Below are 71,164 nucleotides of genomic sequence, written 5' to 3' on the forward strand. Positions count from 1 at the left end.
GCCAACTCGAAAATCCGTCAACACGGTAAAAACATCTTAAAACAAAGTTAACTCTATTTCTTCTAGAAATGTATTATTCACTTCCATTTTGATAATGATTTCTAACTTTAAAACTATTTCGGTTTAAAAACTCGAAAATCTCATTTTTCGTAAAAACCGACAAATTTGGGATATTACGAGGAATGTAAGGTAAGTATTTAGATTAATTTTAATCAATATCAATTAGTTTTAATGAATATCTAGGATAATATCTAAGTTAAATTCGTATAAATTAGAAAATTCCTTAAAAAATGTGTCAGAAGGCCATTTTGATGCGTGAAAATATGAAAAGGGGTTTTCAGGGCCACAAGACTTTGGTATTGTTAATTTATGAGTGAATTAGCTAATCACCTAAATTAGAAAAATATTAGTATTTGGTAACCCTAAAATTCTAACTTGATTTACATACTCCAAGCGTGTTAGCCAATTATTTTTTCACTCTGCCGCTTTATTTTTTATACTCCACTTGTACCTAACACATTTTATTCGTAGTTTCTTCTTCTTCTTCTTCTTCTTCTTCTTCTTCTTCTCCTTCTTCTCCTTCATCTCATTTAAAGAGAAAAAAACAACAATTCAACAATTAAATTCAAAATCTTCAGCTCATAACAATTCAACGAATTGATTTCTCCAATTCTATCATTACTTTTTAAAAATTTATTGTGACTTTGAAATTTAATTTCGACCCGCTCGAATTTCTTCACTTCGAATTCAAATCTAACGATCATAACTTTCTGCAAAAACAAAGAAAACTGTAAATTATTAATTTATTTGTTCTCATTAAAAATCTATTAAAAACGGTTTCAAATACAGTTTCAATTGCAGTTTTAAACCATTTTCAAATGTTTCAAACATTATAATACAGTTTCTAAAAAACGCTTTTAAACAGTCTAAAAATAACAGTTTCAAAAAACAGTTTTAAACCGTTTACAAAGGTTTCGAACAGTATAAAACAGATTCAAACCGTTTACAAAGGTCTCAAACAGTCAAAACAGTTTCTAAAAAATACTTTCAAATAGTCTAAAAAATAACAGTTTCAAACAGTTTCGAACAATATATAACAGTTTCAAACCGTTTACATAAAAAATAACAGTTTTAAAAAGTTTCAAAAAAAAACAGTTTCAAACTGTTTACAAAGGTTTCAAACAGTATAAAACAGTTGCAAACCGTTTACAAAGGTCTCAAACAGTCTAAAACTGTTTCTAGAAAACACTTCAAACAATTTAAAAAATAACAGTTTCGAACAGTATAAAACAGTTTACAGAGGTTTCGAACAGTATAAAACAGTTTCGAAAAAACAGTTTCTAACAATTTTTAAAATTAATTTAAAACATTTGAAAATTAGGTCAAAACATCATTAATGAAGAACATTACGATTTTTTCAAAAACAGTTGTAAAAATTTCAGAAAACGATGCTATAATAATTAAAACAACATAGAAAGAAATCAGTAAAAGAAGAAGAAGAAGAAGAAGAAGAAGAAGAAGAAGAAAAATTTTCTCATCTATCACCCATCATATTATCTCTTAAACTCTTTTTTTTTTATTCAAATTTCTTTTTTTAGAGTTTATTTGTATAATATGGAAAATAGAAAAAGTAGAAACGAAAAAGACGAAGAAAAAAATTGCAGAGAAGAAGAAGAAGAAAAAGAATAAGAAGAAGAAGGAGGAGGAGAAGAAAAAAGAAGAAAAGGAGAGAGAAAACAAGGAGAGAGAAAACAAGTTGCAGGAAAAAAGAAAAGAAAAAAATGAAAAAAAAAAGAAAAAGAGGAGGAAAGAGAAAAAGAAGAGAGAAAAAAAGAAAAAAAGAGATATGTATGTGTTTAAAAGAATGACAATAAAAATATAAGTTAGTTATTTTGCTAATTGAGAGTACAACTAAAAACAATAGAAAAATAGAGTAAAAAAGTAAATTTTTGAAATAGAGATATTTAGAACAAATAAATTTTAAAAAAAGAGTCCTTTATGCAAATTCCTCTTAATTTAAGCCACCAAATATATAAATTGGCCCATAAACTTCTAATGCATTCCAATTAGTCCTGTTTTTTTGGAGTTTTATTATAATCCCTTTGGATTTAATAACTATTTGCGGTTTATTGCACTTCAATCTTTCAAGTTTGCTGATATGCACTAATATAGCCCGCTTAAATTCAAATATGAAGATTGCTAGCTCGCCACCCGGACTGCTGTCTCTAGAAATAATCATCGAACGCTTCACTCACTTATCACTTTTTTACATGTCTAGAGATAAGTGTCTGCAATCTCCATCATAATTCCTGCATTTGACATAGCGTTTCACCCTGAGAAAAAAATATCAATAATGACAAATTTTGATTTTGTTATATTTCTACTCCAACTCCTATTTAATAGCTAACTTTTACTCTCATAATAGAACCTAATTCTGATACCAATTGTCGCGGAATTCAAATAATTTCACAAGCGGACTAGTTAAGTAGAAACCTTCTAAATAGAATATTTCTATATGTAATTAATGCCACATTGTATAACTCCATGTAGCATCCATGGTATTAAAATTACAATAAAAAGAATACCTAAGATTTAAGGAGGTTCGGCTAAAAATGGCTTATGTTTTTTGGCACTATTAAAATAATCTTAAAATAATTACAAATTAGGATTAAGAGTTTATCAAGTTTATTATGAGATGAGTTTTAATGAATAAAAGAAGCCTCTTTTTATCCCTCAACTCCTATCGAACGAACTGAGAGAGAGAGCTCAACAAATACAAATCCCTAATCTAAAATGAATCATATCTTTTTAATGTTGAACCAATTTGATCAGAGTGAGCTTTTGTGATATGCTCAACTCCACAATTTGATGAGTAGTTCGGAATGCCACCAAAAATAGCTAGATTTTTGCACAGCCAGAGCTGCCATTATCTGATGCCAAATGTCCTAATTATCTATGCTCTTCCAAAATCTTTGAACATCAGAGAGAGAGAACTATTATTTTGTTGCAGTTTGGTGTCCAAACTTTAATTTATTTAATTTTTGTTTACTAAATTTTAATTTAATTTTAATTAAAATTTTCCAGCTAAAATATGTACGTGGAAGCCTTATTTTACGCGTCTCGGTTTTTACTTGTGATACATAATTTTATTTTGGCGAGAATCATGTAGGCTAAATTATATGTATTTTGAATCAAAAACTTTTTATTGAAAAAATAATTTAAATATAGTAACCAAATTGAAAAAATAAATATACAGTGCTGAGGTGTCACGGCTCCATTGGTGTAATTCGCTGAGATAGAGATCATTTTACACCAACTCAGCGCCGTGTATGAATTTGGAAAAAAAGTGGTAGTTCGTGCATGAAAATGACAAAATTTAAACTACCTGATTAAAATGAAAAAACATGTAAAATTCGTGAATTTGTGTGACTTTAACTCTAATAAAAATCTAATTTTTTTGCTGTCTAATAAAGAGACCATTAGCCATTCATAAAATAGGGACAAACAAACCTTTCATATTAAAAGAGCAGACAACACTTTTATAAAAAAAGACAATCATTATAATAAAATAATATAAAAATAAATCTCATATAACCTCTACTCCCTCCGTCCCAATAGAGTTGTCCACTTTGAGAAATATTTTTGTCCCAAAACTCTTGTCCACTTTCAAAAATAACTAACTTTTATATTTGACTTTCCTATATTAGCCCTATTTAAAATCTACTAATGAATAAATTAAAATTAAATTGCAAGTGAACCCTATATTAAATAGGGGTATGACAAAAAAAGTAAAAAAAATTTACAAAATTCATAAGCAATAATTGTTTTTCTTAAACTGTGTGATAAAGGCAAAGTGGACAACTCTATTGGGACGGAGGGAGTATAAGATTTCTTCTTCAGTTTAAATGATCTTGATTTGCATGAGAAAAATAACAACACAACACGAAAATTTCTTGGGAAAAAAAAAATCGTTTCTAAGGACATGCAAACAGTCTTCATCATCAATACTATTATAATGATTTTTTTGAAAAAAATTTGCAGAGACTGGGGACTTTATCAAACCGATCCCTGTTTCTTGTTTTTCTATTTTTCTATTCATCATATATTTATATTATATTATATATTTATTTGTTTGAACATAATTTGAAATGTTATGAGTAAGCGCCAATTATCCAAAGACACCTTCAAGCTTTCTACGTTTAAATAAAGGGTTAAATGCAAATTCATACACCAACTTTGACCTAATTTGCAATTACAACATAAATTTTTAAACTTGACAATGTCGGTAACCAACTTTCATTTCTTGGCAAATTGGTACACCGACCAATCATAAAACGACAAATGACGGTTTATTACAATGTCCACGTTAGTGTTTTTTGAGTTTGGTGTATCGATTTGCCAAAAGTGTAAAGTTGGTTACTGACATAGCCAAGTTTCAAAGTTTATGTTGTAATTGCAAATTAGGTCAAAGTTGGTGTATGAACTTGCATTTAACCCTTAAATAAATTTCATTTGAGCTAGATAAGTCAATTGTGAAAAAGTAAAAATCTCATTCCAAATATTAAACGTCTGGATTTACGAATAAGACTTGGTTCAGCACCTCATATATGCTATAAGTGACTTACTAACTCATCCGGATTTTGAAATATTTTTACTACTTTTTCAACATATAAATAATTTTTATTGTCAAGCAGTTACAAGTATAGGCATTTAAAAAGAGCATAAGTATTTCTAACAACCTAATATGAAACAAGATGAGTTGGTAAAACGCTTTTCTAGCTTAAGTGAGGTCGCGGGTTCGAACCATAATCATGTATGCAGCCGTTTAAAATTTGGGGCCATAGTTTGCCTCCCGTAAGGGACCTACACGACTCGAGCAGAAATTAGTCTGAATGTGAAAGGTTTAAAGGTGCCGTCTCATAACCGAAACCTGTCAGAAAACATCATAGACCCTATAACAAAAAAACAGTTATAAATATTTCTAATAATCTAACATGAAACAAGATGAAAAGCCTTATTCGATCGTCTTATAAAAAAATACATAGCTGCTTTATCATAATAAAAAGGGATCATGTCAAAAAAAATTACGAACTTTACATGTTTTTTCATTTTAATCACGCAGTTTAAATTTTATCATTTTCATACATGAACTACCACTATTTCCCAAATTCATATACGGTGCTGAGGTGTCACGGCTCCATTGGTGTAATTCGTTGAGGTGGAGGTCATTTTACACCCATGAATGAGGTGGAGGTCATTTTTTTGCTGTCTAATAACGAGAACATTAGCCTTTCATAAAATAGAGACAAACAAACTTTTTACATAGAAAGGGCAGACAACAATTTTATAAAAAAAGACAATCATCATAATAAAATAATATAAAAATAAATATCATATTACCTCTGTAAGATTTCTTCTTCAGTTTAAATGATCTCGATTATCTCCGATCCTTGATTCGCATATATATTAAAATTAATGTACTTCATCAAAAAAATTAACCAATGAAAACAAGAAAGATAAAAACTAACCGGCTATTTATTTATTCTATGTAAATAAGGTAATAAAAAGGACTCTCTACCGCCAATGTCACAAATAAAGTATTGATGGCAGATGAAGCGGATAATAAAAAATAACTCTTGACGGCTAGGATTTTTTTTATTTGAAAGAAAAAAGAGAGAACGAGAAGAGATGTTTTCCATATATCATTTCTATAAATATCGTACTATCATCGTTGAAACATCCGAATAGATAAGATATAAATAATAATTTTATTTACACTCGTGACATTAAATAGTAAGCTTATTACAACTTGAAAATTATAATTCAAGAAGTCCATTTTACGGCTAAACCGATGGCTTTACTTTGACACCAATTATTGTTTAAGTAATAATATACATGCTAAATAATCAAGCAGTAGCCTTTAAGAAGGCGAGATTTTGTTACTTAATTCAATGAATTTTTACGATGTTCACTTTTTATTACGAGACTATGATGTTTCTCGTGTTCTTTCTGGTCCTGATGGCTGTGTTCATGGCGGCCTTCATGACGATGTTTATGTGAATGGGAATGGTCAAGTGAAAGTGAAAATGAACGTGAACGTGAACGTTTATGTTCGTCTTCGTCTTCGTCTTTGTCATGTCCATGTCCATGTTCGTATTTGTGTTCGAATTCATGTCTACGTTCATATTCATGTTCATGTTCACGTTCCGGTGCAGGTTCATACTTGTCTGATGGTGCATACTCTAGAGAATTTAACAAAATAAAAATTGTTAGTACATTACATTCTAGCATATTTAAATATTATGACATGTTAAATTTATAAATTGAAATAAATAAATTTAATTTCTCATTTAAATCTATTGTCATGCATATAATAAATCCACATACGTGTATCTAGTGTAAAATAATTATTTACATAAAACTTGTAAAAATGAATTTTAAAAATAAATATAATTTAGGGTTTAGGTATAATCGTCTCAATACATAAAATTGACGGATAGAATTGCTCAAATTACTTTTTTGAATATATATTTGATAAAATAATTAAGATTGTAGATATAAAAAATTATTGTAACAACTTAATATGATATATCATTAGAAGAAACTAATGCATAATTAAAAAATTGGTTGAGGAAAAATCAAAACTCACGTGGTGGATAAGTCCGAGTAAGCTGACGAGCTGAAACCTGAGAGGAAATGAGAAGAACAATAGCAAAAGTAAGGCCAAGAAGAAGGAAACTCTTTGATAATGCCATTTTTTAGCGGCAAATACGAAATTAAAGATAATTAATATGAATGACTCTAATTAATAATAACATAAAATTTCAGGCTATCTCAATTTATAGAACTCATTTGTAAAAGAATTGAGTCCACAAATAACGGCTTCTCTTCCTTTTTCTCTAGAATTTCTCTTGCTAAAATCTCTCCTCACCAAACCTTGGTTGTTGGGTGGAGAAATTATGGATTTTCAATGTTTCGATTTTCAAGTTTTGTGTGTTTTAAGGTGTGGTTATGAAATAATTATTATATCATATGTTTATTGTGTCATATTATCTTTACAATAAATCAATAAAATTCATAAAAAATATAAATTCATTACTTTTAATTATATATGTAGATTTTGGATCATTTAAATTCTTTTTGAAAGTTGTTTGAGCTTTCAATTTAAAATTCTTAAGATTCAATTTTAATTTTTAGAGTTCAATTGAAGTATATTTAAAAATAAAGTAATTTGAGAGATTTTTACTGATATAATTCTAATTTTATTTTATGCCGTCAAGACGTTATCATGCATGTTATGTGTGCTATTTTTATTATTTTTTTTGACTATTTGATATAAATTTTATGGTTTTTATTTTTAAATTTTATTTTATCTACTGATATTTTATTAAATGTTTTATCCGATTTCAATTTTAGTTTCTTATATGGAATGATAAAATGGTACTAAAACTTATTATTTTAAAATTATTAAAATTTTATTTTATTAAATACATAAAAAATAATATATAATAATTCAGTTATAAATCGGCCCCTCCAAAACGATATGTATAGTTCCACCACTGCGCTTCCCTCCCCAATGATAAAAACAAATCCATATATATTAGTATTTGGCCTAGTTATGAATTTTTTAAAATTTCATATAGTTATAATTATTTTCTAAAATGAAAATTTTATTTTATATAAAAATATTAAAAAATAAATAAACTATTACTCTCTCCGGTCCATAATATTTGTCGCATTTGGTTTTGGCACAAGAACTAAGAAAACAATTAATATGTCTTAATTTGTAAACACTTTTACTAAATTAACCTACATTGAAATTTATTTTCATTTATAACTAGGCTTAATGACAAAAAAAACCCAAACCTTTACGACTTGTTGCAATTATATCCAAACCTTTTAATTTTTGCAATAATATCCAAATTGCATTATTTTGTTGCAATAATATTCAAATTGCATTTTTTATGTGATTTTTTTTTGAGTTTTTTGCTGTTTTTTGAGACTTTTACTATATTATTATACATCAAAACATAATAATAGCCTAATACCTTAATTGAAAATAACAAGTTTAGCCATCAATTTGACTATTATTGCTACAAAAAATACAATTTGGATATTATTACAACAAAAAAATGCAATTTGGATATTATTGCAAAAATTAAAAGGTTTGGATATAATTGCAACAAATCGTAAAGGTTTGGGTTTTTTTACCATTAGGCCTTATAACTATCATTTTCATTTATTTATTGAATCCTTTCAATAAATTAATGAGGGGCAAAAATGGAAAAATAGCAATTAATACTCTCTTGATATTACAACATGACTAATATTATGGATCAAGAAAATTTCTCAAATGCGACAAGTATTATGGACAGGAGTGAGTAATTATTATGTAATTTCATGGCGTATTCGCCGAACATGTAATCAGATTAACAGAAAGAATATGTCAGATGAGGCTGTTATATCTCTAGTTGAAGTAGCAAAAAGGATATTTATATACTCAAACAAAGTGACAACATACAATATTTTTTTTTAAAGATATATATGATGGAGACATGTAGATCACATCTCTAACACCATTAGTAACATTACAAACATAATTAAGATTACAATTTACATGTTTTACGTGCTCTTTATTTAAGTTTAATACATGCAAACTATAACTTAGCTAGCTATAGTACACCCAAATAAAAACTTAAGGGTCAATTGAAATGTCTTCGACTTCAGCTTCTGGGTGACCACCGTGACCAGGCCTTCCTTTGCGACCTCCTTTGCCCTTTCCGTATCCACCTTTTCCGCCCTTTCCGTATCCACCCCTTCCATATCCGCCTTTTCCGCCTTTGCCATATCCGCCTTTTCCATATCCGCCCCTTCCATATCCGCCGCGTCCATCTAATTCAGAATTCTCCTCTATAAAAATGAGCAAAATAAAGCAATGTAGTGTTATCAGCAATTGTGACGATATTAACTAATATTTATACAAAAAACAATATTTATTGTTAGTAACGGAAAAATGTAATAAAAATAAACTTACGAGCTTGAACAATTTCCGCCATGACCTCGGAGGAGGAAATGAGAAGAACAATAGCAAAGGTAAGAGCCAGAAGAAGAATAGTTTTTGAAGCCATTGTATACTTGGTGAGTAGTACTAGTGATGAACAAGTAAGCTTAAGCTTTCTCTATTTATAGAGAACTTCTTGGAAAGAGAGTGAGGTAGATTATTGAGTCTTTTTTATTAACTAGTGTCGTTTTACGTGTTTCACATGTGCCTCGTAGTGTGCCTCGTCAAACTATCAAATAAAATTTGAAATAATAGTTAATTTGGAATAATTTATTTTATTAAATACTTTAAATGACTGTTTTAATTGTTTTAAAAAAATTAATTGGTACTCAAATTTTATAATTATAGAGAGTTTTAATAGAAAATATAAAGTAAAGATTAAAATAGTAGTTCATTGAAATAATTTATCTTATTTAGAATCATATACGATTAAAATATAATTAAAATAATAATCATCAAATAGTCAAAGTAGTTTATTTTAATAAATACTCTAAACAATTATCTCAACATAATAGTTTATTTTAGTTAGTACTCTAAATTAATTATCTTAACATAGTAGTTTATTTTATTTGGTACTCTAATTTTAATGATTATCTTAATAATTTTTAATTAATAATTAAATTTTATAAGTGAAAATGACAATAACATAAAAATGCCTACCCTCACCATCCGTACTTTTATATATAGTATAGATGTAATGAGTTGGCTGCGGACTTATATTTTTTTTTGGAATAAATAAAAAATGTAAACTCATATACACCACAAAAACAAATTGTGGTGATTTTTGATAATTTGACGAAATTATGATTGAAAGTGCTCTTATAAAATTTTGTGATTGAAGTTTTCGTCATAAATCTGTCATAAAGTTTACAGTCATAATTGACATTTTTTGTAGTGTATATTTTATTATATTTTTATTAATTCTATTATTAAATTAAATAATTATATTAGTTAAGATACTTAAATTTATAAAGTAAATAATTATCTATCATATGTCTTATATAAAGTCCATCTATAAACCGATGGAAAATCACATTTTCAAGTTGAATAAAGTTTTATTATTTAAAATTATGCATGTGATGGGAAAGTATTTAAAGCAATTAGGTCCACCAAAATCTGTCTAGTTTTGATAATTGATTAGCTGTGCAAGTATTTGGATTTTGGACTTGAACAAGTCAAAAGAGAGTAAAGATTTAGATGGAGAAGAGGGTCCATTTGTTGGAATTTTCAAAACTAATTGACTATAATGAAAATAATATTGTGGGACGTGGCAAGTTGTTTAAGAGGATGTATATCCGTAGTTTCTCATTTTTTAAAAAAAAAATGATTGATCAATCATATATACTGAATAAGGTTCTTTCTGCTCCATCAACTTGACACAAATATTAATTTAGGATAAATTTATACTTTTAGATAAAAATATCAACACCTTAATTAATTTGTCTAATTTTACACTTTAGTTGAGGTGTTATAAAATAATTAGAGCAATTAAAATTGAGATGACAATTAGTTACTGCACTATTTGGAGTTGAAAGGGTAATACAAATAAAAATACTTATTTTGAGGGTGCGTTGTGTAAATTGCCTACTATTTTTGTTTAAAGCCATAAACTTTGTCTTATATGATCTTTCTTTCCAAGTGTAAGGAGTTAAATGAACATTTGTTGTACTATTATTGAAGCTTTCATATAATATATGTTTTATATTGATTTCATATGTGAAATATATATTATAAATAGAAACTAGTAGATTTATTATAAAAATAGTATATTCTATTTTAGTAAAAAATGAATCCGTTAATTACTATTTTTTTTTCTTTTGGATATTAAATTCTCTGGATTACTGAGTTATTTTTATAAATTATAAAAAGGATATTGAGTTAGTTTTCGTTAAAAAGAATACTTAACTATGATTTTATTACAACTATATGTCACTGTCGTAAAAAAAGGTCACTGATTTCATCGTAAATTATAAAAAGGATACTGAGTTATACCTTTTGTTAAAAAAACCGAATTATACCTTATTTTGTAATTTTGGCATGCAATATAAGCAAAAACGCTGTGCTTTAAGCATTTTTCGAAAATAGTGGTTTCCGCTGTAAAAAAACTATAATCAAGTGACCTTTTTATAACGAAATTTTATACTTAGTATCCTTTTTGTAATTTATGAATAATTCAGTAATTTAGGAAGTATAAAATCTTTTTTTTTTCTTCCTTAAATTATCCCCTGGAATGTAAATTAAAGACACTAACTGAATTTATTACTCTTTCTGTTTTATAATTATAGAATCTTTTCAACTCTTTTTAGCAAACACATTAAAAATATCAAAAATATTATATACTTTTTAATAGCATTTTAAAAGTACTTTAAGTTAAATTTAGTTAAAAAATTTAATTGACTAAAATAAAAAATATTATTGGAAGTCTTAATATTAGTATATAACTGTTAATATCCACAAAAATAAATGAAAATAATTTTATTAAAAACTTAAATAGAAATTTTTAAAATATCATTAAAAATAAAAAAATAATTTAAAATGGAAATACTTTTTTTTATAAATAAAAGAAACGGAGAGATTTCAAGTGCATTTCTGAAATTTAAGTCACGAATTTTAATAGGATCAAGTGGTTTAAATTTAATACAAATTTAACATCTAACAAATAATGAGTATTCTAAAAAAAAAAAAAAGAATAGCGATTAACAACTAATAACTACTAACAATTAATGTATTTATATTCTATTTATCGATAGAAAAAACAGACTTTTCTTTTGAACTAAAATCCAAATTATTAGTATATGACAAAAAAATCTATAGAATGTTATATCAATTTGTGTATGCCTTAAATTGCATGCATCATCCCTTACGTCATGAAGTCTAAGAACAATTGGCCGGGTCGCATACTACTTTACCGACATACTTTTTTTTTTCTCAGATTTTAATATCTTCAGCGAATTCTACTTCAAATGGCTAAATTATTTTAATATATTTTTGAGATTTTAATTTCGGATTTCAGTAGAATTAATTTTTTAATTTAAAATCTGAAAAATCCAAGTCAATTTTTGATTTTTAATTTTAATTTTGATTTGATAAAAGAAAAACACTTTTAATATTAATGTCATATCATTATTTTAGAAATAAAATATCATACTAATTAAATAGTCTAATAGTAAAATAAATTTAATTTTTTACGGGTGCTATAATTTTTATCTAATTTTTTTAATTTTTTTAATATTGTCCCGATTATTATTTCTTTGTAATTCTAATCATTTTTTTCAAATCAATTTAATTGTGTCAATTTTTAATTTAATTTATTAATTAACTCCGTAATTAACAAAACCCGTTTTTTCAGAATAACAATTAACAACTAATAACTACTAACAATTAACCACCTAATGTAAGTAGATTCTATGTTTGATAAAAGAAAAACACTTAATATTGTCATATCATTATTTTAGAAATAAAATATCATAATAGTTAAATACTTTTACTTTTAAAATAAATTTAATTTTTTATGGATGTTATAATTTTATCAACAATTTTTAATTTTTGTACTATTTTTCCGATTTCATTATCTAGTTGTAATTCTAATCATTTTTTTTTCTAATCAATTTAAGTTTGCCAAATTTTAGTTAAATTTATTAATTAACTATGTAATTAGCAAAATTTATTTTTTAGAATTTCAAAATGCCTCTTATATTTTAAAAAATAAACACAATATTAAAATTTAATTCTAAATTCTCTAATTATTTTGATTGTTGAAGTAAAAAAACAAACAAAATTGAAACAGAAAATGACTAAAAAAAGCCATATATAGCTATTATGAATTATATTGAGGTGAATAAATAAAAAAATCAAGTTAATTGAAAAAAATGGCTGAACATGCAATGTAATGTTGAAATTAAAAAATTATCATAAAATTAAAAATATTAGATAGAATTAAAATAACCTGCAAAGATTTGGATTTATTTTACTATTAAATATAAATTAAATTGAATATATGCTTGGGCTTTATAAAAAATAGAAAAACAAAAAATATAATACAAAAATCATTATTTTAAACTTTATTTGCAAAAAACTATTCTAATTTTAAAACTAAACATTATAGACATCTATTTTTCGTATAGTTAACAAACGATTAAAATTTAAAACATTCGTTGACAATTTTTGAAAAAAAACATCACATATGATATATATGATGAATTGTTGCTTCGCCTTCAAGGAATTCAAAGAATAAATTAGCTTATACTACAGTATTTGAAACTTAAACTGTAATTTCCATAGACAATTCATAATAATTTAAATAGATTATAAATATATCCCAAAAAACTAAACTAATTCCAAAAGTCTGGATGTATGTGTCAATTTATTTCACTGCAAGATTAAATAAGTTAGTGCACCAAAATTAAAATTTTAAAAATCATTTAGGGCGCTTTTATACTTTTAGAAACTGAATAAATATATTAATTAAAGTCTTAACACAAGCATAACTTTATTTTTATTTGATATATATATTTAGTTTATAATCTTACATATATATTAAAAAAAATTCGTCGAAATTGTCTAATTTTGACATTCTACGTTTCGGGAGTTTTTCCACGGCTTAATACATAGTTTGACCCCTGAACTTGTACCCTTTTACCCATCTAACCTCTAAACTTAACGTCTCACCTATCGAACCTCTGAACTTGTTAAATAATCCGATTTGACCCCTGAACTTAATAAATTTGTAAATGTTGAACCCTTCGTGTCCACGTGTCACTTGAAACATTCTAGAAGAAATTGTGTACGGAGGGGTTCAATATTTACGTATTTATCAAGTTCGGGGGTCAAATCGGGTTATTTAACAAGTTCAGGGGTTCGATAGGCGAGACGTTAAGTTTAGGGGTTAGATGGGTAAAAGAGTACAAGTTCAGGGGTCAAACTATGTATTCAGCCTTTTTCCACACTTTTAACTCTGTTTATATTTATTAATTCCATCATTATATTAAGTGCTCCATCTTCTGTTAATTTGTACTTTATTATTCGTTCCGTTGTATGGTACCTCACACGCTTTTTCTCTCAAACTTTCTTGACCCAAAACAAACGTTTATTTGTCCACAATAAAACCTAACTCCAAATTATAATATAATCCATCTTTAAATCTCAATTAATTATCCTGCGGAACATTTATACTTTACTCTAAAATCAAAAACGACACATATCGCGTCGGACTTTAGACGGTACATGAATTACTCGTCGAATTTTTACGTCACGGCGGCGAGGGTTATTACATGAATCCATCCAATAAACCCTTAGAAATTAAATTACCTAGTGAATTAGATGAAAAAGTTAAAAAAAAGTAACGCCTAAAGCTAAACCTTTTATTATAACACAACACGCAAATATGATATTTTATCTGTGATTAAATTTTATATACATGGTTGTCATGTTCTCAAAAAAATCGGTTTAGTTTGAATTTGGCAATAAAAAAAAAACATAATTTGGCAAAATAGGTTATATTTATAAATTTAAAAATATTTGGTCATAAATTTGTTTTTTTAAGGGTCTGGCGTTTATATTTTGTTGTTTAAACAGAATACAGGACTGCTGAGAAAGAAGCAGCAGTCCATTCTCTTCAATTTTGAAAATGAAGAATTTGAACCCTAAAATCACTTAAACACCTAGATTTCTAAATCTTAATTCTTTCATCCTTTATTTTTTAAATTTTCAATTATTTTCCAATTTTTTTCCTGTCCTCATATTTTCTCCACTAATTTCCATCAAAATCAAACATATCAATTTGAGTAATTTTTTTTTCCATTTTTGTATTTTTTTTAAGAATCGGAGCGACAAAGGGCTTTCTATTTTATATTTTATTTATATAATTATATAATAACTATATTATATTGTACTTTTAGATTATTTACGTTAATTTAGTCATAAAAAGTGATGAAATTGATAACGCTACTACAAACAATTATTTCTTTAATTGTTTTAGAGAAAACAATAAGAAAAATCTTAAATTACAATTCTCTTTCACCAATTACCATCTTAGCTAGAGTTATTTCTTTATTATCGTTATTATATCAATTAATACCACAAAAACTATTCAATTTTCATTTAGTGCAATCTTTCACAAGCTGACATTTGTCCAACGCTATGAGTAATGGATATTCACTTTGGAATAATTATACAATGCAACGGTTACGCCACGTCTTTCGTGCAACAGACTAATGAGGCTTTAGCCATGTGCAAATGTTTAATGATAAAAAAATAAGCAATAAATAAAGATTCCATATCGCAAATGATTATTGGCTTGTTGTAAAAATGACGTGGCAGAAACATTTATAAATAAACTACTGTGCGATAATAGAATTACCCTGCAGCTCTACAGTGACCTTATATAATTACAACTTCCGGAGAAAGAACTGGAATTCTTGTCACGTCAAAATGTTTATTCACCTGTGAAAGGGAAATTAAGGGGGTCAAAAATGAGTGAATCCACATAGAAACTTAAACATATTAATAAAAACAATGCAGCCAAATAACCGATTCAGATGAAACCCTAAAAGAAACCCTGTTTGTTTAACTATAGTTAACACTATAGTTTATACTCTCTTGTTTAACACAGGATGAATTGTGCACTCACAATGTCACAACCATCTTATCTATGCGTAGGGTTGCCAGACCGTAAATTGAATTACTGACGCCATAGGACTACCCGTTTGGTTTAGGCCGCTTTGCAAGCATCTGGCCGTAGGACTCAACTAACATGCAAGACGATGCAATAATTTATTAATACCGGTGATCACATAATCCTATCTTTTCCTAATAGATAGCACGTTCAAATGGATCTATATCTGTTTCAAATCGACTCTATGCAATGCAATTTTAATAACATTTTGAGTTATAAATGTTTTGGCATTAATATTCAGAAATAAATATGCGAACTCACAAAACCTTTATCCGCAAAACAGTTTTCGATCACCCTCTACTCTCCTGATCCGGTAGCTCGCCAGCTGGTCAGATCTAGTTAGAAAACAATTGTTAAAACACAATGGAAATAAGAATTTTAACTCTAAAGAGTAGACTCTATTGACAACACTAGACGTATAGCGTATATAATCTATTCTCGTTCCCGGTATAAACTTATGGTACTTTCATTATTAATCACTTTGATTAATAGAGGACCTAATTAAAATGTCTCTATATTTTAATTAATCGAATGTCCTTAATTGTCCAAGTTTTTTTTTAGTCCTTTAAACGTCTTGGTTCATATTTCAAAGTCCATTTGTGTCTATATCGAACATGCCGTTTGAATTCGTCCGAACCTTGTCAAATCGGAGCTCAATGTGCGAATGCACATCAGAGCTATGCCTTGGCGCAAGTTGAGACTGATGGCATAGCCTACTGTTTCTTGAGCAGTCTGAGTTTGCGGGTTTGACAATGTTTCTGGAACTACAAGATTCTCAATCTGAGTTGCTGATACTTGAGATCATAGACTCTGAGATATAAGTTGAACGATTCCCTGTTCTTTATCTGCAGCAAAGAGACCTGATTGTAGGCCCAATTTCCATATGTTCTACACTTGTGAATTTGATTTACTTTCTAAAAATTCCCCAGCTGAAACTTGTGCACGGTTGAGAGATTCATTTGCTGAAGCAGATTTTGATTTAATGCGCATGGTAACATTAGCCGAATCTGGATTTGGTAAGGTTGCTTTTGAATTGATAAAGTTTACTGAATCAATTGTTTGTATATAACTCTCTGAATCCATAGTAGTAGGTGATTTTTTAGGCAAATAAGATTGCTCTTCTTCAGCTTCAGAACCTGAACAGCTAGCGTAATCTGCCGAGTTGTTCATCATTACCGGAATATCCGATTCAAAAACATGAATGTTGAAGTCTGATCCCTCAATAAAGATCGAAAGATCACAATCAACATTAAATTTAGGCATTGAGATTAGAACAGATCCCCAATCCATGCGTTCTTTGTTGTTAATTTAAGGATGGATAGCAATAAAACTCTCCACTTTATTACCAATCATCTTAAAAAATTCTTCTTCCCATGCTATCAGTGGAATACCCGATATAGTAATCCAAACAAATCTTTCTCCAGATGTATACAATCCTTGCCAGGGAGATAAAAAAATATCTGACATGGTATAGAACACCGCCTTGAATTGAGCTGCATCATCTTGATCATAGAAGTTAATCAAAACATGAGGTCCCCCTAGAAGTGAAAAATTATCAAAGATAATTCCTCTGGTATGAAGATAAGAATCCACGTTTAACAAATCTGTCAAAACCTTAACTTGAACCAAGACCGATTGTAGAGATTGATCGGACCAAACTGTTGATGGCTTGTAGTCTATTTTGCGATTATCAACCACTTGAACATAAGAACGTTTATCTCTCTGAGACAAAAATAATTCAAGGGGGTTCTGATTCTGTTGGATACGTGGAGCTTCTGATTTCTGCATGGGTTTAGGGTTAGACTGTGGATATTTTGAGATAAAAGCTCGTATCACCATAGAGCCAATGCAAACCCTATTCAGTCTGTATAAGGTGTCACGCAAGTCCTGATTCGAATTTTATGGATCTAAAAAGAAGTGAATATAATAGGGACTGTCCACACATATTACATCTTTATTATATATTACTCAAACAAATTGACAAACACACATACATATAAATTTAAAAGAGAAATTTGATAAAGACGTGTGTAGATTTTACTTCTAACACCATTATTAACATTACGAACATAATTAACTATAGTAGAGTAAGATAACAATTTACATGTTTTAAGAACTTTTTATATCAACGTAATACATGCAAACTACAACATAGCTAGATGTAGTACCCCTAAATAAAAATTTAATGGTACATTAATACATAGCTTTAATTGCATCTAGTTTTCATTTTCAATATCTGGGTGACCACCGTGACCGGGCTTTCCTTTTCCCTTTCCTTTTCCCTTTCCTTTGCCGCCCCTACCATATCCAGCTTTGCCGCCTTTTTCACCAATATCATCATTGTTGCCATTGTCGCCTTTGCCATCTTTGCCATATCCGCCTCTACCATATCCACCTCCTCTCACTGTACACAAAAACACCTTTAGCAACGAAATTAAAGTGGTAGCTTTTAAATAGGCCGCTGATTTTCAATTTTTAAAGATAAGGGTACTTTATAGCGGCGGTTTAAAAAACAATCCTAAATCTACTAAGGGTATAATGGACATCTATAGATTAATTAATTAGATTTTTGAAAAAGTTTTCATCTTAGGTTTTTACCTTAATTAGAAATTACTTTTTTTTTTTCAGTTAATTTTTGTTTTAGATGTTGATATAGAAATTTTGTTTGTTTGTATTTAGATTTAATTTTTTTTAGATTTTTTTCCATTGAAATATTGCTAGTTTATTTGTTAGTTTTTGTAACTCTTTTATAGTTTAATTTTGTATTATTTTTATCTTTAATTGATCTTATGTTTATTCGATTACTTCAAGTTTTAATCATCTATTAGTTGATCAATTTCTTATATTTATATGATCATTTTATATGGTTTCTAATATAGTTAAATCTTATATGATCATTTTATATGGTTTTTGAAAAAGACATTTAGCTCTCCCGTTATTAAAATCGGTAAGGAACATCAACAACAGGTGCCTCCTATTTTCATAAACTCCATATACACTAAATTATCTTTTCTTTCCTCAAAAAAAAAAATGCTATCTTTTCTTTTTTCACTGTTGTGTTCTATAAATTTTATTTTTCGTTATGTATCAATGTTACAGCAGCTATATCCGCCATGTCCATCTAATTTATCAGAATCTCCCTCTATAAAAATCAACAAAATAAAGCAATGCAATGTTATAAATTAATAATTGTAATAATATCAATTAACCTGATATTTAATTAAAAAAGAATATCAGTGAATCAAGTTTTTAGCAATATCAAAAGAGATGTTGAATTAAGGAGATCTAGGAATGCACACTGTTCAGATGGCGTTCATGGTTAATTTCTGGTGGTCTTCCTGTGTTTCAGCTTTGTATCCTGGCTGCTTTTGTTTAGCAGACAGTTTGATTTTTGCGGTAATTGTAGTTTGAGAGATTTTTATATTTACCTAAAAACAAAAATATTTGCACTTTTTATCTTGATATGGAAAAATTATGAAAAAAAAACCTCACGTTTTTTCTATATTTATGTTTCAATTTCCGGTATTAAAATAATTATAATTTTACTCCGTTATCATAAAAGCAACAGTGACATTATCATCTCGGTATCATAATTTTTCTATAAAAAATTACTTTCCGTACGTTATCACTATTATCATTAATTTTGTCATACTATCATAACCTATTTTTATAAAACTCATCATAATATAGTTTATCATAATAGTATCATAAAATAGTATCATAACATTATCATGACATATTTTATCATAACTATATCATAATTTTTTATTATAACATTATCATACTATTATCATAAACTTTATCATACTATTATCATAACCATATAATATTATGATACTGATATGATAATATTATGATATAGATATGTTAAGCAAAATAGTTTTTGGGTGTATCTCCTCTCTCTAAGCAATGTAATTTTGCTCTTTTTGATGATTTACAAAAAAATATTAATTAAAATTTGTATTGAAAAAATATAATAAAAAATTGGGCTAATTTCATAAAAAATCATGAATTTTACATGTAATTTCATTTTAATCATGACTTTTAAAAGGTGACATTTAAAGGCACGACCTTTCAATTTTTTTCAAATTTATCATTTCTATGTATTTTTGTTGACTAAATTCTTCACTAAACCATTAATTAAAGACCCAAATTATAAATCGGCACCAAATCTTATTATCTTTCAATTAAAGTATGTAGCATTATGATTTTTTTAGTATAAAAGGTGATAGATTTGAAATAAAATGAAAGGTCGTGTATATAAATGTCAACTTGTAAAAGTCGTGATTAAAATGAAACTACATGTTAAGGTCGTGATTTTTTTATATAATTAACCCTAAAAAATTAACTTACAAGCTTGAACAGTTTCGGCCGCGACCTCAGAGGCGGAAATGAGAAGAACAATAGCAAAGGTAAGAACGAGGAGAAGAAGAGTCTTTGAGACCATTTTAACTTAAAAGCAGAAATATACAGACACAAATGTATATTAATTTGGTTGAGTAGTGGTGAGGAACAAGAAAAGCTTACGCTTTCTCTATATAAAGAACTTCTACGACAGAGAGTGAAGTAAATTATTGAGACTGAGAGTGTTATTTTTATTATAGCGGGTTAGATGGATTCATAAATAATTAATAAAATAAAAAATATAATTTATTTTGATTCTATATTTGTATGAATAATTTTTTTTAAAAAAACTAGTTAAAATTACATTATAATTTAATAATCACCGACTATATACAATATGTAAGTTGAATTAAAATATTTAAATTAGTTATTTAAATTATGCATGTGAGTGGAGAAAGTATTTAAAGAAATTAGGTCCACAAAATTTGTCTGGTTTTAATCATTCATTAGCTGTGCAAGTATTTGGATTTTGGAAATAAACAAGTTAAAATAGAGTAGAGATGTAAATTGAGATGAGGGTTCATTTGTTTTAATCTTCAAATTAATTGATTATAAAGTATATGGTAGTTGTAGAATGTGGCAAGTTATTTTAGAATATATATATCCACATTTTGTTATATTTTAATGTTGTCGGATGATATATATAGTTTATGGGAGCAGCTAATCTCAAATGTCACCGTTAAAGTGGTGAATGCTACATTGGTTGTGTGTGTAAATAAACTTGTTGAACAATTTAGTGGTAGAGCGTATATTCGTATATCTCAAAGCTCTACAACAGTGTGTGTGTGTATATATATATATATATATATATACAAAGTTTACTTGCTATCTAAGAAAAAAAATATCTTTGCCAGCTCAATTGTACAACATAATAAATTAAAAGGACAGAAAGAATAACAGAAAAATTAAATAATCATAGAATGGTGGCAGGGAATGTTGTACAGAAAATGAAGCCATTGTAACGGAATGGAGGAAGGAAAAGCTTCTAGAATATGCTGGAGTCTTACAGAAGATAGTAATTCTATCAAACAATTCCAACTTGAGTAATAAGTGTTTGCACTGAGGAGTAACCAGAGATTTTGTGAAGATGTATGCTAGTTGCTATTGATAAGGAGCATGTTTGGGAAGATTAGAACCTTGCTTAAACTGATCTCTGACTGAGTGGCAATCGATGTCTAGTTGTTTAGTTCTCTCATGAAAGACTGGGTTGGCTGATATATGGAGAGCTGCTCTGTTGTCACACCAGAGAGGAATGGGAGTGTGAACATCAATGTTAAAAATCTTTAAGAGCATATGAGATCCATTGTAGCTCACAAACTGTTGCTGCAAGGCTTCTATATACTGCTTCTATAGAAGATCTTGATAATGTGGTTTGTTTCTTGGTTTTACAGCTGATGAGTGAAGGACAAAGGAAAATGTAGAAGCCAGTTAACGATCTCCTAGTATCCATGCAAGATGCCCAATCTGCATCACTGAAGTCTTTTAACTGTAGATTATTGTTGTTGGTATAAAGGAGACCAAGGGAAGGACTACCTTTAAGGTATTTAAGAAGGTGAAGAGCAGCAGCCCAATCTGTTTCATATTGTAAGCTAACAAACTGACTAAGTTGGTAGACTGAGTATGTTATGTCTGTAGTACCCAAATATTTTAAAATAATTAAGTCGTGCCACGTGTCGTCACTTCCGATAAGTTAAATTAAGATGAAATTAATTTAATAATATCGGAAATTTGAAATAATTTTTATTAGCGAGTTAGTGGGATTTAAGGAAATAGCTTACAAAATTTATATAAAATAGAATATAAATCCCGAATTAATAAGTATTTCGCAAAGTCCGCGAAATATTTTATAGTATATATGGTAAAAGTTTCGAGTCAATCCGAGACCGGTTAAAATTTGGACGCGGATAATTTTTAAACTAGATTGTAACTTTTTAAAGAGTTCAAGGAATAAAGTGTATTTTAGCCGATTATATATATATATATATATATATAATGAAATATGAATGAAGGATCCAGAAGCCTTCATCATCAGTTCATTCATTTTCATCGTCAAATTTATCGTTATCTCCATTTCTCGTCCGTTTCAGACGTTCTATAGCTTGAATCGATCGTATTTCGACGGGGAATCAAGATTCGGCGAGGCAAGAAGCAGCTTGACAAGGAGCTCGGGAAGCTTGACGTTTCCGAGCACCGTGGTATTTTTTGGATAACGATTTCTACGAGTTTATATTTATTTACTTTTAAAGTATTTACACAAGCAAATGATTTATATTGCTTTACATTTGAATCAAATGTTTTCAATGCAACGTTTTTACATGAAACACGTACATGTTTGGTTTGAAACCAGTATTGATCCGATGGAACGTGCTTTCCTATTGGGCGGCAATAGAATTATGTGATCACCAGTTTCGACTAGTCACAACTCTGAATTTGATTATGAATACGAATACAAAAGTTAGATATGTGATAGATAGATACGAGGTTGAACTCGGTTGAACTATCTCGGGACCTGTATCTAAAGGTTGAACTCGGCTGAACTATTTCGGGATCCACAACTTGGGATTAAGACGCTGGCAGCGGTTGAACTCGGTGAAATTATTCCGGGACCGGGCCATTGGACTATATGATTAATTTGATGATATTTAGCATGTTCGAGGATTAGGGTTTCACTCGGATTATTTACTCGGACGCATATGTTTGAAATGTTTATTGCATTACGTTATGCTTTATATGAATACTTATTAGTAAATATATGAACTCACTCAGTATATACCCGTATACTGACCCCTCACATTTTTTCCTCTCAGGTGAAAAGAAGTTTTAAAGCAACAGACTTATATCCTTCTACCATAAGTCTAGTATTTTTAAAAGTATGTAAAGAAATAGTACCTTACTTCTAGAGCTGTACTAGATAGGAGTTTGTGCCTTTGTTGTATCAAAGGGTATCTGTAATTACTACTCTGATGTTTTCAAATTTATGTTTATATATATGATGCTTGCTGCGTTTTAACGTTTAGTTATGTCAAATAATGATGTATGGCCTGGCCTGTTATTGCATGACACGTGTTTATGTCTGCCATACATAATGTATGATGTTTGCGAAAAATTTATTTACGTTTTTAGTCTTGCTACAGGTTTCAGAGCTACACGTTTTAATATCACAATGAATGTATTGTATATTAATAATTGATTTTAAGAGTCAATCAACATTCATGTTTTTTTTATTTCAATCTTTAAACTTTGTTTTTTTTTCTTTTTGGATTACTGAATTTTATTTTTATTCATTTTGGTTTTTTCCGACAAATAACACTTAGGTGACAGACAAAATATATTTTTTACCTGAAAACTTATCACATATATATAATTTGGCCTAAAAACTTACTTTCAAAATAAGATTATGTATGTGTGATAAATTTTAAAAATAAAACTAGCAAATCAGGCTGCCAGATGGCAAATTTTAGCTGCCAACTAAACACTTTTGGCCAAAAAAAAAATCAAAATGAACAAAATTGAAAGTTCAGTAAATAAAAAAAAGTTAAAGTTTAGACTGAAATAAAAAAAAACTTCGCTACCTTTCTCCGAGTGACTAATCAATTGGGAAATGCCTCATCGCCTAGGTTGTGAAAGAATCAAGGAATTTCCTATAAAGAGCGGAGCGATGCCCGTTTCAGTCGACATCCTGAATAAAAAAGTGGAGTCTGTTTTCCCGGTTGGAAAGATCTGGTTGGTCCTGCTCATCTCAAAAGGCTGGAGGAGATTCGAGAATCCGCCTTTTGATTCAGAGGCTCATCAGATCTATTTTTCTACGCGCCCTAACTCTCTTAAACTCGGATTTGCCGTGGGCTGCAGAACAAAACAAGTCCGATCTGGAGAGTTTTTTCATAGGTACACGGTACTCGGTGATGATATTTTCATTGCCGATGAGGCCGTAGCTCAGTCTTATTCTTCAGCCTTAACTGGAAATAATAAGAGAACGCATAAGTTATTGAAAGAAGTTCTAAAATACATATAGATAAAGTATACCACCTAATTACCTTATATTCTTTATGGGGTAAAAAGAAAATTAAGGAACCTGCGGATATCGGGAAAACTACAAATATTGTTAACCAAGGAAAAGAGTTCGTGGTAAAGGCAAGATACACTTGGACTAGAAAAACCCGTGCTCGAAAACATAAATATATATATATATATATATATATATATATATATATATATATATATATATTGTATTATTTGTATTAAGTTAATTCCATAAAAAATGACGACTTTTACACAAAATTTTAATTTAATTAAGATCTTTAAAAGTTGACATTTAAAGACACGGTCTTTTATTTTGTATCAAATTTATCATCAAAATAAAATTCAGTGTATTTTATTTGACTAACATTACTAATCTTACATACTCTAACTGAAAGATAATAATATTTTGTGTCGATTTATAATTTGGGTCTTTCGTTAATAGGTTAGTAAAAAACTTAGTTAACAAAAATACACTTAAATAATAGATTTAAACAAAAATAAAAGGTCATGTTTTTATTTGTCAACTTTTAAAAATCGTAATTAAAATGAAATTTTGTGTAAAGTGGGTTAATTTTTTTTATGAAATTAACCCTTTTGTTTTTTCATTACTACAATGCATGAAATACAACAAGAAAAGCATAATTCAAACAAGTCCATTAATTAAAGGCTGAAAGCCTAGAAACCAATCATTATTAATATTTTTTAAGCAGCAAAAGCATGCTAATTAACTAAGCAGTACCCTTTAAAAGGGCAAGATTTTGTTAATTAATTCACTTAATCTTAATCTTCAGTTTGGATGACCACCATGATGTCCATGGTCTCCTTTGTGCTGGTGGTGGCGTTTACAGACGTGTTCATGGTGTTTTCCATGGTGGTGTTCATGGTGATGATGATCTCTTTCACAGACACTGTAGTCTTCATGATGATGATGATGATCATGATGTTTTTCATGTTCATGTTCATGTCCATATACATATCCTCGACTGTCTAATTGTGCATTCTCCTCTATAATATTCAAAAAAGAAAGAAACAATGTTAGTACCTTACATTTTTGATAAAATAATTTTTTCAATTTTTTATAAATTTAATCTAATCTTTAAGATTGACAGTAATTTTATTTTAATTTTTGTAATTGTTTAATTGACATGTGAAATGACAAATTTAAAAGAATTATTTCTAAAAACTATGCATATATAAATTTTTGTCATAAAAAATATTCAAAAAATACATGTCACATTGAACAATTAGTAAAAATAATTTAAAATTATTATTAATTTTTTAACTTGAGCTAAAATTACCAAAATTTAAAATGTTAGCTAAATGTATAAGAAGACCAAAGGTTTGGATTTTTAGTAACTGGTGGAGAATGCAGTAGTATTAGTATATAAATTTAAAATGTAAAACATTACAATGAGCGTATTAAAGTAACAAATGAAGTATAGTTTAAATGGTATGTATGTTGGACAACATTCTGATCAAAATTTTCCACAAACGTCAAACATTTCATTTTCAAATGATTAAAAAAAACATTGACGGATGAACAAACTAAGATAAATTATGCCGTTTTGGTGAAGTACTAAGAAAATGTACCTTCAGAATTTGTAAGCAGCTGAAAAACGTTAAAATTTTATGATAAATTACTAAAAAAAATCTAATGCACAGTCAAAAATTTGGTGGAGGAAAAATAAAATAAAAAAACTCACGAGGTTGAACAGCCTGAGAAAGCTCACGAGCTGAGACTTCAGAGGAAATGAGAAGAACAATAGCAAAAACAAGGCCAAGAAGAAGAAAATTATTTGCTAATGCCATTTCTTAAGCACCAAAAAATAAAATGAAGACTCTAAAATTAATAACACCACAAAGGATGAGAATATGAAATTGCTCAAGTGCAGGCTTTCTTTATATATAATGGCATTTTAAGAATCGAACCGGTCATGAGAGTTCAACTGGTTCGACCAAAATCATTCCACTTCTATCCTTCCCTACGAATTCAAAAATGCCAAAGGTATTAGTAAAATCTTTTAAATTTTTTAGAAACAGCATGTAAGTCATTTTGTTTATTTTTTTACCACTTGAACCCCTCAACGTTTATAATTTATAAACACTCCAGAAAAAAAGCTCTTAAATTTTTTCAGAAAGAGCGTATAAATTATCTTTTTCACTTAATCTCTCATGTTTTTAGTTTTTTCCTGTGATTTTTTTCAAGCGCAAAGGTTTGTTTGCACTCTTTAAAAAAATTTAAAGGCCTAAATGATAAGAAAATAACTAAAAGAGCTTATGTAATCTTTGTGAAAAAATTAAAGAATTTTGTATATCTTTTGCCATTGAAATTTTTTTAATAAAGAAATCACCATAGCTGGAAATTTCGGTTAATACAAACGATTTGATAATAATGAAATTTTGGTTTTTAAATTTCTTTGTTTCTTTATTTTTTTTTTAAACAGGATTTAGTATTTTAAAAGAAAGAAATCTCAGAAATCTCCAAGTGTCGTAAACAAAATCCAATTGAGCACTTAGAGAAGAGATTCAAGATATTCTTTCCATGAATGCATGGGTTAATTGATTCTGGGAGACCGGGAGTAACTGTATTTTTCTAAATTTTCAAAATGGTCACTGAACTAATTTCCTTACTAAAATAGTTATTGAACTTATCGTTTTTAAACTTCCGGTGATACCTAAATAAATTCCGGTGATTTTATCCTATGTGGCTCGCCGAACATTGAGTCACACCTTTCCCATTTTATGTCATCGTTCACGTCGCTCCTAAGACTCCACGTCATCATCTTCTTTCTCTTATATTTTGCAAATTTTTTCTATTCAATATTAAATATGAATTTTTATGGAATTTATATTTCCGAAACAATAATTAATTTTTTGAATAAAAGAACCCGTCTGATTCGTCTAGATTCAAACTCAAACGATCCAAACAAAATGTTCTTCGTCTGGGTTCGTCCGGGATTGAACCCGGATGAAGAACACTTTGTTTGGGTTCAATCCCAGACGGATCTGCGTCTGGGTTTGAACCCAAACGAAGTAAACACTGTTCTTCGATTGGGTTCAAACCCAAACAGAATCTGTCTGGTTTGAACCCATACAAAGTGTTTACTTTGTCTAGGATTGAACCCAGATGGATATTTTTCGTTTAGGTTTCATCTGGGTTTTCGTCTAGATTCAACCCGGACGAAGAACACTTAGTCCGGGTTCGATTAATTAACAAAAAAAAATTATTTTATTTTTTGGATTATATGTTGGTGTTTATTAGATTTTTTTGTTTATTAGAAAACGTTGTAAAAATTAGGGAAGAAGAAGATGATATGGACGATGACATGACGAAAGGGGTGGGCGTGACTCAGTGTCCGGCGAGTCACGTAAAATAAAATCGCCGAAGTTCATTTAGCAACCGTCAGAAGTTTAGAAACGATTAGTTCAGTAATCATTTTGGAACAAAAATTAGTTCGTTGACCATTTTAAAATTTTGAAAAAATACAATGACTTGCAGAATCAATTATCCGAATGCATGTTTAAAATTAAAGATAATTTATGCCAACTCCAACTGGATTCCCTTATAAAAGAGAAGTACATCTATCCTCTTTATTTTGATGTAAATAAAAATTAAAAATAACTAGATAATTCGGGGATGACGCTATTTTTAAAGTTAAAAGTAATGGGAAAAAGGGTAATATTTGTTAATTTGACTACACTATCCCTGTTTATATATGAATGTACTTTTTTTTTCTTTTTAAATACCATAACTAACTTAAACAGAGTAATCAATGCTCTTTTTCTGCAACTTTTTCTCAAACCTCTGCTATATATTGTTAATAAATTGAGAATCGAATAGCGCATGCCAGTAGCGTAGTACACTCATTCCATTTTAGGTTATCAGGATTGATTTTCATTTGTTTAAGAAAAAAATTTGAGATCATGATCTAGAAGTGAAAAGAAAATTTGAGATAAACAGGAATTGAGATCATGATCAAATATATGGGACTGCTGAGGAGGCAAGAACATGGCTCCAATTACATTGGCGGTGGCGCCAATTCAATGTGAAGGCGGCGCCACAAATTCATGGTCCGTCTGGGTTCATATTTCGACCAAAAATATGCAAAAAACAACCAAAAACACACAATTAAGCCTCCGGGACTAATAATTAATTAATATACACATAAAAATAATTAAAATTATCCTACACATGGATTTAGAAGTGAAATTAAAAATATCCTAATGGACTGAAATTGAATTCATATGCTTAAATAAAAATACTTATATGTGTAGGGATTTATTAGGGTCCTTAGAAGTGTTGTTACAAGTACTGGAGTTTTTTTTAGTGATCCAGAAGCAGAATCCAGTGTAGAACGCGGTGCAGAAGATTTTTGAAATTTTAAAGCGTAGAAGCTTGATTTGATTAATTGTTGGGTGTGAATGGTGGCTAGAAATTGGTGGAGGTGGCTAGAAATTTAAGGTTTGAATATCAAAAATAATTTAATTATTTAATTTTGATAACAATTTCCCACCCTCTTAATTACTATGCATAAGGTGGTATTTATGGTGTCTAGAGTTAGGGTCAGATATAGTCAGAGTCTAGGTTAGAATAAAACTCTTATTTTAAATTAATTAAAAGTTAATTTCAAAATTATCAATATATGCCAAGCAAAATGTGGCAAAAGGGTTTGATCCCTAAAAGCGTCAAAAACGATTTCAAAGGCTAATAAATTTGGATTTGGGTAAGTTGATCTGTCAAACCTGCAAATTAGCCCATAACTTCTAAAGTATTATAATTAATCGAATTATTAAAAGTTCTATCACAATCCCTTTGGATTTTTTATGGGCTATTTGCGACAAATATTATTCAGTTCTTCAAGTTTGCCGTTATAAATCGATCTAGTACACATGAATTCTATCAAGAGGATCACTAGCTTGTCACCTGGATGGGTGTCTCTGAAAATTATCATTTTGCCAATTTTTTGTCTGTTCGAAAATAGGTATCGACACAAATATAAAGGGAAAGGCACTTAAATTGAAGAGCATAATATTTCATAGAAAATACATTAATTCATATTACAATAGAAACACAAGCTTAAATTAGGTGTCTATTAAGAGAGCTAAAAAGATACCCAACTACAATTTTCCTACATGTCTTTTATAAATAGACATGTTTATTTATAGTATTTAATTATGCTTGAGATTAAATAAGAGAGAAAGGCCCTTAAGAAAAAAGGGTTAATAGTGTTTTCCAACTTCAGTTTTCATTAGCAATAGTTACATGTCCTGGATTCTCATATTGATTAGAGTTTTTGTGCTCGTATACCTTCCCGTAACCCTTATTGTATTCGGATCCATACCCTTTTTCTTGTTCTTTTCCGTGCTCACCTTTGTGCCCTTTGTCATAACCCTTATCGTGTTCAGATCCGTACCTTTTTCCATTTTTGTTTTCGTGCTCTATTAAACCTTCTCCGTAACCTTTACTATTTTCGGACTCGTACCCTTTTCCATGCTCTCCTTCATACCCTTTTTTAGAGCCCTTACCATGTTCGAATCCATACCCTTTTCCATATTCTTTTACATGCTCGCCTTCGTGCCCTTTATCGGAGTCCTTACTGTGTTCAGATCCATACCCTTTTCCATATTCTTTTCCAGTCTCGTATTTGTACCCTTTGTCAGAGCCCTTATCATGTTCAGATCCGTAACCTTTTCCATTCTCGCCTCCATGCCCTTTATTAGAGCCCTTACCATGTTCAGTTTTGTAGCCTTTACCATGCTCACCTTCGTGCCCTTTGTCAGAGCCCTTATCATGTTCCGATTCATACCCTTTTCCATGCTCGCCTTCGTTCCCTTTGTCAGAGCCTTTACCATGTTCCGATTTGCACCCTTTTCCATGCTCGCCTTCGTGCCCTTTGTCAGAGCCCTTACCATGTTCTGATTCGCAGCCTTTTCCATCCTCGCCTTCGTTCCCTTTGTCGGAGCCCTTACTGTGTTCAGATTCATTACCTTTTCCATATTCTTTTTCATGCCCTCCTTTGTGCCCTTTGTCGGAGCCCTTACTGTGTTCGAATCTGTACCCTTTTCCAAATTCTTTTTCATGCTCGCCTTCGTTCCCTTTGTTAGAGCCCTTACCTTGTTCCGATTTGCACCCTTTTCCATGCTCTCCTTCGTGCCCTTTGTTAGAGCCCTTACCATGTTCCGATTCGCACCCTTTTCCATGCTCACGTTCGTGCCCTTTTTCGGAGCCCTTACCGTTTTTGGATTCGTACCCTTTTCCATGCTCGCCTTCGTGTCCTTTGTCGAAGCCCTTACCGTGCTCAGATTCATACCCTTTTTCATTTTCTTTTCCATGACCTCCTTTTTGCCCTTTGTCAGAGCCCTTACTGTGTTCAGATCTGTGCCCTTTTCCATTTTCTTCTTCATGCTCGCCTTTGTTCTCTTTGTCGGAGCCCTTACCGTGTTCGGATTCATACCCTTTTTCATATTCTTTTCCGTGCTCGCTTCCGTGCCCTTTGCTAGAGCCCTTACCGTATTCAGATCCATTCTCTTTTCCTTGCTCGCCTTTGTGCCCTTTTTCGGAGCCTTTACCGTGTCCAGATACATACCCTTTTCCATATTCTTTTACATGCTCACCTTCTTGCTCTTTGTTAGAGCCCTTACCGTGTTCAGATCCGTACCCTTTTTCATTTTCTTTTTCATGCTCACCTTTATGCCCTTTGTCAGAGCTGTTACCATGTTTGGATCCGTACCCTTTTTTACTTTCTTTTCCGTGCTCCCCTTCATATCCTTTTCCGGAATCATTGTTGTGTTTGGATTTGTGTTCTTTTCCGTGTTTGTCGTCGTCTCCCTTCCGACCATTTTCAATCCCATGCTCACCACCATACCCCTTCTCATTCCCCTTGCCGTGCTCATTCTCGTATCCTTTTTCGAATGCATTTCCTTGCTCTACATCCTGCTCTTTTCCGTGAAGCCAATCTATCTTTTCACTCCAGTCTGGGAAATAACATTCATAAATATGCATACTTTTGGCTACAACTTGATCAATAAAAAATTACATTTTTGATTTTTTTCAAATTTAATCAAACATTTAAATTTAGGTCTAATAGCGTAAAAAATCGCGAACTTTAACGTGTATTGTAAATTTAACACGAACTTTTAATTTTCTTAAACAAAAAGGCCCTAAGAGGGCTCTTCTTTATATATTAGAACTTAAGCAAGAAGGCGAATCTCTTTTAAATGAAAGAAAGCGCCAGCGGCACGTGCTTCGAAAGTGACAAATTAATACACCAATTTTTTTTTTGCAATCACCGAGCAATTTTCTGTAAGAAAAATATTGATGTGGATCGGAACAATGATTATTCTCGTGTACACATCAATATGTTTCTGACAAAAATTGCTAAGTGTCTAAAACTATAAAAAAAAAACGATAATTCATGTTTAATTTGCCAAAATTAAAAATTCGTATTAAAGTTACAAAACACTTTAAAGTTCGTAATTTTTACGCTATTAAGCCTTAAATTAAATAATTTTATTGGTACAAATTCTAGTTCAACTCCAAACGTTATATAATTGGCATGTGATTTTTTATAGGAAAAACAATTCATCCAAGGGAAAGAGCCCAAATCGACCCCTGCTTAATGAGAGAAAAAATTATAATCAAGTTAAAAACTGCTCAAGTAATTAGAGTTTTTCCCAACACCCAAAAATCTTATAATCGACTTGATTATAATTGACATGATGTATAAAAAAAAAGTTAATTTTTAAAAATTATATATGTAAAACTATAAAATAAAGTAAAATACCAAAAAAGTTGAATATATAAATTACTTTTATTCATCATTAAAAATATTAAAAACATATGTTAAGATACAATCATACAACTAGTGAAATTAGATTAAAATTATTCATAATGCTTTAAATTGAACTAAAATTGACAAAAATAAATTTTTTAGTTAGATTTATAAAAATTCAAAGATTTCATTGTTTTTGACTTAATTGTTTAAAAGATTGTGAATTTCAGTGTTTTTTGCAATTTTAACACGAATTTTCAATTTTAACAATATTGGACACCAACTTTTAATTTTTGCAATTCAAAACAACAAACAATTTTTCATCAAAAAAATGTGGAGTGCTATTCCAGTGACGATATCATCATTTTTTTGACGGAAAATTATTCCGTAATTCAAATTGCAAAAACCATGATAAGTCATATATTAAATTACCAAAATGAAAAATTTGTATTAAAATTAGAAAACATGTTAAATTTCGTGATTTTTAAGCAATAAAACTTTACCACTACACCTATATTAATTAGTTTAAAGCAAGTTTCTCTGTACTTACGGCTAGTTTGAACTGTCGCAGCAACGGGACGAGCTGAAATCTTGGAGGAGATGATAAGAAACACAGCAAAAGTAAGACCGAGAACTAGGAAAATGTTAGGGCTATTCATTTTGCTTGCAATGTGACTAGAAATTTTGGGAGAATAGAAAATTATGTTTACTTAAATGTTCGATGAGCAATTGTATCTCATGGCTTCTCTATTTATAGATTTTTTTAATTGAGAAATTTAATTAGGAGTGAACTTAATTATACTTTAGTCATTAGTCTAAGAATTGGGTCCACAAAATTTGATTGTCTAATTAAAAATTCATAACCGATGTTTCTTTTTATCATCATAACTCTAGTGATTGATGTTTAAGGGTAATTTACATTAACATCTATGAACTATTGTCTTTCTTTTCGAACCGTCTCTAAATTTTATTGGCCTTATGCTTTAAAAGCCCCAATTTTTTAGTCCATTTTTAATATCCAAACGTTAAAAAATCACTAATTTTACCCTATTTTGCATTTTTGTGTTTCAATTATACCCTAAAATATTAAATTAACGTCTATTTTCATTTGAAAAAAATTCAAAACCGTTCTCCATGTCTAGCATATATTAATTGTATAAGTTTATAATTTATTAAAATTTAATTAAATTAATTAAAAATTTAAAGCAGTTTTAATTTTACTATGATTTTTAGTTTAGTTTTTAAAAATAAAGGACATATTTGTACTTTTTAAATGAAAATGGATCTAATTTTATCTTTTAACTTAGGTAATTGCATGATTTCATCCTTTAAGTTAAAAAAATTATCAAAAATTAAAAAATTGGGATACAATTGAAACGAGAAAATACGAAATAGGGTAAAATTGACTAGTTTTCAACGTCAGAGTAGGATTGAAAAGGGATTAAAAGGTCAGAGTTTTTTTAAGGTATTATACCAATTTTATTTTGTATTCCAACTATTTTAAGTATTTATTTAATAATTTAATTATTTTTGTTGTTAGTCCTGCATCGTTTTCATCAATTTTATGACGTGACATGCCAAATAGAGTTCTACAGGAACGCCTGAAATTACCACATAACATCGTGTAGAAAATTTTAAAATTTTAGATGTTTATGTCGAATTTCAAATGGCAGATTACATCATTAAAATTAAAAAAATGGCGCTGAAATAATGGCAAAAACATTTAAATTATTGTATAAAATTTTAGATGATTTGAATATGAATTAAATTTTAAGAACATATTAAAAAAACAAAAATATTCAGTAACAGTTGGTGTAAATTACTTCATGTTTTTAAATATTAAAGAATTCACGAGTGGTGGAAATATTTGCCGTAATTGTAATTATAAAATACTCTTTCGTCCCGTAATTACTGTTTTGTTAATATTATTATTCCAAATTATCATTTTCACACTCCTACAATACTCAATTAAATATTCAATTTTCTTTAAAAGAAAAAAATCATTTCACTACTAGAAAACAGGTGTTTAGCGACGGAAATATCCGTCGCTAAACACCTGAGATCCGTCGCTAATTGTAATTAGCGACGGATTACCGACGGACTCCGTCCGTCGGTAGATTTTGGGTCGCTAATTGTAATAGCGACCCAAAACACTGTCTGTCGCCAACTTACCGACCGAATATTCCGTCGGTAAGTTGGAGGAAAAAGGTCGGTAAATTGGTCGGCCAGCCGACCAATTTTCCGACGGAATTACCGACGGACTTTCCGTCGCCAAGTTAGCGACGGAAAGTCTGTCGGTAATTCCGTCGCTGTTTCTTGCAATTGGCGACGGAAAATTCCGTCGCCAATTGCAAGAAACAGTTGTGTCATGTTAATTTAGCGACGGAAAATCCGTCGCTAAAGTTAAAACAAGTAGTCGCTAAATTATCTATTTTTTGCAAAATTTTATTTTTTACGGCTTATTTTCATATTTTTTCTGTTATTCGTTAGACCTGTTAAATATACCATTCACATACATAAGAAACAATAAATATATATAACCAAATCCGTAATATATATATATAAACGTCAAAAAGCATACAAAAACATTAATATTAAAGTATACGAACAAAAAACATAAATATGTCCAAGTGTATCACAAGCCTACTCTAACCTGGTGGTGTCATCAGCAGGAGGGGGTGGGGGTGGTGGGAACTGCGGGCGTAATTCGGGTGGGAGTGTAGTCATCAGCCGCGCAAGCTCAGTACGGATCCGCTCGTCGAAACCCGCCTCCACAGTACGGATCCGCTGCTCGACCCGCTCTTCGAAACCCGCCTCCACAGTACGAATCCGCTGCTCGAGCCGCTCCTCAACCTCCCTAGCAATACGCTGCTCTATGTCCTCAGTACTAACGTTCCCCTGCTGGGATGATCCGCCGCGGCGCAATCGGCTAGCGCTGCTCTGGCCGATGTAGGATGTTGAAGCCGATCCAATACCGTAGACTCGCTGCTTCTTGATTGCCTCGAGAGACAAAAACAGCTCGTTCTCGTCGATCGGCTCTGGAGTCGACGAACTCCCTTCTCCAGCTGCCTGAGACTGTGTTGCTGCAGCAAGCTCTGCCTGAAAACGGTCCTGAGATTTAAAAAATACAAATTTTTAAATTAGTTAAACCTACATTTCTAACTAAAATTGGGCAGCATTTTGTCTGTAATTTGATCATCACCCATTTTTCAGGGACATCCTGCAAAAACTACAGACACTCTGTTCAACTATAAGTAACAGCAATCACAACACCCACAACAAACACGTAAACATCCTATAAACAACGTCTATATAATTAAAGTTATATATAAGTCATATTAAACAGTCACTTAAGGTTAAAATAAACTTACATTTTTATCCTTTGATCTCTTGTCAACAAAGCGGTCCGATCTGCTTTGGTCAGGTGCAACCGTACATGCAACTCAGCCAAAGTGGGCTCTCGACCAAGCTTCTCAGTCTATTATATGAAATGAACAAATTAATTAATAGATAAACAAAATATTTAACACGATTATTAATATTAAAAACATACCATAACTGTCTTATGCCTCGTAGCCGATCGCGATCCTGCGGTATGTCGAACAGGTCCGGTGCCAGCTCCGGACGGCTCACTCATCCGATTAGCTCGTGCTATATCGGACTTTTTCTTAGCCTCAGCAGTATCCCAGTCTCGCTTCCATGACGCCCAAGTATCAGCACTAACACTGCCCTCTTTTTTATCCGGCTTCATGTTGTGGAGAGTATCTTTATACCGATTGCCCGCATGTCGGTAGAAGACCCCTCTAATCAGATCTTCAGGGTAGGTCGGGTCCCAGCAAAAACCCTTCTGCAAACCATTAAAAAATAAATATAATTAGAAATCAAAAAGAAAGTTAAACATATATTTAAAATTTTAAATATTTAACAACCTTGAACTCCTCGAAGTAGAAGCCCTTATGCTCTGCTGTAATCTTCTTCCACGAGGAACCCTCAGCAAACCATCTAGATCGGAAAATGGGCAAGATCGCCCTAGATGCTGTCCCGCTGTCGTTCCTGCTATCCAGTAATTTTTCTCTGCACATTACAAAAACACTTAGTTTTCACATTTTTTAAATAAAATTATTTTTAAAAAAAAAGTTGTCAATCAAACCTTGCAGCATCTGGTGTAACTCTAACCCTCCCAGTCTCGTCCGTCGCTGGTGGCTGGCCCTGTGGTTGCGGCTGTCTCGCCGCTCTCCGCGGCGCAGGTCTAGCAGCTAGCACCTGCTGCTCAGCCCCGGGATCCGAGTCCTCAGGGGCATCCTGCTTTGGGTCGCCGCGTCCACGTCCGCGTCCCTGAACTGTATCCCTACCGCGGCCTCGGCCGGCAGAAGAACCACCTGAACCTCTCATATCTGCAAAAAAGATTACAAAAAAATATTCGACAAGAAAAAAATAAACACAACTATTATAAAAACCATAACACATAATTTATTAACAAAATAAAGTTACCACATCAACAAATGTAAATAAAAGTCAAAATTCTACATAAATGACACTTAAACGAATCATGTAATTTCTATATTATCTGCCGCTCCAATGTCTTCATCGTCTGATGAAGATGGTGGATAATCATCTTCCGTCTCTACTAATGGAGGGTTGTGTAATGCAGCCTCGTCCGCCTCGCCATTCGGATCAACTAAATTTGTCGGTTCTTCATTTGTTATGACATCGAGCAGATGATCTTCACTATCATCTTGGAAAGCTGGAACAGTTGTTTCAGGCATGTCTATCTCAGAGCGAGCTTTTATCTTGCATACTGCCCACCAGTCTTTTTTGTCTCGCCTTTTGCTAGGATAAGGTAAGTAATGTACTTGATAAGGTAAGGGTTCATATTTGTTGTACCTCTTTCTGTGATTAACATCCACTATGTTATACCGAGGATGGGCTAACATACCAACTTTTTTCGTAGGATCAAACCAATTACATTTAAATAAGACCGTCCTTTTTATCGGTAGAGCTGGATACTCTAACTCGATAATGTCAGTCAACACTCCATAAAAGTCGCTTTCAGCCGGGCCGTAAAGTGATCCTTTTACACAAACTCCGCTATTCATTGTAACCCGATCCTCCCCATATTCTTCAGTATTGAATTTAAACCCGTTCACACAATACCCCTTGAATGTTTTGACCGATCTAAGCGGTCCTTCTGCAAGACTTAGAATATAGGGATTGGTACAGACAGTTTGGTCTTTCACCTGTAGCACAATTATTTATACGGATCAACACGATAATATATACAACTACGACGATAAAACAACATAAATACTTACATATTGCTCGAACCAAAAGGCGAATTCACTCTCCAACTTGACTACAACTTCGGTCTGTGTGATTTCGGGGTTGATTTCATACAACTCGCCTTCAAAAACTCTATTTACAAGAATACGAGCGAATTAAGACAAATTGTATAAAATTCTTCAATATTGAACTTAAATGTGGATATGAAAACATACTCTCTGAAAGGTTCGATTTCAGTGCAATTGAGAAGGATATAGCTTCGGGCAGCATTATATTCAGCATCATCCAGATATCTGTTCCGAGAAGCACCTATAGGTCGCCCTTTCGGTTTGAAAATGGATAATCTGTCGACATCATCATCAACGTCCATTTCGCAAACTTCATTTCTTTGCATCCGACATGGTAGCATCGGATCACCATCCTTGAAATAGAAAGATGCAAATTTCGCTGTTTCCTCTAATAAATATCCGCTGCTGATGCTTCCTTCCACTCTGCCTTTATTCGAGACCTTATTTTTGAGTTTTCTCAGGTATCTGCATAATCAAATAATTAGTTCATGCATGTACCAACCACTCGATCGATGAAATAGAACTGTAGATGTAGTACCTTTCAAACGGATACATCCAACGATACTGAACAGGTCCTGCCATCATAGCTTCGTATGGAAGGTGTACGGGGAGATGTTCCATCGAATTAAAAAAAACTCGGTGGAAAAATACGTTCCAACTTGCACAGTATCTTCGGGATATCAAGATCCAATCTCTCAAGATCTGCCTTTTTCAGCGATGTGGCAGTTAATTCTCTGAAGAAGATACTTAGCTCTGTTAAAGGCTCCCACACTTCGGGCGGAAGAAGCTCCCGAAGAGCAATTGGCAAAAGTCGTTGCATGAAGACATGACAGTCATGACTTTTCATGCCCATCATCTTCAAACTGTTTAAATCAACACACCTTGACAAGTTGGACACGTAACCGTCCGGAAACTTTAACTTTTGAATCCATTCGAGCAAAATCTTTTTTAAATCCCTGTCCAAAGCATACAAAGCCTTTGGATATCTACCGGTTTCCTGATCTTGTGCTAGGCCGGGACGATCACAAAACTTATTCAGCTCTGCCCTAGATTTTGCCGTGTCTTTCGTCTTACCAGGTACATTGAGTACGGTATTAAAAACGTTGTCAAATACATTTTTCTCAATATGCATGACATCGAGATTATGCCGGATTACATTTGTCTTCCAATACGGTAAATCCCAAAAGATACTCTTTCGATTCCAACCACGGCCTTTAGATAGATCAGCATTCGTAGCCTTAGCATCTATCTCATAAGCCCTCTTAAACCCCAGACCGTCAACCTCTGCTAATACTTCATCTCCAGTCCTCACACCTCCAAATTTGTGCTTTACTTGTTTGCCTTTTCGAAATTCAGTAACATTCCGACGGAAATGATGGCCCGTAGGTAAAAATTTTCTGTGGCAATCAAACCAGGACTGTTTACCACTATCGGGCAACGTGAATGCCTCGGTATTTTCCATACAATGCGGACATGCCAGTCTTCCTGATGTGCTCCACCCAGACAACATTGAATAAGCGGGAAAGTCATTAATTGTCCACATAAGCGCCGCCCTCATTTGAAAATTCTGCCTCTTTTGAACGTCATACGTCCGAATTCCAGATTCCCACAATTGATTCAACTCCGCTATTAACGGCTGCATGAATATATCCATCTGGTCTTTTGGATTTCCAGGTCCCGGGACAAGTATTGTCAAAAACATAAACTCATCCTTCATGCACATGCCTGGAGGCAGATTATACGGCGTCACAATGACTGGCCAGGAAGAATATTGTGTTCCAAAACTACCAAATGGTTGAAACCCGTCAGTACATAAGCCTAGTCTGATATTTCTTGTTTCATCGGCAAAATCTGTATGCAACTCACTAAACCGTTTCCACGCCGGAGAGTCAGAAGGATGATACATCTTCTCGTCTTCCATTTCATGTTCAGCGTGCCATGTCATATGTTTAGCCGTGGCTTTGGAAGCGTACAACCTTTGCAGCCTCGGAGTTAAAGGGAAATAAAACATTTTTTTATAAGGAACGTTAGCCCTTCTTTTGGCCGAATTGCTTTTCGTAACAGGTTTCCACCGAGGAAATGTGCAAACTTTGCTGTGGGTTAAATCCTCGTCCGCCCCCCAGTAAATCATACAGTTGTGGAAACAGCACTCAATAACCTCAACCGGCAACCCGAGACCTTTCACCAGCTTCTTGATATTAGCAAAAAATTTCGGCATTTTGTTGTTCTCTGGAAGCAGTTCTTGTAATAAACGGCAGGTGTCGTCAATTAAAGATATCGACCCCTGATGTCGACACTTAATATCCAAAATTTCAACAGATGCGGACAGGGGTGAGTGTCTGCTATTTCCGGGCCATATTTCTTCTTCTGCCGCACTCATCATATCAAAAACTTCTGAGCTTCTTCATCGGGGTCTCTTCCTCAAAAACATCAGGACCAGCAGCATCAATAACCATTCTCTGACCGGAGTTTAAATCTCCCCCTCCCTCATTATAGTAATCGTATTCATTAACCGGCTGCTGAACAACAGGATTGACATTCACCTCACCGTGGTGAATCCAGACATAGTAATCTGGAACAAACCCAGACTGCAAGACATGTAGTTTCACAACTTCGACATCTCGAAAATTCGTATTTCTACATTTTGTCCTAGAACATGGGCATTTTATCTCTTCTCCATTCATACACTCGGGATGTTGTACAGCAAAATTCACGAACTCTTCAAGATTAGGGAAAAAATCTGGCGGCAGGAAGCCTCTGTCATCCCTCGTATACATCCAGCTGCGGTCTGGATTCATTTCTGGAGGATGTACAATTACGTACTGGTTCATAAGCTCAACGTAGCAAAGTCAATGTAATTGACTGCTAAAAGGGTAGGGTCCTATCCCATTCGCAAAACTGGCGCCCCATAATTCGATCACGATATATGCATGAATACGGAAAAAATATTCGGCAGCCTTCCGGCGTCGTTCCCCAGGTGCATTACATAATATAGGGTGTGTAACGCTAATTATATATTCCGTAAGGAATAAGCGTTACACAGCCTATATTAAATAGCCACCCAGAGAACATACGCCAGAAAACTACCGAATATTTTTATACCATATCCATACATATATGTTTTTTCGTGATCAAATTACGCACACGACGGCAGTTTTACGAACTGTACACACGTACAATCCCGTGCCGTTCAATCGCTTGAACACACGGGACGGGTTTCTACGGCTAGGTAAGATTTTATTCGGTGTGAATAAAATCTTTGTTAATTAAATTGCACAGTTATTAAAATTACTCTAACTTATAAATAAAATACAAAAATGCGGTAACACTTACTTGTTGAAGAGCAGAACCGCAAGAGAGAAGAGAATAGGGATGGTAAAAACGGTGCGAACGGACGACAAAAGCAATAACCTTAATAAGGACAAAACCTACAATAATAGTTTGAAATAAGTCTGTTATAGCATTACAAGTTAACAAATTGAATGTCTACTTAATTTGAGTACTAATGAAATATTTTTATACTTATTAACAAAAATCCGGCAGCATTTCCCTTAAAAATGAGCATCACCCATTTCCCTTAAAAATGAGCATCACCCATTTATACTTAATTTAGTTAAAATTTAAATAGATTAAAACCTAATTCAAGTAAATTAAACAAAAAAAATAAAGACTCACCGGATGGACGGACGACCCTGGGCAGACGGCGGCGGTGGGCAGACGACCAATTTCCGGCAGACAGCGGCGGTGGGCAGGTTAATCGTTTTTGCTTCAAAAACAATTACAAAACAAATTAAAACAAAGGGAAATAGGAAAGGAAAAGGGAAACAAAGGGGAAAATCACTTACTGGCGGCGGTGGGCAGAAGACGGAGGAAGGCAGACGACGGCGGCGGTGGGCAGAAGGAAAAGAAGCAGAAAAGGAAAAATGGAGAAAGAAGAAGGAAAAGAGAACCGCAGCGTTATTTAGGTTAGAAATTAGCGACGGACCAAGTCCGTCGCTAATGAACAAAAGCCTGTCGCTATCCATTAATGAAACAGTTCGTTTCATTAATGGATGAAATTAGCGACGGCTTTGACATTCCGTCGCTAAATATATTTAAAAGAATACCAAAACCAAAGTATTAGCGACGGACTGGCTAATCTGTCGCTAAATTTAGCGACGGATTAGCTAATCCGTCGCTAATCCGTCGTTAATGAATGGCGGGAAGCTTCCCGCCTTTCATTTGGTGGAATTTGCCGACGGTTTTCCATTCCGTCGGCAAATCCGTCGGCAACATTCTAATTAGCGACAGAATTCATGTCCGTCGCTGAATTCCGTCGCTAATTAGCTGATTTCTAGTAGTGTCTAAAGATATAAAGTCACGATTAAATTAAATAAAAAGAATTATGATTTTTTTTATACAATTCATCTTATTTAATTAATTTTTTTTAATATATGTTTTGGTCCTAAATTATTAAGTTTTTGTATTTATAGAGAATTGTCTATAAATTGGGACAAAGGAAGTATTAGTGTAGTTAAGTAATCTCGCAAGTCTTAAGAGGATATTGAAAATCATCTAAAGAAATGCTTTTCTAAGGATTAGGACAATTATTAAAAAAAATACTCCCTCCATTCTATTTTAGTTGTCCATTTAGCCAATATTACACATACCAAGATAGTGCTTTTTTTGTCTTAATTTATAAAGAAAAATATTAATATAGCCCTATTAGTTAATAAATGCCTTTTAAATTAAAACATAGAGTCATTTATTAGGGATGGGTAAATTTGAAAGATAAGTAGCTAATATCACATGAGATTTTTAAATGGACAACTATTTGTAGATAAATAAAATTGGTTAAATAGACAACTAAAAAAACGGAGGGAGTAGTATGTAACATTTCTCTAGAAAAATTGATTAGAAAAGGACAGCTTGTAAAATGTGGCAAATTGTTGAAAGATTTGGATTATTCGCATTCTGCAAAATATGATTTCGTGAACATTCTCTATAAGTTAGTTAAGAATTAATTAATTCTATCTAATTATCAAATAATTTGGTCAATTCAATTAATGTCAATGATTTAACCCTAGCTCCTACCATTGGATAGAAAAGTATAAAACGAAATTTTCCTTAAATAGAAACAACAACTCTTTCAAGTTTCAAACAGTTAATTAAAAATTGTTGAAACCAATTAGACATAATTTCAAACTAGCATATCGAAAAGTAGATTTGTCAATTTTACCAAACAATTAAGTTAAGATTAATTGTTTTATTGGGATGGTGCTTTGTTGCACGAAAAGAATTAGGCTAAAGATGCACATAGGTAAAATTTGATAATGTAATTCAACTTCCTTTTTTATGATTAATTTTTGTTGTGCAGTAAAAGAGTTTGACTAAGAGGTGAAAGGAAATCAGTATAGCCATATCTTCTGCAAATTTTAGTTTAATTTTATCAGTAATTTATCAACTAGCCAAATGGTGAAACTTCTAGAATTGACCGGATTTCAAACTAGTTTTTCTGTGGAAAAATAATATTGTAGTAATAGAATTGGATATTAAAATAATATATATATCATAACTAGTTATGACTAAATTGATAGAAATATCTTATAAAATAGCCTGATTCAAAAAAAATCTAAATAATACTATCCAGTCCAAATTAAATAATAGATCATTTGACAAACACAGTAATTAATTAGAAAAATATAGTAAAATTGGTTAGAAATTGTTATTTTATATAAATTTTTATTTTTATTCTTTAATAATTTTTTAAGGTTAATTTCATAATAGTCACGACCTTTACACGAATTTTCAACGACTTTAAAAATTTCCATATAAAACCACGACCTTTCATTTTTTTTCCAAATCTATCACGAAATCAAATTTCGGTGTATTTTTGATGACGTGGCCACCATAATCCTGCAGATTTGAAAAAAAATGAAAGGCAAAATTCACCAAAAAAAATAGTCGGTGATAGATTTGAAAAAAATAAAAGGTCATGGTTTTATATGGGCCAAATGTTATAAAAAAGGCCAAACCTTTCACAAAAGTTCCACAAAAGTCCTAACCTAATAATTTTGTCGATTTTGGCTAAAAACAGATTATTTGGTCTCAATTTTGTCCAACATTCAATTGACAATCAAATTTTCTGATGTGGTGCCCACGTGGCGTGCCACACAATCTGTCACTATGGCACTTATTAGGGTTAAAGTGCAAATAAATTCTTAAATTTTTTTTAAAAAAACTATTTACACCCTCTAATTTTAAATTTTTTAAACTTAACTTTTATAATATTTACCAATTTCATGTTTATAAATTTATTTATATATTTTCACCCTCTTCTTCATTAATTTTATCTTTAAAAAATAAAATTATATATTAAAACTAATTAAATAACATTCCGTCCCATTGCGGAAAAAAAATTCAATTTTTTTTTCCGGAGCAGATCTGCTACTCATCTAAGGAGCAGTAGTTCCTCCCCTGAGGATCTGCTGCTCATCGTCGGAGGAGCAGATATGCTCCTCCAACAGAGGAACAGCAGCTCTTCGCCTGAGGAAATGTTGATCCTTGTTTTTGGAGCAGCAGCTCCTCAAGAGGAGCCGCTGCTCCTTTGAAAAGGAGGAGCAGCGGCTCCTCGGCTCCTCCGATTTTTGAAAAAAAAAATTTTTTTTTTTTAAATTGGCATATAATATTTTAGAATTTTAAATTAGTTTGGTTGAAAAAAGATTCGGCGACTGTGATGGATGAGTCGGAAAAAAGTGGGATGGTAGGAAAATGCGAGAGGCGGCCGAAAACGGCCGGTGGTATTTAATTGGGTAAAATATGTTAAAAAAAAATTATGAGTGTAATTGGTAAATTTTTTAAACATTAAGTACTTAAATGCGCTTTTAACCTGACAATTGCCACAGTGGCAGATTGTGTGGCAGGCCACGTAGGCGCCACATCAACAAAATTGATTGTCAATTGAGTGTTAGACATGACTCGAGGCAAAATAATCTGTTTTTGGTTAAAATCGATAACATTAAAAGTTCAGGACTTTTTGTGAAATTTTTATGAAAGCTTTGGTCTTTTTACAGCATTTAGCCTTTGCTATACCAATTTTTAAAAATCGTGATTAAAATGAAAATTTGTATAAAAATGGCGATTTTTTATGAAATTATCCTTTTTTTAATATATAAGTAATAGTTAAATAATTAATTTTTTTTTTTTGGTTTATTTTGCATGTTAGTCCTAATCAAATAATCAATGTGCTTTTGCCTAACATGTACGTTGTGGATAATATTTTGCTAGCCCGTGAGATAGTTAAGAATCATCACAAAGGTGGTAATAACTCTTGCTAATCGTGGTGGACATTCAAAAAGTTTATGACTCAGTCTCTTCAAATTTCATTGAAGAAGTTTTAATAGAGTTAAAGTTTTCCAAGAAATTTATGGATTCAGTTATAACCTGTATCAGAATTCAAAAATACTTTATTATGATTAATAGTGAGTCAGTGGTGGAAGAGGTTTTAGACAAGGGGACCCGCTATCCCCTCTGTTTTTTATCTAGTGCATGGATTATTTCACAAGACTCATGGCTAACAAAACTGGAACAGGCTCAAGATTCAAGTTTCATCATGGCTATAAGTTCCCAAAATGAGACCTGTTATTGCCGCTTATCTTGAGTATAAACTTAATTGTGGTGATTAATTCTCTTTTTGGTAATATTTTTGGATCAATAACAAATTTTATTTGCATAGCAGATGCTAATATTCTTGTTGATGCTAGAGTTTGCTCTATGTGGAGGAACAACCATTGAAGTTTGCCTGACCCTCTGGATAATACAACTTTGAATGCTTGGAAGTATATCAAAGACAATTTCAAAGTAAACCCTCTATCAGATGTATTCAATGCTTTCCGTACGCTTTTGACAGATATGGTTAACATCTGTGTTCTTTCTGAGCTGAATTAGCTGGTTTGTGATGATCTCCTTTATTTTGCTCAGTTAGCTGAGTTGTATTCTTGGCCAAATGCTGTAAAAAGTCCAAACCTTTCACAAAAGTCCTGACCTTTCAAATTTGTCGATTTTGGCCAAAAACTGATTATTTGGTTTCACAAAAATCATGACCTTTCAATTTTGTCGATTTTGGCCAAAAATGGATTATTTGGTTTCACAAAAGTTCCGACCTTTCAATATTTGGTATGCCACATAGGCGCCACATAGGCAAATTGAAATCAAATTGAGAGTTGGCCACAATTGAAACTAAATAATTTGTTTTTGGCCAAAATCGACAAAATTGAAAGATCAGGATTTTTGTGAAACTTTTATAAAAATTTTGGCCTTTTTAAGACATTTGGCCATAACCTTTTTAGCAATTTATTACTCCTTTTTGTGATTCACAATAAATAAATAAATATAATTTGACTTAACTATAGGAATAATAGTTAGTGTTATTTAGGAGTAATGCGGGGTTTTATTTAAGTTTTATTTACGATTAATTAAATTTAATTGAATCTTTAATTAGAGTTAAGGGTTAATTAGAATTAATTAGGTAACTCATTTATTTTTTGGCAGAGGTGAAAATATTACGGTCTTATAAAGGTTCGGATATTGTTGGTAGATTTTCGTAGAAATGACATTTTCATTTTTTCGTACCAATTTGAGTGGGTGAATTGATCTTTTACTCGGTGATGAATGCTTCCAAAAAAAATGATTGTACTCTTTTTCACAAATTCTTTTTATTTTTTTCTTTTATTTTTTTTTGAATAATTTTTATTTTTTTCTTCAAGCTAAACTCATCTTAGAATTTTTTGTATTATTAATTTTTATTTTATATATTCTTTAATAATACATGTTTTCAAATATTTGATATCTTTTTTTTGTTTATTTGGGATTAGACTTATATAAAAATTCTAATAATATTTTCCTTTCTTAGGTTGCTTTCTCCTTTTTAAAAGTTGTAGCCTTCTTTGCCTTAAATTCTTAGTTTTGTAGCGTTTTACCATTTTTTGTGGTTTTATTCATCAAAAATAATATTTGATATTTATTAAATTAAGTCTTGGCTAATTTTTTTTATATATTATTGTATGATATCAATCTGTACTAATATTAACTCATCTATCCCCCCCCCCCCCCCCCCCCCCCCCCCCCCCCCCCCACCCCCAAAGCCGGATCCATCTTTTAGTTGAAAAACCTTTTTATTTTATGTAGCTTATTCAGATGTAAAAAATGATTATAGATTCTCTTCATCAATGGAAGAGAGATTTTTTATTTTTTCAAATAAAAAATATCTAATTACTTAAAAACACTCACCTTATAACTTTTGTTCATTTATATCACAATTTAGGAAAAATTGCAATTGTACTCTATTTTCGATTTTTATGTTTCACCTCTATCCCAAAATTAAAAAAAATGACAATTTATTTAACTTAAGGATGAAATCATTAAAACAACTAAATATAAAGATTAAATTATATATTTTTATGTTTTAAAAAAATACAAAAAATTCTTTAACTTAAAAATATTCAAATAGATCCTAATAACAAATTAATTTTATAATTTTATAAATTAATTAAAATAAACCAACGGTCGCTCCTTTTTTTTTTTGATGAATTGAGATTTTATAAAAGGCCTCAAGAAGAGGCAAAAAAAACGCTTAACTACACAAAGCTTTCGCACATGAAGAGGCAAACTAGTTGCACACTAAAGGCTACGACTAAGTGAGAAAGCAAATCATCCAAGAAGGATACAATCAGGACTTCTAAAAAAGTCCAAGCCTGAATAAGAAAAAGTAATATTACAACTGCTAAAATAAAAGGCTGTCTTAACAAAAACACTTAAAATTACATCTTCCTTCTCATCGGAAAAGGAGCAGCGGAGCTCCTTCTCATCGGAAAAGGAGCAGCGGAGCTCCTTCTCCAAAAAGGAGAAGGAGTTCCGATCATCGGATCGGAATTTAAAAAAAAAATTAAAATTAATTATTATTATTAAAAAATGTAAAGAAGAAGGTATATTTGTACAGTTAATAACATTAATGTTTTATTAGAATATAAATTAAAAATGAAGGACTAATTTTAACTCTTTTTAAAGGAAAATAGGTCAATTTAATTCTTTAGGGTAGAGGTGAAATATAAAAATCAAAAATAGGGTACAATTGAAAATTTTCCTAGGTCAAGATATAAATGAAAAAAATTACAAGTTGAGTGGTTTTTAAGTAATTAAGCCTAAAAAAGGTGGGGTTTTTTGTTTTTTCGATTAAAAATTTATTTCAATTCTTAAACTATTATAAAAAAATTTATTTAAACCTTAATTATTATAAAGAAATTATTTAGTCATTTTTTATCAAAAAAGTTTAATTATTTTACTGATCTCTATTAAATATTTAAATATATTATTAATATCTATTAAATATTTCTATAATATAAAATTTAATAGTAAAAAATATAAATTGATAAACTAATATAGTTAATAATTTAAAAAAAACATAAGAAAAAATGGATCAAATGATATATTTACGGCCTAATACTAGGATGATTTATTATTTAGTCTAAAAAACCGAATGATAAATAAAATTGCGCCCCTTCTATATAGAACTTCTGACTCCGCCACTAGTATAATCAGAAAAACATAAATATTACTTCTGCAAATGATAATTATATAATTTTTTTCAACACAGAAAAACGTCTACATACTCACTGCTTAGTGCTTACAATACATGTTACATATGAACTGTTTATTTAGAAAACATGCATGCAACAAAGTAGCTTAACATAATTAGATTATGATTTTCTCTTTAGTTCCCACCTTCAGCTTTCACTTGCGTCTCAGTTGTAGCAGCACCACCGTGACCTGGGTAACCGCCATGTCCTCCCCGTCCACCACGGTGTCCTCCGCGTCCACCACCGTATCCTCCACGGTGGCCGCCTCCATATTCTCCACGGTGGCCGCCTCCATATCCTCCACGGTGGCCACCTCCATAATTTCCACGGCCGCCACCGCCATATCCTCCGCGGCCACCATGCCCTCCATAATCTTCAAGTCCTTCATTTTCCTCTACAAAAGTAGTTACATAAAGTTAGCTTAAGTAAGAAAAATTCAAAATGAAAATAAATTAATAGTACGTTACGAAGTTACATTTATTTTAATGCAAATCTTGATTAAAATGTGAACTTACTAGTCTCGGAAAGTTCCCGAGCTGAGACCTCGGAAGTGATAAGAAGAACCACAGCAAAAACAAGAGCAAGAAGAAGGAATGTTTTTGAGAACGCCATTTTTGGATGATGAGAAGAAATTATTTGATGCTATGGTATGAGCTAGAAGAGAGCTTGAATGCCCTCTATTTATAGATTTTTTAAGAAGAGTAATAACTAGCTGGGGCAGTTAAGAACATGCATGTATTTGGGTGTATGTCCAAAATATTTTATCAGTGTGCTCGGATCTGTCAATTTATTTACGTTTAAACATTATATTATTATTATTAGGTGGGATATTAAATACCTAGGTGAAAATTAAATATCCTATAAATTCATGTTTTAAGATAATAAATTAGATGAGAGGATTATCGTCGTAGTTCTCTTTCTGAACTCATGATTGAATTTGGTTTAGATATTATGGACTCATTACACTGTAGTTGATATCAAAGGTGATGGTTGAAATGAAAAAAATATTTGTATGAATCTAGTTTAGCTTATAGGATGGAGGCATTTTTCTGAGTCGTTGCCTCTAGAACGTCATCCTGAGTGTGCCACTTTTTATTCAAAAATTTAAGAGTTAAGTTTTTTTTTTCCGCTTTCCGTGGCCTTTTATATATATATTATTCATCAAAAATCAATTATATTGATTTGTGGTATTATACTAATAACTGAGATAAGATTTAAATAAATCATATATATATATATATATATTGAAAAAATAATGGCATAATTATTAAAAAATACAAATCTTTGTGTGTAATTTAAATCGAACTTTTTATTTTTTGTAAAGCCTAATAGCAAAATAAATTCAAATTTTTCGGGTTGCAGTAATTGATAAAGTTAGCTTAAGTAAAGAATGTGTCCCAATTTCAATATTTTGTTGCAATTCAAGCCATTTTTTTCAATTAATATAATTTTATCAATTTCTCACCTCAATATAATACTTATTAGCTTTATCTAGCTCCTCCGCTCATTTTTAGCTTCAAACAAATAAAAAAATTAGAGAATTTAGAGTTAGATTTTTAACGTCGTTATTTTGTTTTTTTAATGATTAGAAGTTAAATTTTGAAATTTTGAAAAATTAATTTTGCTAACTACCGAGTTAATAAATAAATTGAACTAACAATTAGAACAATTAATTTTATTAGAAAAAATTGGCTAGAATTGTAACGAAATGCTGAAATCATTATATTATACAAAAATTAAAGTTTTGGTTAAAATTGTAACAACCTGCAAAGATTTAAAAATATTTTGCTATTAGACCTTTTAATAATATTGTCCCAGTTTCATCATTTTGTTACAATTCTAGCCATTTTTACTCTATTTAATTGTCCCAATTTTCCGTTGAATCAATACAACCTTCGTAATTAGTAAAATTCATTTATCATAATTTTAAAATTTAACTTCTAATCTTAAAAAAATTATGTTACAATTTAATTTTAAATTCTCTATCTTTTGGTGGTTAAAGCAAAAAAAAAATTGAAACTAAAACAAGCCAAATAAAAAAATAAATTATTGTGCCTAGGTGAAAAATTGAAAAAAAAAAATGAAAAGAAATTGCTAGAATTGTAGCGAAACAACGGAATCGGGTATCATCAAAATTAAAAAAAATTGGTTTAAATTGTAGCTACCTGTAAAAGTTTGTTTTTTTTTTAAACAATTAGGTCATAAATAAAGGGTGCAGTGAGATAATTGTTTTTTTACAATTAGTCCATTGCAGGAAGCTAGCTAGCTAACTTGTCCAATTTGCAGACCGAGGAGTTGAATGTGAGAATGTGGTGAGTGCAGTGGCTAGGACTAACTGGACTTATGATCGATGAAAATTCATATTACAATGACACGAACTAGAGCTATCTATTTATGAATAAAAAGTCAACGCGCCCCCTAAACGTGTGATACAGAATTATTTTATCTACTAGTTCATATTTTTTAAGCAACTAACCTCAAAACTCTTTTTAAATATTATCCTATAATTATATTTTAAAAATGCGTGAAATACAAATCGGAAAATGAACGATGCGAAAAAGGAATTAAAAAGTTCCCTAATTGTTTCGATAAAATTATCCTAAACCTATTTTTTGCAATAAAAATATAAATTATAAGGTAATTTGACCAAAAAATGAAGAGTTTTGGGGTTGATTGCTCAAAAAAGTAAAATTACCTTAGTTCAAAGAGCGCATTGACCTTTAGTTCATCTATTTATACCATTTATACCCTTAGTTCATCTATTTATACCATTTATACCCTTAGTTCATCTATTTATACCCGTACAACCATGACATTACCATGGTGTTACACCTCTGCCACGTAGAGAAGAAAGAGTCATTAATATCTAGTACCTGAATAGATCCATCTAAAAACTTCAATTTATTCTTGGAAATATATGTCATTCCTATACATTTGTACCAAGAATGGTAATTGCTACTATTCAAAAGGTTAAAAATAAGAATCAATAAAAATTTGTATTCAAATGCAAGAAAAAAGGACCGATAAGGTCTTTTCATGTCTGATTGCATTGTTTGCCATTGAAATGCTTGAAAAATTAATGTTTGGTTACTCAGTAAATGTAACTGCATGTTTTAAAGACGAAAAGAAAGAGAGATCAAAGGCTTTGATGCCATAACAAATTTGTAAACAAAACTTATGATTGATATAAATTCAAATACAAGAATAAGCGCTAGAGCTACCTATTTATACAATTTGGTTAAAAATAACCGCTATGACAGCTAAGCAATAACTAAGCAAACAAACACATTATCCCCATGATATTTCTCATGGATTTTTTAACATAGCAGATGCATACATTCAACATGATCACCTCAAAACACATCTTGGTTCAGAGCTACCGTAGATGCAGCAGTCTTATATGGTTCTAGTGGCATTGGGGTGTCATGTGTGGTGCGTGACGATGCCGACAGGATAGTGCAGGCCGCTGTTGTGAAGTTTTTGGGCAGACACTCTTCGAGGGATGGGTAAATAATGGCAATGAGGGAAGCTTTTAGCTGGCTAGTGATTGGTAAAATCTTTTGATTAAGTTTGACAATGTATCAGTTGTTAGCGAGATTTTATCGACCTATTAGACTAGCGAAAATTTATTGATTGGAGACTGCGTGGAGTTATTAAAACAGTTTAATAATTTAGTTTTTTTTGGTAAGACAGCTTGTGAAGCAGACTGTGCACTTGTTAATGCAATAAACTCGTTTTATATCAGGTCATCGGGAGTGAATTTCTAACTATTTATTTTATTTTTTTAATATTTGAATGGGATTTAAAAGATAATTAATTATTGAGTAAATTTTGTAAATATTTATATAAATGAAGTAGAATATATATATTTTTAAGATTGTATGTAAGTAAAATATTTTTTCTACATTTGGATAGAAATAGTGTAATCATGGAAGCTTATCAAAAGTCAAATATTGAATAAAGATAAGGGACCACAAATTTTGGTGCAAAATAAATTGAAGGACAGAAAAATTGATGATAGGGCAATTGCTCATTTAATAGTTTAGCAGATATGTCAACTACTCCTATTAGAGTAGAACTGTGGAGCTGTACCCATAGTTTGTCTTGGAGTCATTAATAAGAAGATCAGATTGGAAAGTTTGCAAGACGTGGCAAATCGGTTTTAATTCAGTGATTTACTTATCAAATATGAAGTGATCTGATGACAAAATAAATCTAAAATAAGCCTACTTGCTTTTTATAGTTCAATTTTATATCAAAGCAGAAGTCAACAAACAACGCTACTATAGAAACGCGTACACATGAGAACCGACAAGTAGAAACTCGGGCCCTAATAGTGATGGGTCTCAAATGTAATTAAATCATACATGAATCTAGCTTATAATATACAAATATGAATTATTTGGAGTAGAACAAAAAATACTTTTCTTTTATTTATTTTTTTTTGTTGATTTTGGTTGTCAAGTCAACAAAAATATATCGAATTTTCACATTTGTGATATATTGGTAAAAAAAGGTCTAATTACTTAAAAAAATCCCACCTTGTAACATTTTTTCGTTTATACCCTCACGTAGGAAAAAGTTCATTTGTACCTTTTTTTTTATTTTTCGTTTTCATCTTTACCCTAAAATTTAATTTTTTTGATAATTAAATTAATTAAAGGACAAAAACATTATAAATAATTAATAATATTAATGTTTAATTAGAATATAAACTAAATATGAAGGATAATTTTAAATATTTTCCAAATGAAAAAAGGTCAAATTAGCTCTTTAGGGTAGAGATGAAAATGAAAAATCAAAAAAAGGGTACAAATGAACTTTTTCCTAGGTCATGGTATAAACGAAAAAATGTTACAAAGTGGGGGGTTTTTTAAGTAATTAGGCCGTAAAAAAATGAAAGATGGTGATTTTATTTGACACTTTTTAAAAGATGTGATTAAAATGAATAAACGTGTAAAGATGGTGATTTTATATGGAATTAACCCAAAAATATAAAGCAAATTACTTTAAAACTCCTCGCGTTTGTCATAATTTATATTTTAGTTTCTCTTATTTGAAAATCAAACGATTTGATCCTTAATTTTTAATTCTATCAACAATTAAATCCCTCCATCTATTTTTGGTGTTAGTCAAACAAGTTAAAAGACTTAGGGGTAAATTAATTTCAAAATTAAGGGATTAAATCGTAGATAAAAATAAAAATGTAGGAGTATATAGTTTTTTTTAAATTAATCTTTCTTTTAATTTAGTCATTAACTCGGTTAACTAACACACAAAAATGGACGGAAGGACTAAATCGTTGACGGAAATAAAAATGAGATATAAATCGTTGACGGAAATAAAAATGAGATATAAATCGTTTGATTTTCGGATATTAAACTCCCTGGTTCACTCAAGTCTTAAGAAATCTCAAAAAGATCACTAAAGTCAACTTTTTACAAAATAGTCACTGAATTATACCTTTTATTATAAAAGGGTTCATCCATATAAAACGATATAAAAACATAACATTTTTGCTTACGTGGCAAGTTAAAATTACAAAAAGGAACATAGTTTAGTGATCTTTTTTTAATAAAAGGTATAATCTAATGACTTTTTTGTAATTCACGAAAAGTTTAGTATTTTTTTCGTAACAACATAAATATTTTTGTAATAAAAGGTATAATTCAGTGACCACTTTAGAAGAAAATTGACTTCAGTGACCTTTTTCAAATTTCATGAGACTTGAGTGATTCAGGGAGTTTAATATCCTCTAATTTTCAAATGAAATAGACCAAAATTTAATTTAGGCTTAAATGCTCCAAAAATCACGAACTTTCGCGTGTTTTTGGTATTTAACACGAACTTTTAATTTTGGTGTAAAAATACATGAAGTATTCAATTTTTGCAATAATAACACCGGTTGAAATTCCGGCAATAATTTGATTATGTGGCACCGGACAATGTCATGTTGTCCTAACCAATGTCAGAATTCATCCTAATCATCAAAACTATGCCGTTTTTGATGTTAAATTCATTTCTTTACTAAATACACCTAAAAATATAAGGACTAATTTTATACTTTTTACATTCATCTTCTAAAACAAATTTCCTATCATAGTTAACACAACCCCAGCAAAATGATAACCCATCATGGAGGAATTTCCAACCAAAAATCAAAGTAATTAAATATGACCCAATTAAAACAAAAGCTAACCATTCAATTCAAACTATCAAAATCTCCATTACTGAAGCCACCACGGCGGAGAGGTGAAATGAAGAAACAGCGGTGATTACGAGAAACCACAAGAACTTCAATGCAGCAGAAATAGAGATGTAGCAGAAACAAAATGCAGCAAAAACGCAGCAAAAAATCAGCAGCAGCAACAACATACGCAAAGAAGAAGATCGGAAAACACATCATCAAAAATGCAGAAGATGAAATAGGATTAGAAAAGTTAATTTAAAAGATGAAAGTGTGCCGGCGGTGATAGGTGAAGAAGATGAAATAGGATTAGAAAAGTTAATTTAAAAGATGATAGTAAAAAGTATAAAAATGGTCCTTATATTTTTTAGTTGTGTTAAATAAAGAAACTAATTTAAGATAAAAACGATACCGTTTTGATGACTAGGAACTATCCAGTGCCACATAAGCAAGTTGAAGCCGGAATTTTAACCGGTGTTATTATTGCAAAAATTGGATACTTCATGTATTTTTATGCCAAAAATAAAAGTTTGTGTTAAATACCAAAAACACGCGAAAGTTCGTGATTTTTGGAGCATTTAAGCCTTTAATTTATAATAAATATGAAGCGCTTTATAATATTTGCTCAAAAATATATTTATGAAACTAGAATAAAAATTACAACAGTAGACTAACAAACACACCAAATTCAAAAATCCTAAAAGATGAATTAACTGGATTGTTTTACTTATCATGTTCACATTTATTTTTCATATTTTTGCAATGGGAAATTTTCAATCATACTCCTCCCTCAAATGTAAAATTCTTCCACATAGGACCACTTAACTTCATTCGGAACTCGACTCCAACCCATGAATATAGCACAGTGGCTAACAAGGCATGCGCAATCCAATTGAGATCATATTAATCTGCGATATTACCAATTAAAATCCAATTTTGAATTGATATGCAAAAATTAAAAATACCGATTTGTGGAATTCAATTTCCTTGCAATAAAAATTCTTCCAAAAACCATATTTCTCAAAGGCTCTCTAAATAACATGATTTGGAAAAGGAGGTGGTGATCGGTGGTTGTTGATGATATTTGGTCTAGCGTTAGGGTTTTCATTATGGAGGGAGGACGACATGGTTTTTACTGAATTATTTATTTATTAGTGGTTTAATATTAATATGATATTTATTAATTGGTTAATTATATAAATGTCTAAATTGAAAAATTTCAACTCTTCAACTTAAAATAAATATAAATTAACACGTGTTAGAAATCTTGATTATCAATAAGTTTTGAGAAGTTCGTGTGCGTGCGTGCCTGCAATATTTTAAAAGGTATTTGCAAAATAAATACCAATATTTCACTTTTACAGCGATCCTAAAATTTAAAACGTTACGAAGTAGATTCCAACTTTTTTTATTTTGTAATTGTAGACCCAATCAGTTTTTCGACAATTTTATCTCTTTTTTTAAGCTACAAAATGCAAAAACACGAATGATTTAGAATTTTATTTGAAAGAAAAAAATTTAAAATATTGGAATTTAATATGTCAATATATGTATCTAATATGGTTTTCATGTATGCAAAGCCGAAAAAACGACTAGGGGTACAAATTAAAAAAAAATGAGATTTGTTTACTAATGCTTTAAACGTTGAAATTATACCGCTATAAAAATAAATATTAAAATTTATTTTGCAAATACTCCTATTTTGCAAGTGAATAAGTGCCACATGGAATTAGATCGCTACATGCATTGGTTGATTAAAAATGATTTACACCTCAGCAAATTGCACCAATAAATAAGTACTGTCGCGCCAGCACCGTGTATGAATTTGGAAAAAAAATAAAAATTGGTGTATTTTTATGAGAAATTTTAAAGAATGTGATTAAATTGAAAAAAATATATAAATTTGGTAAATTTTTATAACATTACCCCTTTATAATTCTACCTAGTAAGATGTTTTAAGGGTTTTTTGCTATCTATGCATGTGATTGTGTAAATATAATAATTATTAATCTAAAAAAAGTTAATTATAATTAAAAATAGTATTTATTATAATATCGGCTGAATCACCAAAATATGATAAATTTATATGTTTTGTATCAGTTATAGCCAAATCTTTGAAAAATCACTGCCATTTTTTAATAGAATCGATTTTTTTAACACCCTTTCGTCCACGTCACTGTAAATTAAGCAATTGGCTGACATAACAACTGACATGTTTAAATTAAGTTTGGCTATTATTGACACAAAATTCATAATTTTGGTACTTTAAGGTGAATAAATCTAATTTTAAAATCAAACTAATTTTAAAATTCTATAATTAATAAACTGATTATATTATAATAAATTTATAGATATTTAAAAAATAATATTTTTTATTTAATACTAATTAAAATTAATCTAATTTTTTTTACTAAACTTAATTTATTCTGATAAATGTGTTTAGTAATATTTTATGGATATTAATTTAAATTCTATTAAAAATCAAAATATCGTATTTATCTTAAAATTTATGTTTTTGAAATTACAGTGGTCGGTCCATCAACACCGCCGCCGTTTGAGATTCAATTGCTTCGTCTTCCGACGAATAACCTGAGAGTAATATACACAACAAACATACGACAGTGTTCATAATTCAGCTACACACATAAATATAAAAAACGATAGGGTTAATTCCTAAAAAAAACACGAACTTTACACGAAGTTTCATTTTAATCATGACCTTTAAAAGTTGCCATTTAAAGGCACGAACTTTCATTTTGTTTCAAATCCATCATTTCAGTGTATTTTTGTTGACTAAATTCTTCAATAAACCATTAATAAAAGACCCAAATTATAAATCGACATTAAATTTTATTATCTTTTAGTTAGAGTATATAGGATTAGGAATTTTTGGTTCGATAAAATACATCGTATTTTACTTTGGCGATAGATTTGAAACAAAATGAAAGTTCGTGCCTTTAAATGACAACTTTTAAAGTTCATGATTAAAATGAAACTTCGTGTAAAGTTCGTGATTTTTTTAGGAATTAACCCAAAAAATTACTTAATAGACTGATTAATTAAAGGATCAGTGTAATTTTTTTCTCACTCCCTTTTCTCTATAAAGTGAAACCCATAATATAGAAATAACCAATCAAAATTTTTCATAGTGGTATAATCAATATATAGCATGATGTTTATATAGTATAGACTCATATGTCATTTTATTCTGTATAGTCAAAAATTTACGTTAATTTACACATAACCACTATTTTTATTACCTAAACTTAACACTTATATGTCATAACAAGATCTCAACAACATCAAAAATAATAAATAAAGCTTAAAATTATCATGAACATTAAACACTTTCACCACGTAATTTATAATTAATCCCTAAATAATTATATTAATTCATTTTTTTAATCAAAAATGGCTAAAAAGTAAAATTATCCTTTAATTCTAATTATTAATTAAATTAATTACATATTCATTAAAATATATTATAAAACAAATTTATTAGATTTAATAAAAATTTAGATTAGTTTTAATTAGTATTAAATAAAAAATTTAATTATTTTTAAATATATATGAATTTTATAAATGACAAAATTAATTTACTAATTATTAAATTTAAAAATTAGGTTTACCCACCTAAAAATATCAAACCTATTTCTCTTGTATCAGTTATAGCCAAATCTAATTTTAATATATCAGCTATCATGTAAGCCAATTGTTTAGTTGGCAGTGATGTGGGCTAAAAAAAACTGGTTCGATTTATAAATGGCTAAAAAGAAAACAGAATATATAAAATTTGATTAAATTTGTTAATTTTTAAAAGTTTGGTTATAACCGATACAAGACGTATAGGTTTGACATTGTTTGATGAATGATTGTTTGCTATCATTTGATTGTACTATGTGCCATAAATCGAAGGGACAGTTCATAACGAATTAGGCTCATTTTTCTTCAAAAAACAAATGTGACATTTAGTCTTATAGTTAAAGGAAGTTATACATTTGTGATGTAAGGTATGCATTTCCATTAGTCAGGATTCATAAATTATAAAATTCAAGCATTCAATTATACTAGAGCTAAAATTGAAAATTCAATTACCAAAAATTTTATGAATGTTTAAGGATAGCTTTATAGATTTCGCCTTTTTTCCCTTTTAAACCAACAATATAAAACATAAATATTTAGCATTAAAACTAAGAATAATTACCCATTAATCCTTGCATTTCATGAGCAACTTTATTAAATTGATTATTGATGATAGAGTACAAAGATGAGCTTATTCAGTCAAACCATCAATGGCTGATCATGAGTTAAAAGAACTCTTATTGATCACATTTTTAATTTATTTTTGCTTCAAGCATCAGTTCATGCATATAGAGGGTTTATATATATATGTCTAGTTTTCAGCTTCATCTGCCCCACCGTGGTAACCTCCCTTTCCGCTACCATGTCCACCGTTGTTCCCACTCCCATATCCACCTCCTTTTCCATATTCGCCTTTTCCTGAACCATGCCCTCCGCCTTTCTCTGATCCATAGCCTTTGCCATATCCACCTCCGCCATATTCGCCTTTTCCTGATCCATGCCCGCCACCATATTCGCCTTTTCCTGATCCATGCCCTCCGCCATATTCGCCTTTGCCCGATCCATGCCCTCCGCCATATTCGCCTTTGCCCGATCCATGCCCTCCGCCATATTCGCCTTTTCCCGATCCATGCCCTCCGCCATATTCGCCTTTTCCCGATCCATGCCCTCCGCCATATTCGCCTTTTCCCGATCCATGCCCTCCGCCATATTCGCCTTTACCTGATCCATGTCCTCCGCCATATTCGCCTTTCCCTGATCCTTGCCCGCCTTTTCCATATCCATAATTGCCATTTCCACCATGCCCATCAACATTTGCATTCTCCTCTAACAAAAATTGAAGAAATTAAACAATATTTTCAGTATTTAATTAATTTGTTAGTGAACACTATCATATAAATTTCTCTATAGTTCATAATTTTGCATGCATGCTCGTACGTGATCAAAATAAAAACAGCTAAATAACTTACTACTTTTAACAGTGTCAGCAGCAAGGTGACGAGCTGAGATAAGAACTACAATAGCTAATGCAAAGCCAAGAAGAAGAAATGTCTTTGAGATCGCCATTTTTCTCCTTAAAAGTATCCGAGTTAAGTGATTGATGATGAAGCAGAGCTTAGGGTTCCTCTATTTATAGATACTTTGCATGAGAGTGAATTAGGGCTAGTAAGTTTTGAAAATTTTAATGGGTCATTAGATTTTGTCTGGTACTGCTGATTTGTAAGCATTACATAAATTAATATTGATGATGATACTATGATTCAGCTCAAGTAGTGTTAGTCTTCAGGACTTTTTTGAGTAATTAACCATGAACTTGGAATTGTTATAAAAGGAAAGTTTGGTATCCTTGAACAATTTAATTGAAACATAAAGACAATTTGCTGCAGAATTTGGAAAATTGTAATACTGCGAACATACTCATTTTGGAATTTAAATTTGGAAATGACCAATTATTCAATTATCTAACGATTTGACCAATGTTATAACCATGAAACAAAGAGCTAGGATAGTGATACTGAAATTACAATTAGTTGAATTAATTTTGTTTCTACTTGTGGTACAGAGAGATCTATAGTTGGACATTCTAGAATTGCAAAATAGAATACAGGAATCAATTTAATTAGTTAAAAAGAATTTATTTATCCATAATTTTAAGAAGGAATCTCCTATTTTATTATGCATTATAGTGTATTTATTGTGTTTTTAGTGTAAGTATGATATTTTTATAGTGTATACATAGTATATTTATGATACTTTTATAGTGTTTTTATGGTGTATTCAATACACCATAAACACTGCAAATACACCATAAACATTGCAAATACACTATAAACACTGCAAATGCACCATAAATATATTTAAAAACGGCATAAATTCACACAAAAAAAATATAGATATACCGAAAACACCAAAAATACACTGTAAATACACAAATAAAATACACTATAACTTAAATACATTATAAAAACACTGCAAATACACCATAAATCAATATGTTCTTTATAAAATCAGTAGTATTAAAATAAATAAACAAATCTATGAATAAGAGAAAGACAAAATAATTATATAAATAATAGAAAAAACAATTATAAACAAAAAAATTATAAATCTACAATAATTTATTTACAAAATATTTAAATCATCATAAAAACCTAAAAAGTTACAAAAAATCTAAAAACGATGTCGGCACGAACGGAAAAGCGCGAACGAAAGAGACGAACAGAAAAGCGACTGGAAGAGACGAGAAACTCATCGGAAGTAGACGAATAGAAGCGTAAACGGAAAAGCAAACGGAAGAGACGAATGGAAAAGCAACCGAAAGAGACAAACGGAAAATAAGAAGAAAAGAAAAGAGAAGTTTGAGCGAAAGAGAGACAAGAGAGGAAAAATAGAGTGTCGCTATGTAAGAGTTTAACCTAAAATGAGATAAACTTTCTATATATAGTAGGTATTTTTGTAAATATGTTTGTTATTAGTGTATAGTGGAAAATTATGAAAAAATGGATAAATTTGTTGTAAATATATTTTAAAATGAGGTATTTTAAAAAATAATCCCTAATTTTAATACGTTTACTGATATATATTATGCATTTAAATCTTATTATATATAGCATATTTTTTGGATTTTGTCAGATACACCTATAGTATTATATTATAATTTTTCTGATTTTTATTTATTTACCAACGGCGACACCGCTTTATTCTTTATGTGTCCCGTACACAAGTAACACTCGATGAAGAAAAAGAAAAATTATTGCAGACGGACAACGCCCCGTAAACAATTGACAGTCGATGAAGAAAGAGGAAAATTCTACAAATGGGCAACATCCCGTATACAAGCAACACTCGATAAAGAAAACAAAAAAATTTACAAATGAGCCACATAAAAAATTCAGGCGACGCTCGATGAAGAAAAAAGGCATACGCAACGAACGGGCAACATCCAAAAATCAAGTGACAATTGATCAAGAAAAAGACATTTGCCAAACAGATAACGTCCCGAAATCAAGCCACACTAGATAAAGAAAAAATGCATTTTCAACAAACGGGAAACGCCCCGAATTCAAGAGAAAACCCTATAAAATAAAAAGAAAAAAAGAAGAAAAAAAATAGAAAAGAAGAAACAATATCAAAAGCCACAAACGGGAACTGCCTAGACACTAGAGAAAACTCTAGCAATAACAAAAGAAACAGACATAAGTATATGCACAATTCAGATCTAGTAACGAGAGAGACCTCTCGTCAAAACATGATAAAAAGTGGTGTCAAGAGAATAAAGAGACGGTATCTCTAAAATTAATAAAGGAGACATTCGACCGCAATGACAAAATCACTCAGTAGTATCTTCGATGTGATAAAGAGAAACTAATTCGACAGTTCAACAAAAAAAACAGAAGAAGAAGAAAGAGAACTTATCCGCAAATAGAGTAACAGAAGAAGAAGATCTCATAAATGGCGAACTCATCTAAAGCACATATATGACAAGACATAAATATCTACGGGATTCATACCACATGGGGAGTGCTCCACATTCAAGAAAAAGTAGAAGAACGCGCATGACATGAAAGATACATCATTTGTCATTGATGGTGTAGAAAGAATAGTAAATAATTCAAGTATCGTATCTCTAAAACAGATATCTAGCCATATAAAGAAATTGTAAAGAACTGAGGATCGAACTAAAAAGATATTCATACATATATGAAGTTGAGGATCGTATCTCCACGATGATAAGATATCCGAACATATAAAAATAACAATAAAGAAGTTGGAGACCAAATCTCCAAAGTAATGAGATATCAGACAAATGAAGTTGAAAACCGTATCTCCACAAGTTTTTTGAGAGATTCGAACATACAAGAATAATAATTAAGAAGTTGAAAACCGAACCTCCAAAGTAATGAGAAATTCGAACACATATGCAGTTGAAGACCGTATCTCCACAATGATGAGAGACTCGGACATACAAGAATAAAAATGCAGAAGTTGGAGACCGAATCTCTAAAATAACGAGAGATTCAAACACATATAAAGTTGAAGATTGTATCTCCATAAGTTTCTGCGAGATCCGGACATACAAAATATTTATATAAAGTTGAAGACCGTATCTCCACAATGATGAGAGTTTCGAACTTAAAAGAATAATAATAAGGAAGTTGAAAACTGAATCTCCAGAGTAATGAGAGATTTGAACACATATGAAGTTGAAGACCGTATCTCCAAAAAGCGGGAGATGGTATCTTCACATGATGAGAGATCAGAAAGTACAAGGTAATATTATTTAAAGAAGATGAAGACCGAATCTCCAGGATAATAAGAGATCTGGAAGTACAAATAAAATATAACATGAAGTTGAAGACCAAATCACCAAAGATGAGCAGAGGTCCGGAGGCAGAAGATAATACTATATGAAGTCGATTATCGTATCTCTAACATAGACATTCGACCACACAAAAAATTATAGACTTGAAAACCGAATCTCCAAGATGATGAGACAAATAAGATGTTGAAGACCGTATCTCTAAAAGGGAGATCTGGTCGCACAAAGAAATTACAAAGAGCCGAAAACTAAATCCTTATCGTTTGGTAATATACAAAGTTGAAGATTGTAGCTCTGAAAGAGAAATCCGGTCATACAATAAAATATAAATAGTTGATGATTAAAGTTCTGAAATGAAGAAAAATTTAGAAATGCTGAGAGATTTGGGCATACAAAATTAATATTAAAAAACTTGAAGACTGAATCTTCAAAACGATAAAGGATTCAAAATTAAGAAAAAGAAAAAATAGAAAACTACACGTATTAATGAACCAACCCAAATATAAATATTTCATGATACGATTCTGCAGGATGGATTAATGATGGAATAATACAAAATGACAAAATCTCACATGATCACTTTATACTAAAATCTCACATTGCTAGTTTACAAGGAAGCTAACTCAAAAAGCCTTTAAATAAGACAAGCAAACCTATAAATATGGCATGTTAAGCTTTAATATCTCTTTTATATAGTACTTTCCTATATTATACGGAAACATATACTGACTTAAGCTTACGAGTTGATTTCAGACTTTACTTAAACTTCGGAGTTTATGTCAGACTCTTTACTTGAACTTCGGAGTGGATGTCGGATCAAGATTCTAAAACCCTATCTAATTTTGGTTGTCTTGTAGAATGTAACTCAGAATTTGCCTATATGTAAAATTTGTCATAAAGCGACCCGAAGGACAAGATGGTCTTTTCCGGATCCATCAATTATGATCCATTGCAAGTCATTCTTTCCAAAAATATAATTTATTAGCAAAATATGTTCAAGGTTTTAATTTCTCTCTTCTCAATTTGATTGTTCAAATTTTCCATTAGCCTAAAAGTGATTCTTCAAATTTATCAGTTTTTGCTATTAAAGCTAATTAAAGAAAATGATTTAATTGAAATAAGATGTTAAATCCAATAATAGTAAAATAATAAATACTAAATCTGAAAGAATTTGAAAACTAAAAAAAGAACAAAAAAGGCAAAAAAATCTCTAAACAATCATGATTTAAATTCACTGAAAAGACATGTGTTTTCTTGTAATGCACTTAGCAATATGCATATATATGAATCAACAACAATTGTCAAAATATTCATATTTGTGTTTATCTTTCTGCATTCATTTCTTTTATTTCAATAAAACAAATTTAAAAAAATATTTTAATAAGTGTGACATTATATATATTTATTTGTTTTCAATTGAATTCTAAAGTTTTGTTTTTCATTCATATTAAAAATATCAAATAATTTTTAAACTTATGATCCATAACAAGTAACTTCTCCCAAAAAAATGTATTATATTAGCAAAATTATATTCAAACCTTCTCATCTTAATTTTTCGGTTTTGATAATTCACTATTGATATTAGTCTCAAAAATAGATGACAAATACTCTTAGGATCTACCAATATTTGCTCCTTAAAAAATTCATAAAATGATGGTTTGTCTTATCCGTAACCACTTCTTATCAAAGTATATACGAAAAACTTGAGGGGTAATGTTTTTATCATTTTATATTTAACTCGGTTTTTTGATTCGTCAAAATGTATGCATAATCATTTTTAAAACGATATATGTATGAAATAAATTTTTATTTTTGTTATTTTTTATAATATATATTCAATTATTTTTGTTATATCATTGTTCAAGCATTGATATATATATATATATACTTCCTCCTAAAATACATTTGAAAATAACTTCTAGAAAAGCAAATGTTCATTTTGCATAAATCTCATTATTATATTTTAAAATTTCTATATCACTTTACCAACTTTAAATTGCAAACTTTGGATGTTCCCAGGGTTTATACAATTTACCAAATTCTGTAACAGATTGTCCTTATGTTTTAATTAAATTGTTCAAGGAAACCATAATTTCCTTTTCTGGCAATTCCAACTTCATGGTTAATTACTTAAAAAATCATGAAGACTAATAATACTTTAACAAAATTACAATATCTTCATTAACATTTATTTCTGTAATGCTTACGAATCTCATGACTTTATCATCAAAACCAAACAAAATGTTCAGACTTATTAACCCTAATTCACTCCTGCTGATTTCCTCTCATGCAAATCATCTATAAATAGAGAAACCCTAAGCTCTAATTTCTCATCACTCACTTAAGCAAATATCTTCTTCTTTTTCTTAATTCTCGGTTTTTTCTAAGAAGAAAAATGGCGATCTCGAAGACTTTTCTTCTTCTCGGATTTGCATTAGCTGTTGTTATTCTGATCTCAGCTCGTGATCTTGCTGCTGAAACCGTTCAAAGCCGTGAGATTTGTAGCATTTTTTAATATGCATGCATGCAAAATTATGTATTTTATAGAAATCTTATATGATAGTTTTTGCTTATAAATTAATTAAATACTATCAATATTTAACTTCTTCATTTTTTCAGAGAAGAATAATGCAAATGTTGATGGGCATGGTGGATATGGCAATTATGGGTCTGGAAAAGGCGGGTATGGATCCGGTAAAGGCGGATATAGCGGAGGGCAGGGTTCAGGGAAAGGCGAATATGGCGGAGGGCATGGATCAGGGAAAGGTGAATATGGAGGCGGATATGGCGGAGGGCATGGATCAGGGAAAGGCGAGTATGGAGGCGGATCGGGCAAAGGCGGATATGGCGGAGGGCATGGATCAGGAAAAGGCGAATATGGAGGCGGATATGGGAGTGGAAAGGGAGGTTCCCACGGTGGCAAAGAAGCTGGAAACTAGACATATACCCTTTACCTCTATATATATGAACTGATGCTTCAAGCAAGAATAATGTAAAAATTGTGATGAATAAGGGTCTTTTAATTAGTGCTTTGATTTAATAAGCTTGTCTTTGTACTTTTTCTTTCCTTTTAATCAATTTAATAAAGTTACTCATGCAATAAAAGGATTTGTGGGTAATTATTTTTATTTTAGTGTTAATTTCATAAAAATAACTACGAACTTTACACGAAATTATTCTTTTTAAACACGGCTTTTAATTTTTTCCATATAAAACCATCAACTTTTATTTTTTTCAAATTTATCACCAAATCAATTTCCGGTGTATTTTTGATGACGTGGCCACCGGAATGCGGTGAATTTGAAGAAAAAATTTAAAGGTAAAATTTACTGAAAAAATAATCAGTGATAAATTTGAAAAAAAATGAAAGTTCATTGTTTTATGACAACTTTTAAAAATCATGGTTAAAATTAAATTCCGTATAAAGTTCGTGATTCTCTTGAATCAGCGTTATTTGATGCCTACATTCTAGTATTCATTTTTTAATCAATAGAGATTATAAGTTTAATTGACAATATTCTTGTAATCAACAGCTATTAAAATTAGGCCAAATAATCAAAAAATATCAAACATTTCATGAAAGTTTTACAACGTTCAAACTTTTCAATTTTATCCAATTTTTCCTGAAACACACGATATCGTTTTAATAATGTCGTCCAACTATATAATTTTACTCATGTGGCGTCTATGTGGCGATGTGGCAATACCACATATCAGCGTCATATAAATAAAATTGTATAGTTGGAAATAATGGAAACAAAATGTGTTTCATGACAAATTGGATAAAATTAAAGAATTAGAGTTTTATGAAATTTTCATGAACCTTAAAATTGTCCTTTGTTTATTTTTAACTTTCGCTACATCAGTTATTTATAAAGTTTCTTAAAATTATATTATTATTTTTGATAATTTCTTAAAATTATATTTGCAAAGACTGCAATAGCGGAGGTCGAAATATTTGTAGTCTCCATGTTCGTAATCTGAGCCTTTTATTCTAATGAATTTGGAAATTAAGATCTCATAAGGACATGGAATAATATGGTAACCTCATAATTAATTATCCGCAAAATTCATATAATTTTTTATAATAACATGAAAATTCATTAAGAAAACTTAATCAACATGAAAGTATTTATAAACTGGTATATATAATTTCTTAAAGATTCTATGATCTTCAAAATATGTACTAATTTATCATAAAAATAAATTTCAAAGAGTAAAATATATTTTATATTATTAATAATCTCTTCATCTTTTTTAATTTTCTTTTTAAATATAATTAATATGGATTACAAAATTGCCGAATCAAATTAACATTGTAATTTCCATGATAATTTGCGTCATATATATATATATATATATATATATATATATATATATTAAATTTTTAAGAGAGAAATTAATGTCTTTATTTCGAGAAAAAATATTGTAGGACTTTATTACAGTACTAGAAAAAGTATTACAATTTAAATATATAACTTCTTGCGAATACATTAAGAGACAAATAAATAAACAAAAGCTGCAACCCTCTTGCAAGAATCAATGAGATAAGAATTTCCGATGATAGCAATATAAAATCAAAAACAGCAAATTGCTGATAAAGCATCATAATGTCTTCTGCAAGCAACTGATCTGGATTTCGTCAATTGGGCATTACATTCAAAATGCACTTTATTAAAAATATAATATGCAGCTCTGACAGTTTCAACCTGAATTGTTCAATTGGATTACATCTTTGAATGAATCCGATTAAAAAAATAAAAATAAAAAATTCATCATAAATGATTCAAATCACGTTAGAAGATCTATAAAGGGAACATCAAATCTCATAAAGGACAGTATAAAAAATTTCACAAAGAGAAATATAAACTCCATAGAAATAAAGATAAAACAATCATAAAACAAAAAATACAAAATAACAAAAGACAACGATTAAATATGAAAGATGTAAATAAAAAATTAAAAAAAAAAACGAAACCACCGTCAATCAATAGCCTTAAAGAAGGCTAATAATAGGGTTAGTTTCGTTTTAGGAGACGGCCCCCAAGTTGGTAGGGATTTACTTTGATAGTAATTTATAATTGAGAAGAACTTCTAGAAAAGCAAATGTTTATTTTACATTTTTTGTTTTAAAAATTGGGGAAGGGAGAGCGCTTGTGGGAGAAATGAACTCACGACCTTGACTGTTCAGCGCTTATACTATTTAAACTACAGCTCATTGGTATGTTCATTTTACATATACCTCATCATTACATGATAATTAAATTGATTTCTACATTAATTTTTGTACTATTTGAATGTCCAACTAACACTATATCTTGCTGTCATAATTACAAACAAAATTAATTCAACTAATAGTAGTTCGAGTATCACTTTTCCAACTTTGAATTGCAAAATTTGGATGTTCCCAGGATTTATACAATTTACCAAATTCTGTAACAGATTGTCCTTATGTTTTAAATAAATTGTTCAAGGAAACCAAAATTTCCTTTTCTGGCAATTCCAAGTTCATGGTTATACTCAAAAAAGTCATGAAGACTAACAATAATTTAACAAAATTACAATATCTTCATTACTTTATTTCTGTAATGCTTACGAATCACATGACTTTATCATCAAAACCAGACAAAATTTTCAGACTTACTAACCCTAATTCACTCCTGCTGATTTCCTCTCATGCAAGTCATCTATAAATAGAGAAACCCTAAGCTCTAATTCCTCATCACTCACTTAAGCAAATATCTTCTTCTTTTTCGGTTTTTTCTAAGGAGAAAAATGGCGATCTCGAAGACTTTTCTTCTTCTCGGATTTGCATTAGCTGTTGTTATTCTGATCTCAGCTCGTGACCTTGCTGCTGAAACCGTTCAAAACCGTAAGATTTTAGATTTTTTTAGCATTTTTTAATATGCATGCATGCAAAATTATGTATTATATAGAAATCTTATATGATAGTGTTTGCTTATAAATTAACTAAATACTAACAATATTTGATTTCTTCATTTTTCCAGAGAAGAATGCAAATGTTGATGGGCATGGCGGATATGGCAATAATTATGGGTCTGGAAAAGGCGGATATGGCAATTATGGGTCTGGAAAAGGCGGGTACGGATCAGGTAAAGGCGGATATAGCGGAGGGCAAAGTTCAGGAAAAGGCGAATATGGAGGCGGATATGGCAAAGGATATGGATCAGGCAAAGGCGGATATGGCGGAGGGAAGGGATCAGGCAAAGGCGAATATGGAGGTGGATATGGCAAAGGAGGTGGGAGTGGAAACCACGGTGGATATGGGAGCGGAAAGGGAGGTTCCCACGGTGGCGCAAATGAAGCTGGAAACTAGACATGCATACAAACCCTTTACCTCTATATATATGAACTGATGCTTCAAGCAAGAATAATGTAAAATTGTGATGAATAAGGGTCTTTTAAACCTCATCAGCCATTAGTGGTTTGATCGAATAAGTTTGTCTTTGTACTTTTCCTTTAATCAATTTAAAAAAAGTCGCTCAGGAAATTGAAGGATTCTTGGGTAATAATTTTTACTTTTAAGGGTAAAAAACTGTTTGTTTTAGATTTGTTGGGTGATTTTAAGTTTGGTTGGTTGAATTTGGTTTAATTAGTCTTTTTATTTTTAATTAATTGCAGGTTTTAGGGGTATTTTAGTCATTTTTTTGACAAAATGAATTTTATGAGCGCCGACATAAAGATTAAGAGGTTTTTGGACCGAAATTGAAATTTAAGAACGGTGGTGATGGAAGGCCCCAAAGTCAGGGACTACGGATGATTTTAAGCCCATTTTTGTATGTTCGGTTTAGTCGTTATCGATAGCGGATGGCGATAAATAGTAATGAGAAATTCTTACTTAGTCCCGGTCCATAAATTTTTCATACAACTATCTAATGAGGTGTTAGAAAATTTAACATAATTTTATCTCTCTTCTCATTATTTTTTCTTTATTCTCATTTCTCTAACACCTTATTGGATAACTTCATGAATTTTTTATGGACTAATAGTAATATAGTATTTATTGAAATTTGAGTAGTTATTCGTGTTGATATGTTACATGATATAGTAAATAGCATAATTGTTTTATTATTATTTTTACTTTATAAATAAATAGTATTATATAAGTAAAAACTAATTATTAAAATCAACTTTTAGTTTAAAAAAGTAATTATAAGAATCAACTTTTAGTTGCGCATAAGGACTTGGCCTGATGGTTATAAGTGCACTGCGAGGTCGGGGTTCGAACTCCGACTTTCACTCAGACCGTGGTTTGCCTATTTTAATTTTAAAAAATGCATACTAACTCCCGCTAACCCCCGTTAACAACTAACCCTAGAATAGGTCTATCTCTGATAAAAAAATCGACTTTTAGTTTAAAAATTATATTAAAGAGTCAATAAATTTAAAAATAAATTACTAGTATAATTTAAACAATCTAAATTAATTTGATCATTTAGAAATATTTTATATTATAAAAATAACAGAAATAATTTTGTTTAAATAATTAATACAATGAAAACAACAATTAACCATTAAAAACTTTAAAATTAACTTTTTGATATTATTATTAAAAAAATATTTAAGATAAATTTTTTGATATGATCAGTTGTTTGTTAAGATTAAAAAGCTAATAGCATTATAGAGTGAAAAATAACAATTAATAGCTGCATCGATAAAACGGAAGCAAGCACCCTCCGGAAAACACCACCTCACCGGTCTCTCTCGCCGGCGAAGCTTTGTCATCGACATAGCTTCTAATCTAAGTTCGGTCTCCTCGCTGTTCTTACAAATCTTCAAAAGAAATTGAAACCTCTTTTTTAATTAGTAATTTTTTTTTTCGAGCTTTGTCAAAGGTAATCTCTATCTGACAATAACTTGAATGTTTTAATTTTTTTATTAATTCCAGCTTTTAAATGTTTTAGATTTTTTTATTGATTAAATGTTTTATTAATCACTGTTAGTTTTTGCTTGTAATTTTTAATCTTTCCATTCTAATATTATTAATAATTTGATTGTTAATTAGCTTATTGATGGTAAGTTTGATGGAAATTTTCAAATGGATGTCTGTGTGTAAAATTGTTTTTGTGTTAATTTATCTTGTTAGTGTTGATTTTAATCTTTTCCAAACACAGTGTACTTAGTTGAAGAAGGGAACTCTGTAAATTATTACAGAATGGATACATTTTTAGGAAATAATAGTGTTGAAGACGTGAGCTGGCTCTGTTCGCTATCCGAATCTGAGCTCGTAAGTGAAATTTTATGTTTTGATTGCTTTTTTTGAATCAATGCATGAATGTTTATTTAATTTATGGAGACAATTAATCAATTTTAAAAGGGTTAAAATGTGTGTGCGTTTTGCAATGCAGGATATGTTGATTAGCTTAAAATTGCTGGTAATTCAAAAAGCAGAAGTGATTGGTCGTGAGAAATTAGCTTCAAAATTTGATCTAAAACTGCTTCGAGCTCTCGGTATTTTTTAAAACCTACTCTAGCTTCCACGCATTTATGTAATGCTCAATCATAAAATTGGGTATTTGTTGAATGATTGGGACTTAACATATAGACTATGAAGTGTTGTGAATAACAATTTGAATAATAGCATTTTTTTAACTTTATTTGGGTATTAATTCTTTGGGATTTTGATTTGATAGTCTTAACTTTTACCGAAATGATTTATTAATT

General features: G+C 30.6%; 9 protein-coding genes and 1 long non-coding RNA gene across 12 annotated transcripts in view; 2 read left to right on the top strand and 8 right to left on the bottom strand.

The window, feature by feature from the left end:
• Positions 1-5,745: 5,745 nt before the first annotated feature.
• Positions 5,746-6,795, bottom strand: LOC126669812 (uncharacterized). Its single transcript, XM_050363373.1, has 2 exons — positions 6,650-6,795; positions 5,746-6,242 (listed from the first exon to the last, which is right to left on the bottom strand). Exons 1-2 carry the CDS (start codon positions 6,753-6,755, stop codon positions 5,944-5,946), a joined length of 405 nt encoding a protein of 134 aa, XP_050219330.1. The 5' UTR covers positions 6,756-6,795; the 3' UTR covers positions 5,746-5,943.
• Positions 6,796-8,471: 1,676 nt separating this feature from the next.
• On the bottom strand, positions 8,472-9,193 carry LOC126669297 (glycine-rich cell wall structural protein-like). The gene is made up of 2 exons (XM_050362738.2): positions 9,035-9,193; positions 8,472-8,910 (listed from the first exon to the last, which is right to left on the bottom strand). The coding sequence occupies exons 1-2, from the start codon at positions 9,126-9,128 to the stop codon at positions 8,696-8,698; spliced, it is 309 nt and encodes a 102-aa protein (XP_050218695.1). The 5' UTR covers positions 9,129-9,193; the 3' UTR covers positions 8,472-8,695.
• An 8,614-nt stretch (positions 9,194-17,807) lies between these two features.
• LOC126670498 (uncharacterized) lies at positions 17,808-20,275 on the bottom strand. The gene is made up of 2 exons (XM_050364250.1): positions 20,088-20,275; positions 17,808-18,138 (listed from the first exon to the last, which is right to left on the bottom strand). Exons 1-2 carry the CDS (start codon positions 20,179-20,181, stop codon positions 17,951-17,953), a joined length of 282 nt encoding a protein of 93 aa, XP_050220207.1. The 5' UTR covers positions 20,182-20,275; the 3' UTR covers positions 17,808-17,950.
• A 4,564-nt stretch (positions 20,276-24,839) lies between these two features.
• Positions 24,840-26,009, bottom strand: LOC126666804 (uncharacterized). Its single transcript, XM_050359679.2, has 2 exons — positions 25,862-26,009; positions 24,840-25,163 (listed from the first exon to the last, which is right to left on the bottom strand). Exons 1-2 carry the CDS (start codon positions 25,965-25,967, stop codon positions 24,946-24,948), a joined length of 324 nt encoding a protein of 107 aa, XP_050215636.1. The 5' UTR covers positions 25,968-26,009; the 3' UTR covers positions 24,840-24,945.
• A 3,355-nt stretch (positions 26,010-29,364) lies between these two features.
• On the bottom strand, positions 29,365-32,635 carry LOC126669914 (spore wall protein 2-like). The gene is made up of 2 exons (XM_050363556.2): positions 32,481-32,635; positions 29,365-31,133 (listed from the first exon to the last, which is right to left on the bottom strand). The coding sequence occupies exons 1-2, from the start codon at positions 32,587-32,589 to the stop codon at positions 29,398-29,400; spliced, it is 1,845 nt and encodes a 614-aa protein (XP_050219513.1). The 5' UTR covers positions 32,590-32,635; the 3' UTR covers positions 29,365-29,397.
• Positions 32,636-37,005: 4,370 nt separating this feature from the next.
• LOC126667409 (uncharacterized) lies at positions 37,006-37,452 on the bottom strand. Its single transcript, XR_007638182.1, has 3 exons — positions 37,426-37,452; positions 37,243-37,342; positions 37,006-37,167 (listed from the first exon to the last, which is right to left on the bottom strand). It is a non-coding gene; the product is annotated as an uncharacterized LOC126667409 (long non-coding RNA).
• Positions 37,453-47,846: 10,394 nt separating this feature from the next.
• LOC126666930 (uncharacterized) lies at positions 47,847-48,558 on the bottom strand. The gene is made up of 2 exons (XM_050359848.2): positions 48,407-48,558; positions 47,847-48,285 (listed from the first exon to the last, which is right to left on the bottom strand). Exons 1-2 carry the CDS (start codon positions 48,501-48,503, stop codon positions 48,026-48,028), a joined length of 357 nt encoding a protein of 118 aa, XP_050215805.1. The 5' UTR covers positions 48,504-48,558; the 3' UTR covers positions 47,847-48,025.
• Positions 48,559-58,297: 9,739 nt separating this feature from the next.
• Positions 58,298-59,304, bottom strand: LOC126670370 (glycine-rich cell wall structural protein 1.0-like). Its single transcript, XM_050364080.1, has 2 exons — positions 59,130-59,304; positions 58,298-58,986 (listed from the first exon to the last, which is right to left on the bottom strand). Exons 1-2 carry the CDS (start codon positions 59,224-59,226, stop codon positions 58,472-58,474), a joined length of 612 nt encoding a protein of 203 aa, XP_050220037.1. The 5' UTR covers positions 59,227-59,304; the 3' UTR covers positions 58,298-58,471.
• A 5,320-nt stretch (positions 59,305-64,624) lies between these two features.
• Positions 64,625-69,018, top strand: LOC126667490 (glycine-rich cell wall structural protein 2-like). 3 transcript variants are annotated; one of them, XM_050360477.2, is made up of 2 exons: positions 64,625-64,971; positions 65,099-65,584. In XM_050360477.2, exons 1-2 carry the CDS (start codon positions 64,875-64,877, stop codon positions 65,416-65,418), a joined length of 417 nt encoding a protein of 138 aa, XP_050216434.1. In that variant the 5' UTR covers positions 64,625-64,874; the 3' UTR covers positions 65,419-65,584. The 3 variants fall into 3 exon arrangements, with proteins under 3 accessions (XP_050216434.1, XP_050216432.1, XP_050216431.1); XM_050360475.2 differs by lacking the exon at positions 65,099-65,584 and adding an exon at positions 68,488-69,018 and having other exon boundaries at positions 64,645-64,971; XM_050360474.2 differs by lacking the exons at positions 64,625-64,971; positions 65,099-65,584 and adding exons at positions 68,185-68,351; positions 68,488-69,018.
• A 1,077-nt stretch (positions 69,019-70,095) lies between these two features.
• Positions 70,096-71,164, top strand: part of LOC126666771 (uncharacterized) — a 3,196-nt gene continuing 2,127 nt past the window's right edge. Inside the window, exons 1-3 of the mRNA XM_050359632.2 lie at positions 70,096-70,335; positions 70,615-70,727; positions 70,849-70,951. Of these exons, the coding sequence (XP_050215589.1) occupies positions 70,656-70,727; positions 70,849-70,951 (175 nt within the window). The 5' untranslated portion in view covers positions 70,096-70,335; positions 70,615-70,655. The remainder of the gene's footprint in view (positions 70,336-70,614; positions 70,728-70,848; positions 70,952-71,164) is intronic.

This window comes from Mercurialis annua, linkage group LG2 (assembly GCF_937616625.2).
Source record: "Mercurialis annua linkage group LG2, ddMerAnnu1.2, whole genome shotgun sequence".
In the NCBI taxonomy this organism is placed as follows: domain Eukaryota; kingdom Viridiplantae; phylum Streptophyta; class Magnoliopsida; order Malpighiales; family Euphorbiaceae; genus Mercurialis; species Mercurialis annua.

What these genes read in the sequence shown, in the direction of transcription:
- LOC126669812 (XM_050363373.1), bottom strand. Translation starts at nt 6,755, where the DNA reads ATGGCATTATCAAAGAGTTTCCTTCTTCTTGGCCTTACTTTTGCTATT. An exon ending in TACTCGGACTTATCCACCAC is followed by an intron (nt 6,243 to 6,649) that starts GTGAGTTTTGAT and finishes TAAATTCTCTAG; the next exon opens with AGTATGCACCATCAGACAAG.
- LOC126669297 (XM_050362738.2), bottom strand. Translation starts at nt 9,128, where the DNA reads ATGGCTTCAAAAACTATTCTTCTTCTGGCTCTTACCTTTGCTATTGTT. An exon ending in GGCGGAAATTGTTCAAGCTC is followed by an intron (nt 8,911 to 9,034) that starts GTAAGTTTATTT and finishes TCATTTTTATAG; the next exon opens with AGGAGAATTCTGAATTAGAT.
- LOC126670498 (XM_050364250.1), bottom strand. Translation starts at nt 20,181, where the DNA reads ATGGTCTCAAAGACTCTTCTTCTCCTCGTTCTTACCTTTGCTATTGTT. An exon ending in GGCCGAAACTGTTCAAGCTT is followed by an intron (nt 18,139 to 20,087) that starts GTAAGTTAATTT and finishes TTTTGTGTACAG; the next exon opens with TGAGAGGAGGTGGATATGGT.
- LOC126666804 (XM_050359679.2), bottom strand. Translation starts at nt 25,967, where the DNA reads ATGGCATTAGCAAATAATTTTCTTCTTCTTGGCCTTGTTTTTGCTATT. An exon ending in TTCTCAGGCTGTTCAACCTC is followed by an intron (nt 25,164 to 25,861) that starts GTGAGTTTTTTT and finishes TGAATATTATAG; the next exon opens with AGGAGAATGCACAATTAGAC.
- LOC126669914 (XM_050363556.2), bottom strand. Translation starts at nt 32,589, where the DNA reads ATGAATAGCCCTAACATTTTCCTAGTTCTCGGTCTTACTTTTGCTGTG. An exon ending in TGCGACAGTTCAAACTAGCC is followed by an intron (nt 31,134 to 32,480) that starts GTAAGTACAGAG and finishes GTTATTTCCCAG; the next exon opens with ACTGGAGTGAAAAGATAGAT.
- LOC126666930 (XM_050359848.2), bottom strand. Translation starts at nt 48,503, where the DNA reads ATGGCGTTCTCAAAAACATTCCTTCTTCTTGCTCTTGTTTTTGCTGTG. An exon ending in TCGGGAACTTTCCGAGACTA is followed by an intron (nt 48,286 to 48,406) that starts GTAAGTTCACAT and finishes CTACTTTTGTAG; the next exon opens with AGGAAAATGAAGGACTTGAA.
- LOC126670370 (XM_050364080.1), bottom strand. Translation starts at nt 59,226, where the DNA reads ATGGCGATCTCAAAGACATTTCTTCTTCTTGGCTTTGCATTAGCTATT. An exon ending in TGCTGACACTGTTAAAAGTA is followed by an intron (nt 58,987 to 59,129) that starts GTAAGTTATTTA and finishes AATTTTTGTTAG; the next exon opens with AGGAGAATGCAAATGTTGAT.
- LOC126667490 (XM_050360475.2), top strand. Translation starts at nt 64,875, where the DNA reads ATGGCGATCTCGAAGACTTTTCTTCTTCTCGGATTTGCATTAGCTGTT. An exon ending in TGCTGAAACCGTTCAAAGCC is followed by an intron (nt 64,972 to 68,487) that starts GTGAGATTTGTA and finishes TCATTTTTCCAG; the next exon opens with AGAAGAATGCAAATGTTGAT.